General features: G+C 41.7%; 1 protein-coding gene and 1 long non-coding RNA gene across 2 annotated transcripts; both read left to right on the plus strand.

Moving 5' to 3' along the window:
- The first annotated feature begins 5,317 nt into the window (after positions 1-5,317).
- On the plus strand, positions 5,318-6,307 carry LOC117813235. Its single transcript, XR_004631368.1, has 2 exons — positions 5,318-5,500; positions 6,158-6,307. It is a non-coding gene; the product is annotated as an uncharacterized LOC117813235 (long non-coding RNA).
- A 20,241-nt stretch (positions 6,308-26,548) lies between these two features.
- Positions 26,549-48,229, plus strand: LOC117812344 (carnitine O-acetyltransferase-like). The gene is made up of 15 exons (XM_034683036.1): positions 26,549-26,616; positions 33,321-33,484; positions 33,759-34,031; positions 35,007-35,125; positions 35,756-35,809; positions 39,518-39,683; positions 39,995-40,169; positions 40,723-40,898; positions 43,059-43,159; positions 44,378-44,497; positions 44,798-44,920; positions 45,998-46,133; positions 46,478-46,540; positions 47,668-47,805; positions 47,925-48,229. Exons 2-15 carry the CDS (start codon positions 33,458-33,460, stop codon positions 48,144-48,146), a joined length of 1,893 nt encoding a protein of 630 aa, XP_034538927.1. The 5' UTR covers positions 26,549-26,616; positions 33,321-33,457; the 3' UTR covers positions 48,147-48,229.
- The last annotated feature ends 17,256 nt before the right edge of the window (positions 48,230-65,485 follow it).

The raw sequence follows: 65,485 nt of genomic DNA on the forward strand, positions 1-65,485 counted from the left end.
CATTTATAATTAATCAATATAATACAGTGGATTTATATGTAAACAGTTAATTAATTCAACATACTTAAACAGTACACAGTTTATCTACATACAGTATGATACGGTGAAATAACACAATATAACACAGTCTAACAGTTCATCATTCTAACTCAGTTGATCAGTGTGATCAAATATAAATGAGAAATTAATTAATTAAAATCACAAATATAGATTTCTATTGTTGGTGTTGTTCTCATTAAAATTATATCCACTTGAAGACCAATTAACCAGCATGATCTGCCTCTTCCCAAAAATAGACTAAAATCTTTAAACTAGGCCAACTTCATAATTTACAGTGAGAGAAGAAACACACATAATCAGGTAAGAGTAGCCTAATGGTTAAACAGGGTGAGGACGGAGGGCTGACAGATGAGGGAACTGCATGTATCAGTAGTACCTTTAGATAAAAGAGGTGATTCCTTAAGAAAAGTGAAAACAACTTTTGTCTTCATGACACAAATCAAATCCATCAAAAAGCCTTAAGGTGCGATTATGGTCCTTTTAAATGATCATTAACAGCCTCCTCAGGTGTGATTATGACCTGAAAAGAGTACCTTCTCAATTATCTCTGCATCACATCATCAAGTGTTACAATAATTTTAATCCTTACAACAACCTAATAAAGAATTCAATTTCAGTCCTTACAACAACCTCACTTTAGATAATGACATTTCATTAAAAAAACTGTTGCAGAGAGAATTGAATCATAGTCAGTTCAACAAACTACAAAGTTTGATATCTTTGATTCAAAACCAAAACATCAAAGGTATCCCACAGTCTTTAATTCACAGAATTAACAGAGACTTTGATTCTTTTCACGCACTGGATGATTGTCCATGAGTCAAATTCCTTCCCCATGCTTCATCTTATATCTGTGAAAGCCTTCTGTCATGAGGTGATCTCTTTTGGGTTTGGATTTTCCTCATGTTTTATTCGTCTTTTTTTCCTGTTAAATTTTGTAGATTCCCTTGTTTCATACCCTGGTTGCTCCGTGTGTTTCTAAGTTATTCTCTGTCTTCTTTGTGTTAAGTGATTCATGTCTCCTGTTGTATTCATTTGTTTTCTTGTGTTTCTTAGTCTTGTCTTGTGTTTCCTGTTTTATTTTGTAGTTCTTGATCCCTGTGTTTCTAGTTTAGTTTTACTTCCTGCCCTTGTGTGTTTCCCTCCTTTTTTGATAGCCCTTATTAGTCTCACCTGTGTCCTGAGTTCCACACTTGTGTTAATTACTCTGTGTTTAGTTTCTCTGGCTGTTTTCGAAAAGGCCTGCTACATACTACCTACAAATGTAGTAGAAAGTACTGCCTACTAAATACTGAAAGCGCAGGTTGCATAATAAATACAATATGCGTTATAAATATCTCAATTTTAAGGTTCAAGGTTCATTTTATTGTCATTCAGTCATATTTAAAAACATGAAGGAACAAAACACATTACTCAGGTCCAGCAGCATACAGAATAGATAACAAGCTAAAAGTAGACTCTATAAATAAAGAAATAAATACATAACCTCAAGCCTACAGTAAGTAAATATGAAAAAGGAGTTTAAAACCAGTGAGAAAGTGCAGTAATGTGTGCATTCAGTAGTCACAGCGGTAAAGTGCAGAGAACAGACCTAAAGAGAGTTGACAAGTCTCACAGCTTCTGGAAAGAAGCTACTCCTTATATCTATCTACTCTAAAAATACCTAATTATGTCATTTAAATGTGTTCTCAAATAATAAAAAGACTGTATGTTGGTCTGGAAATAATTTGCCCTATATACCTGCTGTATCTATTATGATACACCAATTTTCAACCCGATTTAACTATAAATAAATCAGCAAGAGGAGACTGTTCAGCTAAACGTAGGAAGACTGCATTTGGACAGTCTGCATTTTCAGTCAGAGCAGCAGGAAAATGGAACTCAATTCCTACCCACATTAGAGACTGTACAAGCCACAGTGTTTTTAAAAGTAAACTGAAATTCTGGCTCAAGGAAAAAAAATCATATGATCATCTGAATGCATCAAATTAGAGACAATGAAATGTAATTTTAAATGTGTCGTTATTAGTGATGGACTGTGTTGAGTAGCCTATGTGTTGATCTAAATGCTTGTATGTTTTTTTATTGTTTGTATTGTACATTCGTTAACATCTTCCTGCCCAGGGACCACAGATGAAAATTAGCTTATAACTAACTCTGGCTTGACAGTTTTTGTTTTGCATGGCCCCTGTCAAATAAACTAATAAATAAATAAAATTAAGTAATGAAATATTAATTAGTTTTACATTGCATCAATCCAGTAAATATTCCTCTTGAAGTTTCAGTGACAATTTGAACGTTTTTTTCATCCAAACTTTTTTGAAATTGGCCAAAATATCATGAAAAAATGAATTACTCACACCTGTGGATTATCTGTGCACTGCATGTATCTGATTGTATAAATCAGGCTTTTTTTTTTAAAATTATATCACACTGATGATGTAGAGGTCTCAAAAACTGATGTGTCAAATATGATACGCTTGGCGTTCTTTTAATTTGAAATCTGCACCTTCCTCCATTTTCCCAACGTGACAGATTCAACTTACATATGCGAGTCAGAAAGCCTTTAGCGTACTTACTTTTATATATTTGAGTCACAAAGCCTTACACATGCATCCTCTTATATCTGCTAGTCAACTCCTTTCACATAGTTCCCCTTATATCAGTGAGTCAAAGCCTTTCACATGCTGTCATGATGGGAAAAACTGAGGAGGACCCATTTGCAGAAAAAGATAAAGATTTTAATTATACAATAACAAAAGACAAACACAACGTACTAAAAACGTCCAAGAACTAAATCCAAAAGAAAACACAATGAAACACACAGGAATACGTACAATGATCTAACACAGGACAGGGGAAACAGAGAAACTAAATACATTATAGAGTAATTAACACAGGTGTGGAACACAGGACACAGGTGAAACTAATATGTGCCATAAAAAATGAGGGAAACATACAAGGGTAGGAAGTATAACTAAACTGGAAACACAGGAATCAAGAACTACAAAAATAAAACAGGAAACACAACAGACTAGACACAAATACAACACAAGACATGGATCAGTAATAGCAAAAGGAAGACATAGGATAACTAATACAGAACAGACAGGGAGGAAACAAGGAATGAAACACACGGCAAAAACAAAACTAAAGATCAACTCATGACACAGTCTTCCTCTTATGTCTGTAAGTCAAAGTATTTTACATGCTTGATATATCTATGTCTCAGAAAGCCTTTCACATGCCTCATTTTTTTCAGTGGGTCAAAGCCTTTCTTCATTTCCAGCTTACTATGCCAGCTCTGTATTCAAGAGACTGTGCTGCTTTTCACTCAGTTGCAGAGAACATAAAAGCAGCTGCTGCTTAACAAAAACACCACTATAATGGTTGGATGAAACACACACAGCCTCTGAGCCAGGTGAGTTGGTGTGGATTGACCTTCCTGCCCTTGCTATAGAAGCTGTCACCTAAGTGGACAGGCCCTTTCAAAGTATTGAGAAGGTTTCCACTGAAGTCTAAGAGAAATCTGTGTGAACCATGAACTCCTGGAGCAGCTAGATTCTAGAGCTAAGCCTAAAGTCATTCACTACACCCGCCTAAAACCTTATCACCCTGCCTGGTCAGCTGAAAAGAGTCCACCCTCATCTCCAGGATTGGCTTCACAAGCAAACCTCCCAGGTCCCCCGCCGCTTGCAGCACTCTCAGGCTGCAGACCATGGCTGTTTCTTAAAACAACCTGCTACATACTACATATGAATGTAGTAGGCAGTAGGTACTGCCTACTACATACTGTGTCTGAAGGTAGTATGTAGTATGTCTGTTCTGTTGGATCTGTTTTGCAGGATGCTGGGCCAGGCGTCGCTGGATTTCCAGTTTTTACTGGCATATGCCAGTTTTCACGCCAAGTTTGTGATTTATAAAAACATGACAGGAAAATGTGCCTACCGGTAAGCAAACTCTGAACAATGCGTACATACATTTCAGAGGCAGGGGGAATTGGCGATGCAGGCTGTGAGAGGGAGAACTTAAGTCATGTTATATATTGAATCGTTTTACCCACAGATTTTGTTGTTCATTTTGTACCAAATTTTAAAATATCATGATTTATCAACAAACAAAACATGTCAATCAATACTAGATTTCATTGTTGTACTGAAAGCTAGCCATAACTATTCAAAAAGCTATTAACAATTTAAAACATAAGCAACCTCAATTCTCTAATCAATCATTTTATCAGCGTTGCAGCTCTGAGTGCACAGCTGAGGGGCGGGTAGCATGTTATCATAGTTGGCAGGTAGGCTATCCTGTAACACAGTACATATATTTGCAAATAATATATTATTTCACACATGGTTTTCATATGCAATCACTGCAGTTACCACAAGTCTGATGTCACGCATACAACCAATGAGATCTCAGAGTTGGGAACAGTTGTCCAAAAGTAATAGTTGCAATCATTTTGGCAAGGTGTGGAACAATCAGTCTGACTTGTGGTGGCATATAAAAGCTGCATTGACACTCATGCGTAAAGCTGCATGATGGATGCACTCGCACTGCTGGAGGACTTCGCCAACAGAAGAATTTGCAGAGACCGTGTGTTTAGAGACCACTTAGAGTTTTTGGCCCAAGATGATGACTGTCTAATAAGCCGATTCAGATTTCCAAGCGCTGTGCTCCTGGATCTGTGTGCTGAATTAGGCCCTGAGTTGGAGAGGAAAACCTGAAGAAACCATGCCATCCCTGTACCTATACAGGTGTTAACCACTCTGGGGTTTTTGGCAACCGGCTCACATCAGCGGGAATTAGCTGACAGGTATGTGTTTGATATTATTCACCTAAGTATCGTTTACTACCTTAAAACATCTATTGCAAATAATACTATATTATATCCCTAGGTCAGGGATATCCCAGCCGTCCCTTAGTGCAATGATGCCTCCCGTCCTGACTGGCATCATTAATTTAAGTAGTCGCTACATCAGATTTCCTTACACTGTGGAAGAATAGGCCAACATTAAAAGATAATTTAAAGAAATGTCCGGTTTCCCAAATGTAACCGGTGCAATTGACTGCACACATATTGCTATACGGGCTCCATATGAAAATGAATACGTTAACATAAATTGAAAGCATGTTCATTCAATTAACATGCAAGTAATATGTGACCCAAACATGGTGTTTACAAATATAGTGGCAAGATGGCCTGGCTCAAAAATGACTCATTCATCCTGACAAACAGTAGTGTAGGCAGGAGACTACATGCAGGCATTGTGCATGATGGCTGGCTTCTTGGTAAGTAAAACTATTTAAGTTTCATGTTTAATTGCTCTTAAATTGTCTTGAAGGTGTTATGACCCCAAAGATGGCCAGGGGATGAAGGGGAGTAACACGAAGGGGACTGGCCTTTTAAGTGTCCCTGAAGTCAGAAAAAATACTATTGGTGAGCGGGCCTTTTCATTCCGCGCACCGACTCTATGGAACAGTCTCGCTGTTGGCACTAGATTAGCATGTTCGGTTGACGTATTTAAAGCAAAGCTGAAGACCCATCTGATGTTTCTTATGCTGTCCTGTGTCTTATGTTTGTTATTTGTTTTTGAGCTTTGTAAAGCACTTTGACTGAAAGCGCTCTATAAATTAAGTTATTATTATTATTATTATTATAATTATTATTATTATTATTATTATTATTATTATTATTATTATTACTATTATTATTGTTATTATTATTATATGAAATAAATTAATGCCGGGGAAAAGAAGAAAGGAACCAGGTGTAAGCAAATTGAAAGGGGTTTAATAACAAAATAGATTAAAGCAAAACTTAAAAGAAATTCTTCCTTAAATAACAACAAAATAGAAGTCTAAGTCTCACTTTTAAACAAGATCTTTTAATGTTGAGGATATTTCACACTTAACAGTGACAATGTTGCTCATTACAGCTCTCATTTAGAGAAGCTCTTCAGAGACAGTATTAATGGCACTAAGTATGATTTTTTTTCTTTTAAATATATGTTTTTATTGATTGTGTTTTTAAACTTGTACAGCACTTTGGTCAACGGCGGTTATTTTGACTAATTGTATCCCTTTGTGATTGCAGAACGCCGTTGGTGAGCACACTTCCAGACACGTCATGTGCACGGGGCTTACTTGTGCCAGCATGGAAGAATGGAAAGAAACAACGCATGAGCTCACTATACTTTAAAAAGTGTCATTGTTCAGTTATAAAAATAAAGTGACTTAACAAGTTCGTCGGTAGCCTGTGTCATGTCTGTGTCTCCCTCCCTCCCTCTCCAACACTATGCAACAGACACTGGCAACACCAAAGATTGAGGCCATTCTGGCCTCCAGCGGTATGAGCTTGAGGGGTGCCCTTACCCCTCTTGTTGCTATCACACTCTGGCGGTGGATAGCGATCCTCCTCTTAGCCTTGACCTTTAAATCCAACCATTTCATTTTTAATGCAGGCACCGTCCTCTCTGATTGCTTCAGCAACTTGATGCCACTCCCTGCACTTTTTTTTATTTGTCACCCCAATGCCATGACATCCAAACAAGATCTTTTTCCTGGCCTCTATCTCGCCTACCACAGCCTTGATTTCCGATAAGAAAAAATGTATCTTTGTTTTTTTCTCAATTGCCATTTTTGAGTATAAAACCCATGTAATCAGTCAGCTTATATATATGCACAGATATTCATGAGGCACTTTGCATTGACCATCTATGGTTGAATGTGGGCGTGTTAAGGGAGGACGTTGATCTTGATCCACGTACGCAAATTTCTGGGTAGATTATGATTTATAAAGGGAAAATGCGCACAGATGTGCCTGCGAACGGTTTTATAAATCAGAATTTATAATTGAACCCAGAAATGCCCGGAAATGCACACCATTTCCGGGTTCACGTGAACATTTAGGAGGGATTCTACACACTGTTACCCCAGAGTTTAAAACGGTCTCTAAGGGTGCCCTGAAACAAACCTTAAAACAGTCACTAAGGTTGCCCTGAGACAGACCTTCAATACACGTCGGTTTCTAAACAGTCTGTGTGTGATGAGCTGACATTAAAAAGTGTTTGATGTGAGTTTTAAACACAAAACACTGAACGCAAAATCATAAATTCAATATAACAGAGGATGGATTATGTTATATCTGATTGTTTTTGTCAGATTCTCTGTCTAACGAAATAGAGTAATAGAGTCTAATATCATAGATAGAATATATATTAAAGATCAGTTATTTCTCCTGTTAGTTTCCCCGTTGGTTCTCGTTTTCTTCATGAAGAGAATAAACGTCTGACAGTAAAGTTTGTCTGTTAGTAAAAACACTCGTTATATTTCCTGTCAGGTGAATAAAGTTTCATATGAGGCTGATCATTAATGAGCACGGGGTTTGAAAAGAGGTGCATGATTTATATTTGCCCTTAAAGTAATAAATAATTTAATAATGAGGCATTTTAAAAGTGAATCGATCCGTGATGTTTCAGGACAGAATAAACAGAGAGCAGATTCTCTTCATGTGCAGGTGTGTGTTAAACAGGTACCACAGAGACCTGTGGCTCGTACAGGATTCAGAGCCGCCTCCACACACTTGCTGAATACCCTCGTGGCGAGTAACAGCCTGAAAGGCAGTGTCTGATATTTGTATGCTACAAAACGAACCTCAGAAATCTTCTGTGTGCTGGATATATGCTTATATGAAAATAAGCATCCTGCAGATTGATTGACGTTAAACAGTCCCCCGGTTGAATAGAGCGGAACAGGAACTTGTGTGTGAGCATTTTCAATTTGTACTTTCGAAGGTGAGAATTGAGGCGACGTAAGTTCAGAATGGGACGTAAAGTGCCTCCCTTCTTTAGGATTACAAAGTACCTGTCCCACACATTCAGATTTTCTATTTTCTGTGTCACCTGCTGCGCCCTTGGTGTTAAACCTGGCTGCGACAGCGGAGATTTTAATGAAAATCTTAGAAAAGTGCTGCTTGGTGCGACCTCTGAACAACACACTGCCTCTTCTCTCTGAACAGACCCCATTGGTCCTTGAGGGGGGGCAGATGAACTGGGAGGCATGAGGGGGAACTTCTGCCTCTACACACCTGTGAACGGGAACAAACAGTGACGTTGTCCAGTGCTGACTGGAGCCTGGTTGACAATCCCCTCTTCGCCTCTTGGGTGAGGGAGGAGACGGCAAACATGCCCTAGAGAGGTTCATTACAGGGATCTCCGTGACTGCTGTCTGCTGAGCCTCTGATGCCATAATCCATAGCACCTATGTTGAGTGCCTCTTCTTTCCGTCTGGAGGGCTGGACTGGGGCGCACCTGGTGCGGCAGCGACGAAAAACCTTTTGCCCCTGAGAGCCTCGCTGGTGAGCTGCTGGCTGGTCAGATCCCTGAAACTTGGGGTTTCTCGCACTCATGCTGCGTCCTCCTGCTGCCATGGCTTCAAAGCCTGGGCAGGATGGTGGTGGTTGTCAGGGTGTGGCCTTGCACGGGAGAAAGAGGTCAAAAGCCTCCTCTTGCTTCTTCCGCAGGTCGCTAGCTTTCTGCATAGAAGTGACCGCCTCCCCAAATAACCCCCTAGCCCGTGACGGGTAGTAGGGGGAGTCTATGGGGGAGTAGATCCTGGCCGGCAGACCGCGGCAGTGCTCACATTTAGCGGCATCCACTAGCAAAGCCTGGATAAGCTTGAGACCCATACAGCAATGCAGAGGGAATGGGGGTCTCTCTTTGAGATGGTGAACCCGCATGCAGCAAGACAAGGGCGAGACACGACATCCCTTGCTGCCATCTGCGTCCCCCTGAGCAGCTGTGGCCATAAGGAGGAGAGCTAGCTAGCTACCCGCCGACACTAGCGCACCTCGACATGTTAGCTTGTTTCGCAGAGAAAGTGAGTAAAGGTCTGCCACGACACGAAATCCCACACGCAACAAAACTTTTCTTGATGAAAAGATAAACAGACTATGACGGTCTCAATAAGATACTCCCAACAAAAGGACAACCACGTTCTGTGACTTCCACGTCTGTGAACTGTTAAATGGTTATCCAAGTTAGGAGCTGAGGAGAACTTTTGCCATCATAGACTGTACATAAATTCTATAAACAGTCTATTGTCATGATGGTAAGCATCAAAAACATTGTTTAATTTAGAAAAAAGTCATCATTACTTGCAATAAATCAATTGTTCACTCCCTCTACTTTCAACATCAACAAGACATCTTTCATCCGGTGCACTTCACTGTAGTGCAGAATGCCAGCGAATGTACTATTGCATATACATTCTGTCTTCCTTTCCGTCTTTCTTTCTTACTTTCCTTTTTTCAAAATTCAACAAATAGCTCCTTTCCTATCTCAATATTCACATTTTACCTGACTTGAAGAATGGATGCGAAGTTGTGCATGCCTGACTGGACCCGTACCCTGTAACTGACACACCATGACACTCCTTGAAGATCAACAACCTTTATTCAAATCAGAGTTTTATTGTTTCTTTGTTTCTTTGTTATGTTGTTGGTTTTTCAGTGTCCATCAACGCAGATGTTGTGAGGCGTTATTAGCATGTCCTCAAGCTAATCCAAGGAGGCCTCAGGGTGACAAAGCTTTTAAGAGAGCATGGTATTAGATAATGACTTGAACTAAACAGTAAACAAGTCAATAATGCCAACAAATGCTTATATTGATAGTCTGTTGATAGCCATGGATAGATGTGTTGACATTCAACAGATGGTCAACTACACATTAGTTGCTTGTCTATGATTATCAACAGAGTTGACAGGTCATTTATTTGATGACCCTTTAGCGGCTGGATGATACAGCAGGCATGATGGTTAATAACCTGTCTTGAAATGAACTAATAGTCTACAGGCTGTTAGTTGAATGCATGTTACTTGTCTGTTGAAAAAGTTTAGTTGAATGTCAACGTTGACACTGTTGACATTTAACTGAATATCTATTGATAGCTTTCAGAGTGTTTTAGACAGACTATCCAATTAAAGTGTTACCTAAAAAACGAACATGATTGAAGTAGTGTAAGTCAGTTCATGTTGAAGTGCACCTGTAGTAAAGCACATATCTAAATGTTTGGGAAAAGGCAGAGTTTGAGGGCTGTGTTTTGCTGTGAGGGATGAAGGGTGTGTTGTATTTAAAATAAGATAATCCTTAACTAATGGTTGGAGGATCCTCTGTTCAACAAATGAAGGGAAGGGGGCTCTGAAAGCCTTGGGGCAGATCCTGCATGTTGTTCAAACAGTAAATAGTTAAGTAAAGAGAGTGTATTCATTGTAGTGGGGAGGGAGCCTCAGCAGGATGGGCTACGTCTCTCGCCAACATGGACGACATGACACTGGTAACCACATCAGTGCCATGTCCCAAAAGGCTGTAAGAAAGTTTAAATACATTTCTTAAATGGGCTAGTGTGAAGATTGAACCTAGTAAGTCAAGAATCATCTCATTGCCCTGGGGGAAGCTAACAAACAGGACGTTTCAAACAGATTAAGTTGGTTTCATACAGAGAAAGTTAGTTTCACAAAAAGAAGTTACAGTTTAATTCAGAGAAAGTTAAAGTTTCGTACAGAAAAAGTTATAGTTTAATACAGATAAAGTTACAGTTTCATTCAGATAAAGTTATAGTTTAAAACAGATAAAGTTACAGTTTAATACGGATAAAGTTACAGTTTAACACAGATAAAGTTACAGTTTAAAACAGATAAAGTTACAGTTTAACACAGATAAAGTTACAGTTTAAAACAGATAAAGTTACAGTTTAACACAGATAAAGTTACAGTTTAAAACAGATAAAGTTACAGTTTAATACGGATAAAGTTACAGTTTCATTCAGATAAAGTGACAGTTTAATACAGATAAAGTTACAGTTTAATACAGATAAAGTTACAGTTTCATTCAGATAAAGTGACAGTTTAATACAGATAAAGTTACAGTTTAATACAGATAAAGTTACAGTTTAAAACAGATAAAGTTACAGTTTCATTCAGATAAAGTTACAGTTTCATTCAGATAAAGTTACAGTTTAATACAGATAAAGTTACAGTTTCATTCAGATAAAGTGACAGTTTAATACAGATAAATTTAGTTTCATTCAGATAAAGTGACAGTTTAATACAGATAAATTTAGTTTCATTCAGATAAAGTGACAGTTTAATACAGATAAATTTAGTTTCATTCAGATAAAGTTACAGTTTAATACAGATAAAGTTACAGTTTCATTCAGATAAAGTTACAGTTTAATACAGATAAAGTTACAGTTTCATTTAAATAAAGTTACAGTTTCATTTAGATAAAGTTACAGTTTAATACAGATAAAGTTAAAGTTTCATTCAGCTAAAACAGATAAAGTTACAGTTTCATTCAGATAAAGTTACAATTTCATTCAGATAAAACATAAAGTTACAGTTTCATTCAGATAAAGTTACAATTTCATTCAGATAAAACATAAAGTTACAGTTTCATTCAGATAAAGTTACAGTTTCATTCAGCTAAAACAGATAAAGTTACAGTTTAATACAGATAAAGTTACAGTTTCATTCAGATAAAGTTACAGTTTCATTCAGATAAAACAGATAAAGTTACAGTTTCATTCAGATAAAACAGATAAAGTTACAGTTTCATTCTGATAAAACAGATAAAGTTACAGTTTAATACAGATAAAGTTACAGTGTTAAAAATGACATGTAACAATCATTTAAAAAGATTTAACAGTTTCTATTCTCCATTCTAAGATCATGGATGTCATTATAAACACTAGGGGTGAGCCCGACTAAGGATTTGCTTAGTCGAATCTAATTCATCAGATTATGCCCATAGTCGACGAATAGTCGAATGTTTGTTGTTTTTCCTCATTGACCCAAAGTCTGCTTGATGGTGACCGCATGACAATATTACGCATAACCCTTTGCTATTAAGAGACTCATAGCTTTAAGTAAAAGGGACAACAGAATATTATAAGTATAAAACTTATGGAGAGGTTATGGAGAGAAAACTCAAATAAGGCCACCAAGGCTGTGTGGTATATGCTTGTTCAGATGTGGGTTTTAGATGGGTTGTGGATGGAGGGGTTACTTATTCTAAATACAATCTAGTCAATGTACAATGACATGTTACAGCAGTGCTACAGTCCATACATATTAAAAAACAAACATGATTGGAGTAGTGTAAGTTGTGTAAGTCAGTTCATTTTAAAGTGCACGTGTAGTAAAGCACATCTAAATGTTTGGAAAAGGCACAGTTTAGGGGCTGTGTTTAGCTGTAGGGGATGAAGGGTGTGTTGTATCTAAAAAAAGATAATCCTTAACTAATGGTTAGCAGCAAAATTCAGGATTCTTTGTACAACAAATGCAGGGAAGGGGGCTCTGAAAGCCTTGAGGCAGATCCTGCATGATGTTTAAACAGTAAATAGTTAAGTAAAGAGAGAGTATTCAAGTTTTCAGGTCTTCAGATGTGAAGTGTTTTGTTTTTTTTCAACTTTTTTTTTCAGAAAAAAGCAGTACATTACAAAGGTACAGTCAAAAAATATAAAATTTTCTCCCCTCCCTCCCCTTCCCCAATCCCAAAACCCAACTAAGTCCTCTGCTTTCATAATTTAGACATTTAAGGTGACATATCATGCTTTTTTCATCAATATATATTGGTCTAAGAGGTCCCCAAAACATGTCTTTAAAGTTTATGCTCAAAAAAACACTTTGAAATCAGATTTTGGCATGCCTGAAAAGCCCTCTTCTTCAGCCCTCCTCAGAACAGTCTGTTTTCCCTCTGACCACGCCCCCTCAGGAAGTGGATGTGCCCTAAAACCGACCTCTGCCAGAAAGGCAGCAGTACCTTTCTGAAGGATTGGTCACAGATTTAGTGTTTCTTGTTGTTTTATTTGTTAGTATGTAGTCGTGTGTCTTGGTACACAGCTACAGCTACAGCTACGACATGTAGCTATGTAGCTACAAACATGTAGCTATGTAGTTACGAACATGTAGCTATGTAGCTATGCTAACTAGCGCTAGCACTTTTCCATGACAAATAAAAATCATCCACTAAATCTTCAAATCTGCAGACGTGGGGAGTAAAACCAACCTTTGTGTTTATTAAAGCTGGGGTTGGTAATCAGATTTAGATACACTTTTTGTTATACTGGTTAAAATGATCTTTATGTCCTGATGGCAATCAATACATAATGTGTTCTTAAAAAAGAGCGAAGAAAAGCTGCTATCTACAGCCGGAGTAAACCTGGGAAAACACCAACCAATCAGCCTTTTTTGGGTCCCAGAATTTTAAACCATTCAAATCCCGTCCTGCCGTTCTGCCCGCCTCCTGCGCGTACATTCCCCGACGTGCACTCTGAGTCCCTGTCTCCTGTCTCTGCTTCCCCTGACTTTATTTACTGCCCCTCTCGCTCAACCTCAGGCCTGTCCCCTCTGACCCGATGAGGTGCTTTGCTCAGGACTGTAGTCCGGATCAGAGTCTAAAAAGCTCTCACCACGGGGGCTCTGACAAGCAGAAGAATTAATGACATTTACTAAGTCCTACAGAAAATGTATATGTATCATAGCGTCCGTCCGGACGCTGTAGTAATGACGAGCCGATTCGTGAACACGTTTAGTTTTAATAACCGGTCACTGTTTGAATGAATGAAGAACTTCTCTTGTCTCTCCTCTCTCCAGCTCACACACCCTACACCTCTCCTGAGGCCTTCACTAACCGTCAACACTGTAGGAATTAAGAACATCTACACTGAACACGTTTAACAAACAGTAGAGCTGTTACAGTATTATATGTGTTATAACTTTTCTCCTGATATCGTATCACTGGTACAACTGGATAATGCTAGAATGACAGTTGTAAGTACTAACAATAGCCATATTTATTTGTGTTTTTAACTTTCACTATGATAATGTTTTGGTGAGGACCGGTTGTGAATCAGTCACGATCATATGGTCGCAAGTCAGTGGCGCTCGTGCATGTGAGCGGGGAGGGCGTCGTTTCGGAGGAGCTCTGAGGGAGGAGGGGAGGGGTTAGACGGAGTCATGAGGAAATGCTACATTCAAATTCATGCTAGTTTTCCGAGACTGCCAACCCCAGCTTTAAGACAGCCTACAACTAGCGTGCCTCCCTCCTAAGCTCCTTGTTACCACACATGTGTGCAGGGAATTAAAAACGGAGGAGGGATTGAGTTGTATTTTAAACAGTGTATGGGCTGAACAAGCTCCGAGCTCTGACTCTGTGACAGACCGGATATTGTTGTGACGTAACAAAAGCACGGAAGTCTGAAACGGCTCGTTTCACACACATTTACAGAAAGGTGGAGAAATCAGAACAGGGGCAGAATGGATTTTTTTCATTCTCGGGGGGTTTGTAGACATGCCAGGCAAACATATTTCAGGTAGAGAACCATTAAAAAGTCGATTTTGCATGATATGTCACCTTTAAGAGAACTGTATACTTACATAATATACTGTACATAGACACCTTCACATGAGTATTCATATGAAATACAAACACCACAGTGTACCTAATGTTGAAAAGAAAAAGTATATTTGTACTTACATTCACGGACCCATACACATATCTACACTCACCCATCAGCTTGCATATATACATAAACCCAGCCATGCCTACGCATAGGCATTGCCACAGATGTGTGCATGTACCCGTACAGCAAAAAAAGATAAAAATAAAATTGTAATAAGTAAAAGCGAGAATAAGGGTTAGACAAAGTACTGTAAAGCATTGCAAACACTCTGGGGGCTCAACCAAAAGACAGCAAGATCCAGGTACCAGCAGCAACCCTGCATCCACACCCAGGTTTTTCATTTGCTGGCACAAAGAATCCCAATGAGGCCGCGTGGCGGGCAGGCAGAAGAGTGGGCACACTATGTAGCCCCTCCCCGGAGAACGACGTCGCAGGAAGCCTATCAACATAATCAATCAGGGGTCTCCAGGTTGAATAAAACTTATCAAAAGAGCCTCTCAGTGAGAATTTAATTTGAGAAGAGTTGTGACGTCCTGCAGCCAAGATTTGAATGAGGGAGGTAAAGGGGCCTTCCAAAGAAAAAGGATCCTCCTACAAGTCAGTTCTGGCAGGTAAGAATAAGTGGTTACTACAAATGGGGGTCATTTGGGGTAGTGTGAGTCAGCCATAATGGTGTCTAATCTGGGCCCAAATTTTCAGGGTGACAGTAGCAACAGGATTGGACGAGAACTGGGAGGGGGTTAGAGGTAGAGGGCTGCATGTCAGGGCTTGCAGCAAAGATGAGGAGCATGAATCAGCTTCAACTTGATACCATTTGCCCTGAGGAGAAGTGCACCAGAGCATAACTTTGTGCGCATTGGTGGCCCAGTAGTAAGCAAGAAGGCTAGGTAAGCCAAGCCCACCGTCTGTTCTATTCCTCTGGAGCAGTGATTTGCCAATTCTTGCATGTTTACCCACCCAAATAAATAAAGATATAATACTATCGGTATTATTAAAGAAAGACCTGGGTAGGAAAAGGGGGAGACATGGAAAAATATACAAGTATCTAGGCAAGATGTTCATTTTTACAGTTTGTACTCTTCCAGCTAATGAAAGTGGTAGGTTGCCCAACTCTGTAGATCGGATTTTACCAGTGATGTCAGAGCTGTAAGGTTTTGCTCTCGTAGTGATTTAATGGATTTAGTGACAATTATACCCAGATATTTAAACCCTGTGCTAGAAAATCTAAAGGGAAGTGAGGATGCTGGTAAGTCATAAGCTAATTGATTAACGGGAAAGCACTTACTTTTCTGGATGTTTAACTTATAACCAGAGAGGCGACCAAAGGAGTCTAAAAGAGAGAGAATATGGCCAATACTAGACATGGGATTGCGCACATACAACAGCAAGTCGTCTGCATATATAGACTTTCTGTTCTACGCCCCATCTCTGTATACCCTTAAACCCAATGTTCCTCTTCAAAGCTATAGATAGCGGTTCGATTGCAATCGCAAACAAGAGGGGCAACAGGGTGCCACGAGAGAGGGAAGGGGTTTGAGTGCTGAGTGTTTGAACATACAGATGCATAGGGAGAGGAATACAGCAATTGAATCCATGAGATCAGACCATCTCTAAAACCAAAGTGACGTAGACAAGGAAAGAGAAAGGCCCACTCCAACCCCGCGAAGGCCTTCTCAGCGTCTAAAGATATAACCACTTCCGGCTCATTAAAGGAGGATGGTGAGTGGATGACACTCAGAAGCCTCTGTATGTTTGTAAATGAATGCCTCTCCCTCATGATGCCAGTCTGATCATCAGATAATATTGAGGGCACAACAGATTCTAAACGACGAGCAAATATCTTGGCAAGAATCTTAACATCAACAGATAGGAGTGAAATTGGGCGGTACGAAGCACAGTTTAATGGGTCTTTGTCTATCTTAAAAATTAGAGAAATACAAGCCTGCTTGAGAGTGGGTGGAAGTTAACCTCAAGAGTTAGAATGGTTGAACATTTCAAGCAGTAGTGGGGCCAACTGATCTAAGATATTTTTGTAAAATTCAACTGGGTACCCATCAGGCCCTGGTGACTTGCCACTGTGCATTGACTGAACTGCCTCCCTAATTTCAGCAAGATTTAAAGGGGCATCTAGCTTTTGATGGTCCGTGGTGGACATTTTAGGCATGTCTAAGTTATTAAAGAAACGCGTTAGCTGGGATTCGTCCTCAGAGAATTCAGAAGTGCAAAGCTTGGAGTAAAATGACTTGAATATATTATGTATTTCACCTGGGTCAGAGTTTAAGGAACCTGACTCATCCTGCAGTTGTGTGATCTGGCTCGTGGCCCTCCTAGCCTTCAGTTGCTGAGCTAGGAGGTGACCAGACTTGTCTCCATGCTCATACATGGTCCCTAGAGAACGCAAAAGGAGCTGCTCTGCGTCCCCTGTAAGCAGAAGGTCAAGCTCCATTTGGAGCCTAATCCTGTCCTTATACAGATCCGATGACGGGTTAGATGAGAGTTGGTTGTCCAAGTTAGCAACGGATTCTTCTAATTCCCTCTTGCGCGTTCTACATAGTTTATTAGTGTGAGAAGTGTAGGAAAAATGTTTACCTCTTATAACTGTCTTAAGTGTTTCCCAAAGTAAGGAAGCAGAGGCGTCCTCATTTTTATTGGTCTCACAGAAGAATGTGATTGACTCAGACACTTGTTTACAAAAGTCTGCATCAGATAGTAAAAGGGGGTCCAAACGCCAAGGTCTAAACTCTCTAGGCCTGAGGTCAAAGTGAATGTCTAAGATCACTGTGGAGTGATCCGATACTGTTATTGGTGTGTACTGCATCGAGCTTACAGCTGGAATGAGTATTTTGTTAATGATAAAATAGTCAATACGTGAAAATGAACAATGCACGTGAGAGAAAAAAAAGAGTACTTTCTTATGGCAGGGTTCAAGAATCTCCATGGATCTACGAAGCCATATTCGTCCATAAAGGTGGAGACTCTTGGACTTGATCTGTCAAGCGCTGGGTCCAGGACACAGTTCATGTCTTCTCCCAGAATCAGTGAGTGCGAACTTAGGTTTGGGATAGAAGACAGCTACAGCTTCATGAAAACATGAACATCCCAATTGGGAGCGTAGACAGAGGCCAAAACCACTGGTTTTTGGTAGAGGGCATTACTGGCAATAACATATTGGCCATTTACATCTGAAAGGATAGTATTTAACGTAAAATGAACATTCTGCCTTAGTATAGCTACACCCCTTGCTTTCAAGATAAATTTAGAGTGGAGGATCTGTCCAATCCATGGTCTGCTCAGTTATTGATGATCTTAATTTCGTAAATGCGTTTTTTGAATAAACATTACATCGGCATTAAGACTCTTAATATGTGAAAAGATCTTAGCTCGTTTCACCGCCACATTAAGGCCACCAGTGTTAAGCGAAATTATCCTCACCGCCTGTCCGCAACTGGCCACCATACCAGTCACATTAGCCATACAGGCTTATGCTGTTTCCGGAGAAAAAAACAGACTGAGTCCAGGGTGCAAGCTGCAAAGAGCACAACAAGTACAACATACAGATACAAGACAAAAATGTGTATACAAGTCTATTAAGTAAAGGCTCCTAATAGTAGTGCAGACGAAAAGACTTCCCACCCAGACAATTTAACCAACATGTTAGATCCCCCCGTGCCCAAGCTAAACCCTATTCTACACGCTTCGAAACCATTAACTTCTCCCCAACCATATAAACCTTTCTTGCCATGCTCCATGGCACAAACCTTCCTTTCCTTGATTCCTTCCCTACTCAAGACGTCTCAGCACCCGTATTCCCTTGTTAAAACCCCTATGTTCAGTGTAAGAAGTAAACAGGAACTAGATGCAGACAGCATTAATGCAGGATCAAAAATAGGAAAATAATAAACAGTAATAAGTGAGTAGAAATAAATAAAATAGAATAGACAAATAAGCAAAAATAAAATATAAAAATTAGTGAATAGATAAAATATTAAAAAAATAATAAAATAATAATAGATAAGTAAATAAATGCATAAAAAAAGTTATGTACATATATATAGAGATACACACACATACACATAGACACATGAAGTAATATGTATATAATCGAAACAAATTCAATAAATAATTAGAAATAAGAAAATAAATAAGAAATACAAATCTTTTAAAAAATTAGTTAATTAATAATAGTAATAAAAATAATAATAATAAATTAAGAACCCTGAGTATACATGTAGTAACAACTAATATTGAACTATGTGGAACAGAATCGCAAGCATAAATCCACCTAGAGGGACCAGGTCAGTTAAAACACAGTGTTTTGTAGAGCCCGAACAGTCTCTAGTTAAACCTACAGTGAGAAACATAAGGCACTCGAGTTGGTAACATAACTAAAAGTGCCAACAGCCTGACCCCAGCCGAACAACACAATACAAACCAATACAAATAATACTCACTATCTGTGATCCATGAGGGTCCATATGTATTAGTAGGAGTACAAAAAAACACCTTATATACAAGTCTGTAATGATGCAGTGATGCTTCTCCATGTTAGCCCAGCCTAGCCTGGTGGCTAGGCTAGCCGTCCGTCTGCTCTGACTAATAGTCGGCCGCGGAGGCCGCAGCATCCTCGACCGTGGTGAACCTCCTCCTGGATCTGCTTTCGAGCGTGATGTGTATCTGCACCACCTTACCCTGGTATTGGAGGCTTCTCGAATGATGAGGTCTTTGGTTTGATAATGATGGAGCCGAATGATAACCGGTCGCGGCCTGGAGCCCGGCTGGGGGTTAGCAGCAAGCGGTCTATGAGTGCGGTCTAGTTCAGGTGGAGATTGCAGGACCTGGTCTCCTAGCAAATCAACCAGGAGCTTTGAAAAGAACTTTGTAGGCCGGGGGCCTTCGATTGATTCAGGAAGACCAACAATATGAATATTATTCCTGCGGCTCCAGCCCACCAGATCCGCCGTCTTAGCAATTAGCTTACTGTTGCTATCAGCTAGCGCCGCACACCGGTCCTCCAGTGCCTGAATCCAACTGCCATGCATGTTGGCAGCTGATTCCAGAGATGTCATGCGTTGACAGTGCTCCATTATCGTGGTCTGATTTTTAATCAGTTGCTCCTCAAGAACTGTGAGGTTTTTCTTGTTGTCAGCCGATATGCTAGCTCAGTGTTCCTCTAGCAGTCTAGCGATGTTAGCAAGACATAATAGTAACAATAATAATACATTTTATTTAAAGGCCTTTCTCTGCACTCAAGGACACCGCACAAATATATATATATACATGAATTTACATTAAAGGAAACAAAATCAAAATCAAAACAAAAACAATATAGACTGACAGAGTGGTAAGAAGATAGAAACAATAAAAAGTGAAAGTGCAATTCAGACGGAGTAGGCGGGTTATAAACAGACGTGTTTTGAGTTGTGCTTTGAAATGGGGGAAAGAATCTGTGTTTCTGAGTTGAGGTGGTAATGAGTTCCAGAGATGGGGAGCAGAGCGGCTGAATGCTCGGCTCCCCATAGTGGTGAGACGGGCGGAGGGGACAGACAGGTGTATGGAGGAAGAGGATCTGAGGGAGTGGGAGGGAGTGGGAACATGGAGGAGGTCGGACAGATATGGGGGGACAAGGTTGTGGATGGTCTTGAATGTTAACAGGAGAACTTTGAAATTAATACAGAACTGAACAGGGAGCCAGTGGAGCTGTTGGAGGACAGGAGTGACGTAGTGGATGGAGGGGGTTCGGGTAATGATACGGGCAGCTGAATTGAGCTGTTGCATGTGGTCGGGGACTCGCCATCGGCTCTCTTAGACTGAGTTGTTTTTGACATTATGCTTGCAAATAGTTCTGTAGAATGGGTTATATTATTTTATGTTCAAAAAGATAGACGGGGTTACAAAAAAAACCCACTAAAAACCAAATAACTTAAGATCCACATCCCGTCAGAATCTGGAATAAAATCTTTGATCATGTCATTTTACTAATAGCCTTAAATGGAAGTGAGCTCTGGGGACCAATCACCGGACTACAGTTTGATTCATGGGACAAACACCCAATAGAGTCTCTGCATGTTGAATTCTGTCGGAGCATCCTCAATGCACAGAGGAACACACCAAGTCAGCTGTCGAGCTGAACTGGGACTTTCCCAACAGTTTTTAACATTCAGAAACAAGCGCTTCCATTCTGGACAAGCCTGGACTTGAGTCCAACAGAATTATTGCATCTATCTCATCTTCATTGATGATTTTTACCCCTGGTATTCGTTAGTGACAAAGACACAACTGGGGGACGTCTGTTTAATATTTGACGTTTGCAGTTTTTGCTGCTATTACCGTAAAAAGCTCCGCGTCTACAGTTTGATTTAATCCAGTTTGGTGTTACATCAGACACATTTAGTAAGTTCTGATCAACTCCTTGTTGAAAGATACAGATGCATTTCAGAGTGCCATGAACTGACTGACTGTCCAGTGTGCCTGTCACTGCAGGTGCATTCAAGGACCGTCGTAAATGTGCAATACAGCCCTTTCATGGCATTTTTCTGTGAGTCAAGGGAATCAAAATACAGTCACAGTGGTCACATCAAGAATGTTTTCTTTTGACTTTTTAGCAGGGCCAGGCTGAATTATTTAACTTAAGATATTACACAAGTAAAAGTGTTACGAGTGAAATGTTGACAATTTTAACACTTGGGACCACCCTGATACCAATATCTGATCGACTACAAGAATTATTTAAGGAGTGAAGATGTTTGGGCAAAAATCAAAGACTAAAATGTTTTGAGTTTCCGCCGACTAAAACTAGACTAAAATGTTTTGAGTTTTTGTCGATTAAAACTAGACTGAAACTATAAAGGGCTGAAAAGACTAATATGTGACTAAAAATTACAGGCATTTTTATCTAAAGACTGAGACTAAATGTAAAATAGCCGCCAAAATTAACACTACTCAGCAGGGATGCCCACACATTCCTCTCCCCGTCCACTTCCACCAGCTCTTCTGGGAGGATACCGAGGCGTTCCCAGCTCAGCTGAGAGATATAATCTCGCCAGGGTGTCCTGGGTCTTCCCCGTGGCCTCCTCCCAGACGGACTCACCCAAAACACCTCCCCAGGGAGACGCCCGGGAGGCATCCTGACCAGATGCCCAAACCACCTCATCTGGCTCTTCTCGATCCGGAGGAGCAGCGGCTCTACTTTGAGCCTCTCCCGGATGTCTGAGCTCCAGACCCTATCTCTAATGGTGTGTTCACACCAAATGCGAACGATCATGCTAATCACGCAAATACAGACGTGAGAATGTTTTGTGTTCACTCGCTCTATTCACGGGAATGACTCGCTCTCAAAATCGCTTGTACAGAGTGCTCAAGACGCAAATATTCGCAAGAGGGAGGGGGGCTCCCACGCCACAGCAACTTGTGTCAAACAAGGTTGAGCTCGGGGACATTGAATGGGGAAGCCGGTTATGCTAAAGGGGGTGGAGCTAACTTCCTACTACAACCAATAGTAGTATTCAAGTGACAGACAAAGTTTTCATAACTCACCACATAATCCTGCTCACTCTCTGTCCTCACAGTGAGCTCCTGTTTATTCCTGATCCCTTAAAAAAAGGTAGAGTCACAGAGTTTGGGGAAGCTGCATGGAGATATAATAATAATAATAATAATAATAATAATAATAATAATAATAATAATAATACATTTTATTTATAAAAGCACTTTAAAAGATTCTCCAAGCGCTTTACAGGAAAGTAAGATAAAATTATACAATAGAAAAGCAAAGGAAAACAGTGCAAAAAAAAAGCAAAGAAGAGCAAGGCAGCAAAATAAAACAAAACAAGAAAAAAAAAATCAATTATAGTTTAAAAGCCTTTGTAAAAAGGTGTGTTTTGAGTCCGGATTTGAATTTGGTGAGTGAGGGAGAGAGTCTGAGGTGTTGGTGGAGAGAGTTCCAGAGGGTGGGGGCAGCGACAGAGAAGGCCCTGTCCCCCCAGGTTCGGTGCTTGGGTTTGGTGAGAGGGGTGAGGAGGTTGGCGTTGGTGGAGCGGAGGTTGCGGGAGGGATTATATGGCTGCAGAAGGTCGGTGAGGTAGGAGGGAGCTAGATTGTGGAGGGCTTTGTAGGTGATGAGGAGGATCTTGTACTGAATTCTTGAGGGGATGGGAAGCCAATGGAGGTTCTGGAGGACTGGGGTGATGTGATCTCTGGAGCGGGAGTGAGTGAGGAGGCGTGCAGCTGAGTTTTGTATGTATTGTAATTTGTTGAGGAGGGTGTTGGGTGTACCGTAGAAGATGCTATTGCAATAATCGAGTCTTGAGGTGATGAAGGCATGGATGAGAGTTTCAGCTGCAGTGAAGGGAAGGGAAGGGCGGAGACGGGCAATGTTTTTGAGGTGGAAGAAAGCATTTTTTGAAATATTGTTTATGTGTTGTTGAAAGTTGAGTGACTGATCAAAAATTATACCAAGGGTACGGATGTGGGTGGATGCTGAAACAGTGGAATTATCAATAGTGAGTGAGAAGTCTGGGCAGGTGGAAGTGAGGGATTTTGGGCCTATGATAGGAATTTCGGATTTATTACAATTGAGTTTGAGAAAGTTTGTTTGCATCCAGGAGTTTATTTCAGTGAGGCAGTTTGTGAGGGTGGTGTGGGAAGCAGTGGAAAGATGTGGTTGAAATGTAAAACTGGATGTCGTCGGCATAACAGTGGAAATGGAGGCCATGGCTGTGTATGATGTGACCAAGGGGGAGCATGTAAAATGAAGAGGAGGGGACCAAGTACCAAACCCTGGGGGACACCATGAGAGAGGGGGGCTGTGCGTGACTTGAGGTTGTTGATGCTGATAAACTGGTGGCGGTCAGAGAGGTAGGATTTGAACCAGGAGAGGGTGGTGCCAGTGATACCGAGGGAAGATTGAAGGCGGGTGAGGAGGATGGAGTGATTGAGGGTGTCGAAAGCTGCACTAATGTCCAGGAGGAGGAGGATGCTGAGGGAGTTGTTATCGGATGAGAGGAGGAGGTCGTTGGTGATTTTGAGAAGGGCTGTTTCTGTGCTGTGATGAGTTCTGAATCCGGATTGAAATGGTTCGTACAGTTGATTGGAGTGAAGATAGGCTTTGAGCTGGGTGGTGACAGTGCGTTCGAGGATCTTTGACAGGAACGGGAGGTTGGAAATGGGACGGTAATTGTTGGGGCTGTTCTGGTCGAGTCCTGGTTTTTTGAGGATGGGTGTGACAGAGGCGAGTTTGAGGGCGGAAGGGACAGAACCAGTGGATAGGGAGGAGTTGATTATGGAGAGGATAAGGGGTTGAAGGGCAGGGAGACAAGCTTTGGTCAGTGAGGAGGGGAGGGGGTCCAGGATGCAGGTTGATGTCTTCATGCCGGAGAGTAATTTATTGAGATCCAAGGGGGAAATTAGGCAAAACTGAGAGAGAGACTGGGTTGTTAGGGGGGGGCTGATGGGTGTGTGGCTACGGGTGGGGAGGGCAGAAGTAAGCAGTTCTGTGTGGATGTTTTCGTTTTTTTCTTGAAAGAATGACAGGAAAGAGTTGCATTTGTCTGCTGTGAATGAGTTGGAGAGATTGTCCATGGGTTTGAGAAGCTTGTTTATTGTTGAGAACAGGTGCTTTGGGTTGGTAGAGCTGGAGTGGATGAGGTTGGAGTTGTAAGTGGACCGGGCGGTATGGAGGGCGTCATTGTAGTGGTGGAGAAAGTCCTTGTGTGCCAGGGTGTGTACGGTGAGGGATGTTCGTCTGGCGAGGCGTTCGAGTTGGCGTTTCTTTGATTTCATCTGGCGGAGTTCAGGGACAGGGAAGAGGGACAGATGGACTTGATGTTGCGGTAGGTAATGGTGCGCTTCTGTTTGGGTTTAGCGATGGGGGTGGCTAGGTCTATGAGGATGGCTAGGTGGTCAGAGATGTTGAGGTCGGAGCTGGAGATGGGATTGATGGTGATGCCAGTGGAACAGACCAGGTCCAAAGTGTGTCCATGGTTATGGGTGGGGAAGTTGACGTGCTGGGTGAAGTTAAAACATTGCAGAATGTCCAGAAATTCTCTTGCGGTTTTGCAGTGGGTGGAGTCAATGTGTAGGTTGAAGTCTCCAAGGAGGAGGATGGAGGGTGAGACGGCGCAGAGTTGGGTGAGGAATTCAGAGATGTCAGAGAGAAAAGATGGGTTATGTTTGGGAGGGCGGTAGATTATTGCAATGGTTAGGGGTTTTGGACCAGAGAGTTTGAATGACAGATGTTCAAATGATGGTGGAGAAAGGATAGTGGTGAGGGATGTGTTTGTTTGTTGGCGGAGGACAGCAGCTATTCCACCGCCATGGCTGTCAGGGCGTGGCTTGGCAAGATAACAGTATCCAGGGGGGGTGGTTTGGTTCAGAGTGTAGTAGTTCAGTGGTTGTTGCCAGGTTTCAGTGAGACAGAGGATATCCAGTTTATTGTCAGTGATGAATTTGTTGATGATGAGACTCTTGTTATTTAATGACCGGGTGTTGAACAGTGCGACTTTCAGATGATGTGAACTGATTTGGTGGGAGGACTTAGGGAGAGAGCGGAGGTTGGCTGTGTTGACGTGCTTTTTGATGTGGGGATGAGGTGCAGAAATGGGAGTGGAACGGCGTGTTGTCCAAATGGATGGGATAGAGTTAGGGGATGTGAAGTTATAAATGATCTGGCACTGTGAGGGGTGACTGGGCTGGATGTAGATGAGGTTTTGCTTGTTTACTGATTTAATACCGGTATTTGGACAGGGTAGCCTTTCTGTAGTGATGGTGTGAATAGGATGAACTGTTGTTGTGGATGGGGGTAATGACACAGGGGGCGGGTAGGGGGAGCTCTCGCGCAGACAGGTGGTTTGGGGTGGCGGCGGAGAAGAAGAGGGGGGGCGTGTGAGGGGAAGGTAAACAGTCATGCAGCAGGTGTTAGCGATTGAACGGAGTATTGAATATTTGCAGCTAAAATGCGGGTGCCCAGTGAAGAGTGGTGGATGCCGTCTGATGAATACAGATCATGCCGGTTCCAGAACAGATTAAAATGGTCTATGAAGGATATTTGGTGGGAAATGCAGGTGGACTGGAGCCAGGTGTGGAGACTGAGGAGACGGCTGAAACGCTGTGAGCCGCGACCGAGTGTGGGAGTTGGACTGCTGATAAAAACACGCAAGCCGCAGCTGCTTAAAAGATTAAGAGCTTTTTAAAATCCATTTTCGTCACCTCCGACTGACTCCGTGCGGTGTTGTTGATTCCGACATGAACAACGATTTTGGTGACGGAGGACGGGACGGACTGCAGCAGAGCGGGGAGCCTGGAGAGGAGATCGGGGACCGTGGCTCCCGGAAAACAGCGGGTGATGGCAATGAAGAAGCGGACACGTCTCACGATGGAGTCTCCGACTATGAGAGCAGTCGGAGGGAACAGTGGTCAGGGAGATGAGTGACGGCTCTCAGGCGGGGATGGAGGGGAGGAGGACGGTGAGGGGGAGACCGCAACAGGTGGCGGAGCAGACGGGAGAGGCAGCAGCCTGACGTGGCGCCGGAGTTAACTGCGGCACGGAGCGGCGGGTCCTGGGGCGGGTTGAGTGCACGGGGATGGCCGAGGGAAGAGGCTGAGATGACGGTGAGGGAGACGGAGCAGGTGTCTGGGAGGTAGCAGAGAGAAGAGGGAAGTCATTCATGGCGAGAATGTCTGTCATATTTATTTTCCAGCTGGATGTCGAAATGAGGAGGATCGCGGGAGTAGCGTGCCCCTCTCCTGCTGTCAGCGGTGGGCAGAGACCAGTGACCGTGTTGGGGAGGTTGGGATGGAGTGGAGCTGACCAGAGACTTGGGCTTGGCCCCGAGCCGTGTCCAGGAAACGTCAGCGACGGAGTGTGAAGGAGGGACAGTAGGAGCTGGACTGTGTGCGGTGACCGGTGGGGAGGCTTCTTCAGCAGCAGGAGAAGGGACAGCGTGAACCTGGGGATTGGTGGTGTCGGTAAGAGATGGGTTGAAGGTGATTGTGTCCATAAAACGTTCAGCTTCCTGGATCTGGTGTAGAGTGGAGATCCGACCTTCCAGCTCTGAGATTTTGTCGGCAAGCCGGGAGCAGGAGTCGCAGGATGCAGAGGTGAGTGGAGCCATGGTTGTAATGGAGCTGGGGAGTAGAGATAAAAGAGGCCAGTACAGGGCTAAAAACACAGGAGCGTTAAAAACGTTTCAGCGAGGTCCGCAGAAGCGGCAGCAGCAGGTAGGGGGACCGAGACTTACTCGCGGGGGCTCCACCTGGAGCCCACAGAGTTGGTCGGGTTTAGCCGGGGTCACACAGAGAGAGAGAACCAAGTTGAGAGACAGCCGATCGGCACTTACCCACACCGGTCCAACAAGTGGACCCGCTGCAGAGATGTTACTTCAGGTCACAGACAGTTGAACCGTTGTGGGAACCGTTGAAAACAGCGACTGTTCCGGCGGCGGCTGTTAGCTCGGCTACTGCTAATGACAAGCCGGTGTAAGCCGTGGCTAGGTAACCTGCTAGCTACGTTAAAAAACAGGCTGATCAAAGTGGTCGATCGCCAAAAGGTTGAAACACAAAGGAGGACAAACGGTGGGGCAACAAGGGCGCTATAGGCTTTGGCGAAAAGTTTGGTCAAAAAACTGTTTAAAATGACAATTTTGACAGCGATTCAACTTTGGAAGAGTTGAATCAAAGTGTCCCATATATTCCAGATGAGTGAATCTCCGCTGGTCAATATATTTCACACAACACACGTCACCGGGTGATCTGCACGCTGATTGGCTATCGTGCCGTGATAGATTTGCTGGAGTTCAGATATTTCAACTGTCGCGAATGAATTTGCACTGTACGCGCGAATGATGCGCGTCATTCGCGTCACCCATTTCACGCGATATGCACCGCCAGACCTCTACTTGCGTCTACTCGCGCCTCTACATTGACTTTACATGTAATTAATTCATGCAAATGATTTTATTCGCGTTTGGTGTGAACACACCATAAGGCTGAGCGGAGAAAGCTTATTTTGGCCGCTTGTATTCGCGATCTTGTTCTTGTGTTTTGTTTGTTTTTTTACTCTACTCTGGCAAAAACCAAACTGTTCATGGCAATAAAGCAATCGGAGCTGAAGTGAACTGTGAAGTGGGTGGGGAGCAGCGGCAGGATGGGCTCATCTCTCACCAATTAGGGCCTACATGGATGAAATGACACTGGTGAACACAAAAATGCCATGTACCAAAAGGCTATTAGAGGTCAAATGATCATCTTAAATGGGCTAGGATAAAGATTAAGCCTAGTAAGTCAAGAAGCATCTCATTGTCCTGGGGGAAGCTAATAGACAGCAAGTTTATGTAGATGAGAACATTAGGCGATCCAAGATGGTGGCGCACCCTGGTGCAGCGGCTCTTGACTCTCTTTTTTGGTGCATTTTCTGTGTGTTCTGTATGTTTTTCTGTGCATATTCAGAAGCACACAATGTGTACGGTCGAGAACATTTAATTGACATCGGTTTACTCTACAAACTGCATGTTTCAAGCGATGTCAGAGATCTCACAACATCCCCCTGGATATTGCTAGACTGCCGGTAGAGTGGATTGTGGCTGTCCCGGCAGTAGACCCTTCTACTTACCTGAGAGTTCAGTGTAGTAACTGTGACTGCTGTTTACATCCCCCCACTGCTAATGTTAGCATTGCTCTTAGCCACTTATTAGCCATTGTGAAAATGCAGCAGAGAGCCCACCCCTACGGAGTGCACATTATAGCGGTAGACTTTAACCAAGCATGTCTTAAAAATGTCTTCCCCAGTCTCCACCAGCATGTGAACTGTGCAACAAGGGTAGGAAACACCCTGGATCATGTATATTCCAACATCAAGCATGCTTATAGGACGGTCTCTCTCCCCCACCTAGGCCAGTCAAATCATCTGTCATTGCTCTTTTTTCCTGCATACAACCAACTCAGAAGAACAACAAAGCCAACTCAACCATCACAGTTTGGCCTGAGGGTGCAAAAAGACTGCCTCAGAGGCCTTAAATGACTTCAGACCGCTGGCACTCACCCCAGTCATAATGAAGTGTTTTGAAAAACTGGTCCTCCATCACATCAAAGCCAGCCTCCCAGCCTCCTTTGATCCACACCAGTTCGCCTACAGAGCCAACAGGTCAGCTGAGGACGCGATAGCCATCACTGTCCACATTGCACTTGGAAAATAAAAAGAGCTACGTAAGGATGCTCTTCGTCGACTTCAGCTCGGCTTTTAATACAATCATCCCAGACAAACTCGCCACTGCATTCTACACCAACAGAGCAAAAAAGATCATTGCAGACCCCTCCCACCCTGGTCACCACTTCTTTGAACTGTTGCCTTCTGGCAGACGGCTCAGAACTGCCAAATCTCGAACCACCAGACACAGAGACAGTTTCTTTCCTACAGCCATCAGCACACTGATCAAACAAAAAACAAACAAGGTCTATTGCTGCTAGTATACACTGCACACTTTGCTGCACACAGACACTTTCATATTTATTTATTACACTGCGACACTTTACTTTTTAAATGGTTTTATGGAATGTCCTGTCAGTATTGAATGTGTGTATTGTTTTTGTCCGTGAGTGCATCATTTGATTTAGTTCTTCTGATTCTGATAGATGAGGAAGAAATTCCATCCATTAGGGTAAAGTTAGTGAAGAGTTTGGGTCGGTGGTATAATGGGGACCTGAAGGATAGTGATCAGGTAGAACAGCTTATGAAAGATGTAGCAGAGGGCATAGGAGAGATGTAGAAATCAGGACTCCCAGGCAAGTTAAAGCTTTGGTGTTTGCAGTTTGGTTGATACCCTAGGTTGATGTGGCCATTGTCTGTTTACGAAGTTCCAAATTCAAAGGTGGAAAAGATAGAGAGGTTGGTTAATTCATACATTAGGAAATGCTTAGGGGTTCCTCTGGGAGTGGAGGTGGGTAGGTTGGTTCCAAATCCAACTAGAGGTAGGAAATGGAATCCAGGAGATGCAGTGCAGGAAGCAGAAGCAGCTCTTAGGCACCTAGAGATTGTAGGGAACATGCAGCAAGGCCGTGGGGGCTTGAGGCTTAGCTCAGGCAGGCCAATGTGGTACGAGGCAGGTCCTAAAGATAGAAGGAAGCAGGCTTGGGCCCAGGCTCGGCAGGGACAGTGGTTAAATTGGGAGAGTGTAGAAAATAGGAAGCTTTGCTGGAGAGACCTGTGGTGCATTGAGGATAACCACATTAGATTCCTGTTAGGTGCACCCAAGAACTTGAAACGTAGGGTTGGTGGGGACTCATCATGCCCATTGTGTGCAAGGACAGAAGCATTAAGGTATATCATTTCAGGTTGTAAGGTTAGTCTGTGTTTTGGGTGGTGGGGTTGTCTTTTTGGTGGTGCAGCAGTAAAAAAGAACAAAGATAAGTAATATACAGTGCAGGAAGAGGCAGAAAACTCAGAGAACTTATTTGAAGCCACCGCCCAAATAATGTTCTAATATCAAAAATTAATTAAAATACACTAAATTGACACACACATAAAGACAATAGTTGATAATAAAAAATAAAACACCACAAAAATACACTAAATTAACAATTAATATAAATACAGATATTACATCAACAGAATTCAAAGTACAAAATATGAATATGATGTATATGAATACCGGCCTATGAGTATGTGGTTGAGCGTAATGAATATAATTAACAGTGGTTAAAAGTTTTTTCAAGCATCATTTATAACATTTTAAAGACAAACAAGTTTTTAGCCACATTGGAATAAATATTCCAGAATTTGGTGCCCCTGACACGTATCAAGAATTGACTTCTACAGGTAAAACATTTAGGAGGATGACCAAATAAAGTTTGACGAGTTGAATAAGATTGGACCTGTGAATTTAATTTGAAGTGAGACTTGAATTGATCAGAGATATTCCCTTCATGTTGTATTTAATACAAAAAAAACACAGATTTGAGAGATACTGTATTGATGTTATAGATATTAAGAAGCTAGAGTTTCTGAAACAAAGGAGCAGATGAGACGTGTTGCTTTGATCGAGTTTCCATCCTAACAAAACGTTTCTGAAGGAGCAAAATTGTATGGAAAGTTGTATGAAAAGTACTAGCCCAAACTATATTACAATATGAAAGGAACGGATAAATAGACTGTAATAAAAAGTAAGAATACAATTTGTGGTAACAAGATTTATTATTTTTTCTGCTAACCCAATTGATTTGTTCTTTCCAACTCAGATTCTCGTCTATGGATATTTGTTTAAGTTGTCAATGCATGGTAGTGGAGCCTAATGGGCCAGATTATGTGTGTTGGCCTTCCTCTGTTGTAGATTTTCTGGTTGGTGGGTGGGCAATGTCACCTCTCTGTTGAGCTGCCTTCATTGCAGGGAGTTCTTTCCTTTTCTGCCGGACAGCCTCAGGGAAGTCCTTGTTGACAAAGATGCCTGAGCCCTTCAAGTTTTTTGTTTTGTTCAGAACAGCATGTTTGTAAATCCTCTTGTTTGAAGAGTCAACTATGATCTGCACACATGTTTTGTAAGGTTTTCCTGTTGTTCAAGCAAAGTTCTGTAAGAGTCTTTCTGCTGGTCCAACAATTCCCGCACATGAGACATGCTGACATATTCCTCAGTGCAGGTGTTAGAGGCTTTGGGTGGCATGGTGATGGAATCAAGGCCTACTAGGCCCAACATTCAGTAGAGCAGAGCTGTTAACTTCCACAAAATGATAAAAAAAAATAAAGTCCAATTTTATTGGAGAAAGTTCGTTGTAGCCTTGCTAATTCAGTCAAAAGCCGAAAGGCAGGATTCTTCAGATTTTTTCCAGATTGAAAACCAGCCACACATTCTGGGAAACACAGCAGCAGCCATCTTGAACTGAGTCGTTGTACTTAGCTGTTAACAAGGCTATATATGGCTGTATTTTCTGTAGTTTGGTATGTATGTTGGGTGGTGGGTGTTGTATTATGGGTGGTGGTGGTGGTGGCTGTATTTTCAGTGATTGTGGATGTATTATGGGCAGTGTTGTGCAAGTTACTGAAAAATAGTAACTAGTTACAGTTACTAGTTACTTTATTCAAAAAGTAACTAAATTACTCTGTTAATTACTTGCACCAAAAAGTAATGAATTACTGTTAAAAGTAACTTTTTAGTTACTTTATAATAAGAACATTCTTTAATGCTCCTATTTATGCACTACCAGCTTCATTTCAGTGCTGTATGGAACATAATACACTATTGATCATCTTTACAGTTTCTATTCATTTGCATGCACATCGCTAAACTTTGCTCAGCATTATGATCAATGCAAACACAGACCTGACTCAACCTCAAAGTAATTTTTAAATGCTACTTTATTTAAGTCAGACCAGCAACAACTGACAATATCACAAGGATTTCTGAAATAAATAAAACAAAACAGTCTGAATATATTATTCAGAATCAAAGATAAAAAAAATAAAGTGGCTTCAGCATCATAAAAGCTGTTGTGTTTAGCCCTTAAAAATGTTCCTTCACAGCTTAAGTATGAAAATATGAAATAATGAGCGTATTTCCACTTTGAGAAACTCGTCTTGCTTTCGCCTTTACTATCCATGACTGCCGCACATGTTATTAAACGGAAACACGCCCACACGCGTCTTCTTTTGTTTTACAGCGGTTGGCATGGCACCCAGCAATCCCACAATGCATTGCCACTGTAAACAGGAAGAAGTACACTGCAGCTAGCCAACAATTAATTAATTTAAAGTAACGGACAAACGCACGATGTTGTAACGGTAACTGAGTTTATTTATTTTAAAAAGTAATGCGTTAGAGTATAAGTTACTGTCAAAAGTAACGGCGTTACAGTAACGCGTTATTAGTAACGCGTTACTGCCCAACACTGATTATGGGTGGTGGTGATGGCTGTATTTTCAGTGGTTGTAGCTGTATAATGGGTGGTGCTGGCTGAGGTTGTGTGTTGTGTGTTGTGAGCTGTGTTTTGGGTGGGGGCTGTGTTTTCTATGGTGGGGGCTGTGTTTTGGGTGGTTGAGGCTGTGTGTTAGGTGGTTGTGGATGTCATTTGGGTGGTGGGGGCTGTATTATGGGTGGTGTTGCCTGTAATATCTGTGGTTGGGGATTTGTGTTGATTGGTGGTGGCTGTATTTTCTGTGGTTGGGGCTATGTGTTGGGTGGTGAGGGCTGTTTTTTGGGTGGTGGTGGCTGTATGTTTGGTGGTTGGTGTTATGTTTTGTGTTGGGAGCTGTGTTTTGGGTGGTTGCGGCTGTGTGTTGGGTGGTGGAGGCTGTATTATTGCTGGTGGTTTCTGTGTTTTCTGTGGTCGGGTTTGTGTGTTGGGTGGTGGTGGCTGTGTTTTGGGTGTTGGGAGCTGTAGTTTGGGTGGTTCAGGCTGTGTGTTGGGTGGTTATTGCTGTATCTTTGGTGGTTGGGGCTATGTGTTGGGTGGTGGGGTTGTCTTTCGGGTGGTGGGGGCTGTATTATAGGTGGTGGTGGCTGTAATATCTGTGGTTGGGGCTTTGTGTGTTTGGTGGTGGGAGCTATATTCTGTGGTTGGGGCTGTATGTTGGGTGGTGGGGGCTGTATTATGGGCGGTGGTAACTGTATTGTTGGTGGTTGGGGTTGTGTGTTTGGTAGTGGGAGCTGTGTTTTGGGTGGTGGCTGTATTTTCGGTGGTTGGGGCTGTGTTTTGGGTGGTGCAGCAGTCCTTTCCTACACACTGAGGTAGAAGCCTTCAGGTTATGATGAACTCTTTTTCTAAGATAAGCAGGCAAATACAGTTTGGAAAGACAAATTGACTTTGAGATATTCCAACAGTTTGTGGCTCCATAAAAGTCAAGAGGGGTCAAGCCTACAGCAGTCAGCAGATCCAGTCGTGTCACAGACAGAAGTCATTTGACATCCAAACCTGAAACACTGGTAAAAACTGGTGAAGAAGATTTTCAGACAGAATAATGTTGAGAATCTGCAGCAAGAGTCTGGTGAGTCACAAACTTTACTTCATCCTGTCTGTTTGAGCATTGATTTATATTAAATGTAACCAAACCTTCTATTTAGTGTTGTTTCACTCTGTGTTCACTTTAGTCACGTTTTAAATAAATGACCACGCAAAGTTAAAATGATATGAGAATGGGAATAATCATTTATGAAACCTGTATTGTTGTAGTTTAGATTCCATAGTATTGGAACATATTAGCAGACTCTTCAGTTACATTTCACACTGATTAAAAATCTGATATTAAATGTTCCCATCAGGTGAAGGTGGGGAGGCTGAAACCCTGTATCCCTCTAAGACATGCCGCTCTGCACTCATGTAGAAACATAAGTCAGCAGCAGGATCTGCCTAAACTGCCCATCCCCCCTCTGAAGAAGACCTGTGAGCTGTACCTGAACATCCTGGAGCCTGTGTTGAAGCCCCATGAGCTGCAGAGAGCCAAACAGCTGGTGGAAGAGTTTCAGAAACCAGGAGGAGTGGGAGAGAGACTGCAGAAAAATCTGCAGAGCAGAGCAGAGGGAGTAGATAACTGGGTGAGTCCAAAAAGACAAAGGATTGAGAATAATCCTCCTGTGGTTCCCTCTTTATTCACTGAAACACAGATTATGCTATGATCACTGACCTGCAGACACATCCTGCTTTATTCACTGAAACACAGATTATACTGTGATCACTGCAGCAGCTCATTCACTCTCACACTGACCTGTAGATTCATATTGTCAGTGAGGAGCAGCTCATTGATCAGCTCTGATCACGTCTCCTGGTTAACTAAATCAGCCATGGATTAACTTCAGACAGTTTGGATTTCAGTCTCTGGGTTAGATTTACATCCAGATGATGATAATTCATTAGCCTTTGGCTGTTGATCGTAGTTGTCTCACCATAGATGTTGACTTTAACCAGTTTGACTCAGCTGATTGTGTTAAAACCTGCTGAATCTTCAGCTCTGCGTCTTTGAGGTGGGTTTTTGTTGCTGCCATCTTGAAGCCTGAAGTGAGTGTTTCTGGAAGAAAGATTTATGTCATATTACGTTACATTAAATCCCTCTTTGCCTTTTCTTGTTTTTTCTTGTGTAGTTGTTTTTCTATCTTTCTTGGTCTGATGATAAGCTCAAAGCTAGATTATGTTTGTATTTTTGGGACTGTTAGTCATAGGGACTGATAATTTGTACGTCAGGTAGAAAGGTAAACATGTTTATTTCTGCTGTAATATTGTAACATGGGGCTCTATGGAAATTGACTCATTGCAGGAGACACTCTAGTGGACATGAGAGGAACTGGTCTTCAGTGTCAGTTCAATAAGAGACGTTACTTTTCCATTTTTAGAGACTCAGTCTGTTCTTTCTTATAATACTGTGTGTGTGTGTGTGTGTGTGTGTGTGTGTGTGTGTGTGTGTGTGTGTGTGTGTGTGTTTGTGTGTGTGTGTGTGTGTGTGTGTGTGTGTGTGTGTTTGTGTGTGTGTGTTTGTGTGTTTGTGTGTTTGTGTGTTTGTGTGTTGTCTTTCACAGTTAACAGACGCTTATGAGAAGATTCTCTACCTGGCAAAACGAAAGCCTTTACCTATTTTTTCAAATATGTTGGGACTCTTCCCCAAACAGGACTACACAGATATTGAGGGACAGATCAGGTAACACACGAACACACACACACTAAAGGATTATTGACAGCAATGTTCAGATATTAGAATAGTTCAAGGAAAAAGAGAATTTGAAATTTAAGGTTCTATGCTTTTTCGATTTGCATGGTTTTTTTTGTTTATTTATTTTATTATAATCTTTTATATACTCCTGGGAGTAACTCTCATCCATTTGATAAATAACCACTAATTGATGACTGACAATCTTGTTTTCCTACTACTATAACTACTTTTACTGCTTATTACTAGAAATGTAAATCATTTCAATAATAATACTACTATTATTATTATTATTATTATTATTATTATTATTATTATTATTAATAATAATAATAATAATAATAATAATTTATTGATATTTTTATGAGTTGAAGTTTTAGGTTTAGTTAGCAGTATTAATATAAGTATTACTGTAACATTATTTAATGGTGGTGATGTTGACAGATACTATGTTTTCTTTGTTCATGTGATAGTCTGATCAACGTTAACAGAGTCACATATTATAATAATTTACAATAATTACAATGAAAATCTGTGATTCTTCCTAACTTTGTATTTGTGTTCAGGTGCTTGGATTAAAAACAATATCATCAATAATCAGCATGTCTTTTGTGTATTCAGGTGTGCTGCTGATTTGATTGTGGCTCTACTGGACTTTAAACTGGAGACTGAAACGTGAGTTTAAAATATTTCTACTCATCAAAATATATTTATAGACAAGAGACATCACTTTTCATGTAACACGTACTGTTAAACATTGTTTTTGAGGTAAATTGTAAATATGTGCTTTTAAATTGTTATTTTTGATTACCTAAAGCTGATTAATAATTAGCTTTATTCACCTACAAATAAGGCCAGAGAAGCACATGATGCAGTGGCGGCTGGTGGAGTTTTCTCCAGGGGGGGCTATAACTTCAAAATAGTACATGTTTGCTTGCTTTTTGGTAAATGTATGAGGTATCACACCAGTGTATTTACATACATGAAAACAGCAAAAGCAACATTATAATGTCATGTACTGTTCTAACTTTTGTACATAAATTTTGCTCTTCTTTCCTTGAGAGAAGCAAATTTCTCAATGACTCTATGGTTAAAGTCCGGGATGCTTTTGACAAGTTTCTTCTCCATAGAGAGCATGGCCAATGCATTGAGACAATCCTGTGACATTGTGTTCCTGAGGAAGGTCTTGATTCTCTTCAGTGTTGAGAAGCACCTCTCAGATTCAGCAACATTCATTCGATCGTCTTTGTTATGATTGTCACTAGGACTGGACCCAAAATGCAAAACTCAGGCAAGCTGGATTGTGAAAAAATACAAGTGTTTATTCAGAGTGAACTCCGTGGTAATGGAGCCGTGGGTAACGAGCGGAGCAGTCCCTCTTTCCAGAGTCCTTCCACAGAGGGTAACTGGAGCTCAGGCAAAGGCAGGCAGGTTCAGCAGCAGACAGGGAAGCGATCAGCACAAGAGCAGGAAGCATGCACGGCAAACTCTGAATCTAAATGAAAATACACAAGGACGTCAGCTTGACACACACAAAGACAAGCAGAACAAAAACATGTTTGAGGAGCCACGGACTCAGTATACCACTGAAAAACTGAAGTACGATCTGGCAACGAGTAGGAGAGAATCCGGAGTCTTTATAGTAGAGGGTTGATTATTGAGTGGCTTCACCTGGTGCTGCCTGCAGAATGGAAACCCCGCCCACATTCACCCACAAGACACAAACAAGGGGAAGAGACACAGGAGGAGGAGCAACAGACAGGGAAATGACAAAACACACACAAAGAGGGAGAGGAGAGGGCTGCCATGATGAGGATCATGACAGTCTTGCTGCATCACCTGTAATAGATAAGTGACCATGGTGATGGTGTCTCGTGACTGTAGTATTCATGCTGACACTGGTGCAGTAGGCTAAATAGCTACAGTAGATCATTGATTAATAAGATTTGTGTTTACCATTTGTATAAGCTGTGTAAGCTAATCATTGTCTCAGTACTTATTTAAAGAGGTGTAGATATTATTCATGAATCACCAATTAATGGCTGTGTAGTAATGATATTACATGCTCGCCAGCAGAGGGCACTGTTACACTGTGTATAATGCTTGTTAACAAATAATCTGTCAAATAATAGCATTACTATTCCTGCCAGTTTAACTTTTCTGAAAAGTGCTTTAAATCAGTAATACCTGTCTTTATCCATGCTGGGTCAGATCCTGACGTTTGGAAAAGGAGGCAGGGAAAGCAGACTAACGCATTAGCATCACTGCATGTAGTTAGCCTTGTTGCTAAACCAGGTCCTGGAAACAGACCGGGTGTATTGTCTCGCTCTGTCTTTGGACTGCTGATTAATGATGATGTTCAGTTGATCAGGTCCGCGCTCTTTCACGTGGAGCTTCTCCTGGTACATTCTCCTCTCAAAAAGGTGATGTTTTGAGTGACTTCACTGAATTATCTACTTTCTCTCCCTCCATTTTGCGTCTCTGTCCGATCGTCTCCGGCCCGAGCTGTCAATCAGCCGCGCTGTATGACAGACAGCTGTGACGTCAGCCCCATGACAGGAGGGTGGTGGTTTGTAAATCAAGCTGCATTCAGCTCTGGGCGCAGGGAAGGTGCGCCCCGACATGGCCCTATCTCTTGTATTGAAGAGGAGCTACTGCGCATGTACAACTTTTAACGAGAGTCTATGGCCAAAGATTTCTGCGCCCCGGAGGAAAACCGGGGAAAACCAGTCTATGGAGAAAACCCATGGGGAACATACGTCACCAATCAGACAACACAGATGAACGAAACAGCTTTACTAATAATTATTTAACTATATAATATTTATCTTGCTCATCAAAAAATATATATACATACACTTCAGAATATTATTTTATTATTATTATTTTTTTTTTTTAATGTCTTGTGGTGGGTGGTGGGGCGGCGCCCTAGTGCCCCTATTGGCCAGCCGCCACTGACATGATGTGCTTAAAAATATATGTTTTGTTGTATGTATGAGTTGAATCTATCCACAGCTGTACCGCTGATGAGCAGTGGTTGTGGGTGGTGCATCCTGGCAGCTCTCCGAAGTCCACTACAATCTCTATGGTCTTTTTCACATTGAGGGAGAGATTGTTGTTGCTGCACCACACAGCCAGCTGCTTCACCTCCTCTCTGTAGTTGGTGTCGTTGTTGTCTGTAGTTGGTGTCGTTGTTGTCAGTTATGAGAAACACCATTGTTGTGTTGTCTGCAAATTATATGAAGTGATTGGAGCTGGAGCTGGCAGCATAGTTGTGAGTCGGAAGGATGAAGAGGAGTGGGCTGAGAACGCAGCCCTGAGTTGGTCCCATGCTGAGTGTGATGGTGCTTGATGTTTTTTTCTCCTATGCTGACTAACTGTGGCATGTTGGTGAGGAAGTCCAGCACCCAGGTTAATCCAGAGAGCTCAGCTGCGGTATGATAGTGTTAAAGGCTGAGCTGAAGTCGATGAAGTGAAGTCTGACTTTGTGCTTCTTTGCCTTCCATGTGTGTCAGTGCCAGGTGCAGGGCAGTGGCCACAGCTTCGTCTGTGGACCTCTTGGCCTGGTACACACACTGATGTGGGACAAAAGTGGCTGGAAGGAAGTCCCTGATGTTCTCTTCATGATGGTTGGTGTCAGTGCTATGAGACAGTAGTCATTTAGGCATGAGACAGGAGACTTCTTTGGGACAGGTATGATGTTGGCAGCCTTGAGGCATCTTGGAACAACAGCCTGTTGCGGGGGTTGACCCAGGACAGAAAACTTCTCACAATGGTGGGGTGAGGTTCAGAGTCTGTTCCCTGTGCAGAGGCTTGCAGGGCAGGGGTGCTGTTTAAGGCCTCAAAACGAGCATAGAAGTTGTTAAGGTGCTCAGGGATCAGTGTTGTGGTCACATGTAGCTGCCTCCCAAATATATGCCTGTCAGTTGTTTCAAAGCAGTCCTGAAGGGAAGAAGCACTCCCCTCTGGCCATACTCTGATTTCTCTCCTGACAGGTTTTATCAGCTTTCCAAGAGGCCTGTACTTAGGTGTTGGTATAAAGGAGATGGTCTGAATTGCCAGGGTGAGGGAGGGGGGATGCCTTGTAAGCCTCTTTTGAGATGGTGTAGACTTCTTAATCATTCAGATTTGGCTGGGTGGCTAACGACATGTTTCTTTGTTATGTTAACCGTCCCTGTAAAACAGGTGGGCAGGACTTTATTTGAAGAGAAGTTAATAACACGAATGACTGAGTTTCAGAAAACATCATAGATACGAATCACAGGGTTATTGATTCACAGCACTGAATATTGATAGTTTAAAGTTTTTTAGAGAACATCAGAGGTTTTCATTGTAAAGAGTTGTTAATAAGCAGGGTATTGATTGTTAACATTTTTTTTGCAGTGGCACGCTTCCAGTTTCATACATCCGAGGAACACCGATGTGTATGATGCAGCATGAGGAACTATTATCATCCTGCAGAATCCCACATCCAGAAGTTGATTCTCTGATGTTTCACGCTGAAAGCCCAAACCCTCCCAAACATATCAGCGTGGTTCACAACGGTCAGGTGAGAGACACCTGTGTCATTTCATCAAACAATCCCTCCAATTGTTGAACCCTGACCAGGTTATGGTTGATTCTTTGTCTTTAAAAATCAATGGTGGTTTCTGTTTACAGTAATACTTATTGATATTTAAATCAATGAATCTTTGAGATGACCAAACTGTGCATTATCAGAGCTTAAGATTTTGATTCAGTGTGCTTTTGTGTGTGTGTGTGTGTGTGTGTGTGTGTGTGTGTGTGTGTGTGTGTGTGTGTGTGTGTGTGTGTGTGTGTGTGTGTGTGTGTGTGTGTGTGTGTGTGTGTGTGCGCTTCCAGTTCTTTGTGATGGATGTGTACCACAGTGATGGTACTCAGCTGAGTAAGGAGGATATCTTAGTTCAGCTGAAGAGAATATATGAATCGTCAATGCAGCCTGACCAGGAACCTGTTGGGATCCTGACATCTCAATGCAGAGACATCTGGGCCAAAGTCTATGAGAAGCTCATCACTGGTGAGGAAAGCAGTTCACTAAAACCAACCACGTACACTCTGAAGTTAACAAAAAGAAAAACACACAACACTGAACACCACATCACAACATGATATGACATGAGTAGACTCAAAACCACATGGTTAAAAGCCTGTTGGACACCTGGTGTGAAGGACTGTATCAGGTCTGAAATTTAACCTGATCAAAGGTGAAAATAGAATCAACTATAACTTAATAGAATCAATACATCAGAAAGTACGAAGCAACCCAGCACTGAAGAGAAAACCACCTTCCTCTTTTTTGAATCATCACAGCTGAAAGTCATTCAAACCTCATCTAGGGAGAGAAAAGGCAGCTCAAAAACCATTGATTAGACACATCATACACAGGAACAACAGCATGACACAACATGACAGATCACATGTAACTACACAGGACATAACAACACATGAGACAACTACACAGGACTGAAAACTAAAATTAGAAAATTAAAGTAAAACTTCAGAAATAGAAAAATAAAAGGTAGAAAGGCTACAGTCTGATAACGAAACATGTTTTTTTTTTGTGTGTTAAGATGAAATCAACAAACAAGCGCTGTTCGCCATCCAGAGCAGCATCGTCACCATCTGTCTGGATGGACCAACGCCTCCTGTTGCCAGTCAATCTCGTTGTGACAAAACACTGCAGATTCTGCATGGGGAAGGGAGCAGCTTTAACAGTAACAACCGCTGGTTTGACAAGATGTTGCAGGTCAGACAGCCCCAGATAGCGCCTTTCTACATTTGTGATACCAATCTACTCTATTTTTCTTTTAAGCACTGAATGGTGCGAGGACCTGACAGCTTATTGTATCTGACAGGATTATAAGTAGGGCCGGAGCACCACATTGTGTGAGATCCCTATTGCAATCCGAAGGATCCTAAATTATTCAAATTCTGCCCAAACTGCTGAAAGTATGCAGGGACATAGGGCCTGTTAAAATTGTTTATATTACATTTTTTGGGACATAAGAGTAAGAAATTGTCTCACTTGCGCCCAGTAGCAAGCTTTAGGTGCTGAACCCCCTGCAGCAGTTTCACCTAGAAAGATATTTTTTTAAACATATCCATCTCCCTGTGACTTAAAAAACAATCTTTTCGTTGTGGCAAAATGTCCACAGGGAATGAGATATATGGAAAAACGGACTAAAATCACCCCTGTTGTGGGCATTTGCATGGGTCTTTTAAAAAATTTCTTCTCTGAAGCGGTACAATGAAAAACTCATAAGCTCCTTCCCAAAAGTCTGAAGGCGTGGCCATGGAAAGCCCTCAAAGTTTTATGTTTTGCCAAGAAACAGGAATTAGTTTTTATCACAGCCATGCATGCTCGAAATCTGACTCAAATGGACCATGCATAATAAGGGTCTAGGCCTGAACGCATCCATATGGGAATTTTTTATCACAGTCATAGCGCCCTCTGATGGCAGCAGGAAATGTCATCCTAACTGTCAACACTTAAATCACAGGAAGAAGGTAAAATATTTGGATGAGTACGACGTAGAAAAATCAATAAAAATTGCTGCCACTTCAGCAGTAAGATAGCATTTCCTAACAGTTAGTTTAGGGATTTCTCCTTTTATAAAATCATCCACAGTAAATACACACAGAAATGGTCAGACAAGCCCACATCCATAACTGAAGATATGTTTACTGACAAACCAAAGGTCAAAGCAAGGTCTAAAATCTGGCCTTTGATGTGAGTGGGCTGGGTGGCATGTTGGATAAAACTCATACGGTTAATTCAATTTAAAAACTGGGAGGTAAAGGAGTCTGATTGATTGTCCACATGGATGTTAAAATCACCAATGATAATAATTCTGTCATACTTTATGTGTATAATGGAGAATAGTTCAGTAAATTCTGAGATAAAAGAGGAGCATCGTTTTTGGGGTCTGTAGATTGTCATACACAGAATGGGATGACTGCTAAAAACAAAAGAATGATATTCAAAAGAAATAAAATCACCAAATAAATGTCTTTAAAACATTGGGATTCCAAAAGAATTGTTGCTGTCCACTCACCTCTTTTATCTTTTCTAAAATAATGTGTAAAACTGTAGTTAGGCGGGGAGGCTTCCAGCAGAGTTGCATGTCCATCAGTGTTGAGCCACGTTTCAGTTGAAAAATATAAAATCAATATTATTATCTAAAATCCGGTCGTTAATGAAAAATGCTTTGTTTAAAAGAGACCTGACCTTTAAAGTGCCATGTGCAGTGTTCTTTGTAAAGCTTTTGGGGTGGACTAGCAGATGGTACTTTATGTGTGAGAATGGGTATGAGATTTATTAAATTTGTTTTGTGTTGTGTTCCATGTGCTGCCTTTTAGTGATAATGGTGGTAATGGATGAGTTATTGGATGGATCAGGGGTCTGAGTCTGGTAAAATTGTTTAAAAATGTATGTGTATCTCAGAATATTACACCTCCCTTCCAGTTCAGTTTTGTTTAATGGCGCTAACACACCATTGTATTCATATTTGCCTACTTTAAAATACAAAACTCAGGATTGATACTCTGTAATATTGATTTTATGAAAGTTGTGCTCAAGATTTTGTTCTTCATACTCATGTCAAACACTGCCCAAGTGTTTAGAAACTGAAACTGATCTGTTTCATCCCTTAGTGACAGATTTTATATGTATTTTTTCTCCTCCTTTCTTCCTGACCCAGTTTCCTCTTAGTAGTATTAGGAAATTTGGGATCCCCTGTGACAAAAAAGAAACGACAGCAACAAAAAACTCTGCAGCTTCTCTGCACAACGATGTGTGCGAAGCTGTGAAGGCCCACTCAATGCTGCTTGCAGCTTTACTGTTGAGTAAAATGTAATATGATTTATACTGCTTGAACATTAATATCAGCATGATTTCTTTCCACAGATTATCATTGGAAGGGACGGGATATGTGGAGCTCAGTTCTCACATACAGTGGCTGATGGAATAGCTGCTTTAGAACTTTTGGATATGTTGGTTCTACGCATGTAAGTGACCAACACATTGAAATCCTTTTGAAGTGCTTGCCTTGCTGTTGTCTCATGTGCTTTAAATCAAGTTAAACATTTGGAGACACTTTAAAATCAAGACAAACAGATGAAAAGATAAAGAAGTGTTTCACAGGTTGGAACACACAGTATTGAGTCAAACAGAGGCAAAGATGAGGATTTGACATGAGTATTTAATCAATCATTTACACGTAGAAAAGGATTCTGTGATATCTGAGTTACTGTGCGTGGAATCTCTAGATTTCTAAGAGGGTATAAGAGTCAAGATTTTCCAAGGTTCCTTTGACTCAGAGACTGGCTGGTTGTGGTCCTGGAGTTTGGTGTTTGGTTACAGGAGACAAGGTGCACAGAGAGCTTGGCACAGGGAGAGACGAATTCAGTCGGTTGCAAAAGATTTAGACAAACACTGTGAAAATAGGCCGGAGTAGAATACCATGCTTGGTAAATGGACAATCTGGCTATAAGTGAAAGACTGAGCTGGGCCTTTATACTGTAGAAAGAGTAGGTGGCTTTATTGCAGATGAGCAACCGTCTTGGTTGGCAGCAAGATGAGTGGATCCATGACCAGCTCTGGGTGAGCAGAGAAGACAAATGAAACAATACACACAAGGAAAGGGAAACATGGGAAGAAAGGGAGGAAGGAAGACCAGGAACCTCAGAACAATAGAAGGATTTCCATTGTGAATCGTATTTATCATTCCTCTTTCTGGTGATACAAACTCCTGCAGTCAAAGTTATTTTTTTTATATATATATTTTTTTGGGGCTTTTTCGCCTTTATTGAAAGGACCGCTGAAGAGAGACAGGAAACGTGGGGAGTAGAGAGTGGGGGAAGACATGCAGCAAATGGTCGACTGGCCGAGAGTCAAACCGGCGACCTCTGCAACGAGGACTATAGCCTCGATACATGGGGTGCTTAGACTGCTAGGCCACCAGCGCCCAGAGTCAAAGTTATTCTGAAGATTTAAGGCCAGACACACAAGAACACCTATTCCTAATTGATTTAATCAGACATGAAATACCTGTGATTCAATGATCTCTATGTTGATGGTTTCTCTCGCTCTTTGACCTCTTTAACCCTTTGCCTTTTTGAATCAAACAATGAATTCAATGTTATCTTGAACAATGCAGGATGTGAATGAGTTCATTTTTATTTTTCAGCAACAGATTTTTCCACCTTTTTTTCTCTGCTGCGTAGGAAAAAAGAAAAACCACAGGCGTCCCCAGTCACGGATTTATGTCCCCCGCAGAAACTGAAGTTCAACATTTCACCAGAGATAAAGGAGGACATCGAGGAGGCCAAGCAACACATGGAGAAGTGAGAGTTTTTTTTATCATGAAAGAGTGACACAGAAACACAAGCTCAGGGCTGATGTAGTCATTTCTGTTAGCATGTGATGCTAGGTGAACTGCTACATTAAACTCTTAAAGGCAGACACCAGGTAATGATAGGTGTCTGTTGTCACAGGTCTGTATGATAAACAGAAAGTACACAGATACATATTACTTGATGTTTAATATGTTTAATCTCATAATTTAGCACATGGATCTGCTGATAAGAACTCATTTCTGTGTTAATAAGAGAAATCTCACCCAGAACTGTTTCTCATGACGACAGGCTGATTAAAGGTTTTGATCTTAAGACAAAAGTGTTCGAGCACTTTGGTAAAAACCTCCTCAAGTCTTTCAAGATGAGTCCCGATGGTTTCATGCAGATGGCAACACAACTGGCATACTTCAGGTGAGTGGCAGCAAAGTCACGTATAGACTGACTGTCTTTGTAGATAATGTTCCAATGTTGCAGTTTAATTTAAATATACTTTGTCCAAAGTGAGGAAAACCTGAGAGTTAGCACAACACAAGCAAGAATCAGGACAGGAGGGAACAATTAGAGTTACAGCTATTAACAGCTTCAAGTCCCATCAGACACAGGTGCTGAAAGGCAGAGCTCATCATCATCATCATTATCAACATCATCATCATCATGAACCACAAGGCCATTAATATCATCATCATCTACAAACTGGAGGAGTCCAGCAAGGGACTCGGGGCCCTGTTGTGATGGGAGTGCCAGGCACCTTCCACTAGCACAGCATAGTGGGTGGGAGGAGCTGTTCACCTGGGTTAAGAGGTTTAGGTAGGTGGGGCTATTTGTCTTGCTATTCAGTCATGTTTGAATTCAGAGATAAATTAAGTCCTCCAAAGTTGTATCTCCATTATCAGTCAGTCAGTAGCAGATCACACACAGGAAGGAGTCTTTGATGAATGAGTTAAAGGAAAATAAACTTGAGACTAATCAATCAATCTTTATTTATATAGGGCCAAATCACAACAAATGTTATCTGAAGACTCTTTACAAACAGGGCAGTCTACACCATACTCTTTGTTCTATCATTAACAAAGACCCAACGTCAAGACAGGATAAGATCCAGTCCCATCTTACAGACAGGACTGAGTCTGATCTCATCTTAATCCACCATGAGCAGAGCACTTTGCAGCATTTAGCAAGTTACAGCGGCAAGGACAAACTTCCTTTAACAGGCAGAAACCTCGAGCAGGACCAGACTCATGTTAGACAGACATCTGCTGAGACTGTGTTAGAGAGAGGGATAGAGCGAGATGAAAAGAGAGAGTTGGACAGAGACAAATTTCAACAAAATCAACAACATCAACCAAAACAACATCAAAAACAGCATTCACACTCACGGATACAGATATGATAATGATGGTGATTTGCAGAAACTTCAAATAGTAAATGTATTCGTAAAGTCTGACTGTGACTTGTTTGTTGGTTAAAATATTTCTCTCCTCTCATCAGGACACACCAGCAGCTCTCCGCCACGCTAGAACCCGTATCTCTGAGGATGTACAAAGGAGGGCGTCTAGGAATCATCAACGCAACCTCCAGTGCATCCGTCGCTTTTGTTAAAGCCTTCGATGACCCGAACAAGCAGGTCTGACAAGAGAGACATTTACCACTAATATAACTTCTCCTGTGATGATTCCTATCTCTACTGTAACATAGCTCAGATCTGAACCATGTGTTCCTAATCTACCAAACATATAAATATGAAGCGGTCAGACTTTACATTGAACTAACATAATCTTGATTAGGATTTATCTCTTATGTGATGAGCAGGCACATGGAGGGCCAAAAAGTCAAACATAGCGTGTGTTAAAAGACATTCTCAACATCATGTTGATAATATTGTCATCCAGTTGAGCGATCATAGTTATATAACCTGTGAGTTTGTGAGTGCAGAGATAAAATATCTCATCTTTTTTTCTGTTTTAACAGATCTCAGAGAAACTGGATCTGCTGAAAAAAGCTCTGAAAACACACCATCACAGCTTTGCCACGGTGAGTTTTATTTACAGCAACAATAACTGCTTTACTTTATTATCTGGAAAAGTTCTTCTCTTGATTTAAAAGCAAAAAGCTGGAACACTTCTCAGCTCAGCTGTTGATAAAAACAGATTTTGATTGTTCACAAATAATTTAAAGCCTACAAACTGGATAATAGAGCAAAGACATTGTATATTAGTGTTGTAGTCAAGACCACATCAACCGAGACCAGAGTGCACCGAGACCATGACAAGACCAAGACATTTAGGGATCGAGACCATGACAAGACCAAGACCAAGGCTGGGCAAGACCAAGACAAGACCAAGACCATATATATTTCAAGGGCAAATCATCATGAGAGTTAACAAAACAAAAGACTTATTTTTTTATTTTATTTAAGTTTGCTTTAAATACAATTGACAGGAAAAAACAAGTTTTGTCTTTGTTGCCTTTCTTTAGACACGCTGTGAGACTTTTGACTCCTTAAGTTTGGTTTTCGTCCTCGTTGATTTAACTTTTGCTTTTGAATAAAGTTCAAATTGTGTTTTCTGTTGCCTGTGATCTCAGGAGAGGCAGGAGATTGTTGCTGTTCAGAATATTTTGTCACAGAGTGCATCAGTGGTGGTCTCGACCAGTCTTGATATAAAACACAGAGTTCACCCAGTCCGAGACGGAGACGAGACCGAGTAAAATGCTTTTGATTCCGGAAGTTGCTCCACATCCCAAAGGAGCTCTAATGGATTAAGATCTGGTGACTGTGGAGACCGTTGGAGTACAGTGAAAGAATCGTCATGTTTTAAAAAAACAGTGTGAGATGATTTGAGCTTTGTGACGTGGCACGTTATCCTGCTGGAAGTAGCCATCAAAGGATTGGTACACTGTGGTCATAAAGGAACAATACTGTTACTCTGTGGCGTATAAATTACACTTAAATGGTGAGGAATCCAGACTCATCAGACCAGGCAACGTTTTACCAATCCTTTGGTTTTGATGAGCCTGTGCAAATTGTAGCCTCAGTTTCCTGTTCTTAGCTGACGGGAGTGGCACCTGGTGTGGTCTTCTGCTGCTGCAGCCCATCTGCTTCAAGGTTCGATGTGTTGTGTGTGTGTGTGGTTTAAGCACTACTTTCCTCGTTCTTTCAGATACTCCGTGGACAGATCACAGATGGACATCTCTTTGGACTGGAGATGCAGGCTGTCGAGGAAAAAATCCCCACCCCTGAAATCTTCACAGATGTTTCCTATGAAAAAGCTTTCACATTTCAAGTCATAGCTGGTCAGGTAAGGACAGGATTAAAGCAATAACATTCATTAAAATGTGTATCACCCTGAGACAGTCTAGTTCATTTTTTCATTTGTAACAATGTTGCAACAATGATTTTTACTTTCTTGTTCAAAAGGTAACAAGCGTGAATGGAGTCATCACATGTTCCAGTCCTGAAGAAGTCGGACTATACGACGTAAATTACGGTTTAATGAATGATCACATGGAGTTAATAGTGTCCTGTTTCGAATATTCTGAGACTGACAGAGAAAAGGATTCAGCAAAGATGATCCAATCCCTTGAGGATGCTTTGTTGGACATGAGGAACTTATGTGAAGAAGCCACAGAGAAAATCTAACCCAGCAGGGTTAGTGCTTGAAAACTTAAATCTGATGTATCCTGTAAAGTATGATGAATTAAACACATTTTATTTGATTGTAACTACAGATCATTTATTTATTTTATATTTAAAGATCATTTATGGGGCTTTCTATGACCTTGTTCAGAGAAGAGGATAATTGAGCTCTTATTACGTCAAAACCATCTGCAAATGCCTCCACAAATGCACATGCAGATCTGTAAACCTGCAGGCCAGTTTGCAAATGTGTACACATTATTAATAGCGGGTAATGTTTTCGCTGGAAGAACTGAGAAAACATGTCAGCCTGATTATTAAACAAAGGTAGAGGACCCACATGCAGACATGAAGTTTTATTAAAACAAAAGATTAATAATAGCCAAAACAACACGTACGCTCAAACAAATGCCCAACATAAAGTCCAGCTCAACACCTGAGGGAACCCAAAACCCAGGAGGAAAGCAGAAATCACAGAGAAGGTGAAGCAGAATTAAGACTGGGAGCACTGGGAGCATTGGGAGCTCTACAACAAAACATAGGTACTAAAACAGGGAAATCAGACAGGTGTGGAAAACAAGACACAGGTGAAACAGATCAGGACAGACACAAAATCACAAAGGCGGGGAATATACAAAGACAGGAAATAGAACTAGATCTTACACATAGGGAGCAAGAAGTACAACATTAAACAGGAAACACTGAAACCTCAATACAAGGACATGGCACTACGAAGACACACAGGAAGTACAGAAACACAAGGACGGTGAGGAATGTGACAGTGAAAAGAAAGGAACACAGAGGTACTACATAACAAATAAAAACAGAACAACAAGCGACCTAAACCATGATGTGAGTTCAACATATCTCAGACATCTTTTCCTTATCCCGCTTCACTGAACATGACAAAGAAGATCACGTCACACAAAGCTGGTTATCAACATGATGACTCAAACTAGAGTTACCCTGAGCAAGCTCACATGGAGGGGGCGGAGTCATCAATGTACCATCAATCACAGACATGGACAGTCTGTCATCAGCACATTGACATATTTCTAAAACTCAGAGCACTGAAATGAGAAACATATGAAGAAGTTAAACGATTAATCAAGACTAACATCAACACAGCTGAGTTTGAACCATGAAGGAAGAACTGATGAGACAAAAACACGGAGAGTGAATGCACCAAGGATGTATTTCCATCATCAGTGCAGATAGATCTGACTAGAGCTGATACATGTTGCTGTTTATCATACAGCAATGTTTACAGGGAAGAATAGAGAGGAGACATCGGAGGAGACTAAATACACGGCCAATGTGCGGCAATCCCGGAAGTGCTGTAAATGTGGGATACAATGTCGCTGAGTGCACCAATCAAAGGGTTTGCGGTCTGCATTGATTAGATGCGTACTTACATTGTGGAGGAGGTGGTCCCAGGCTGTCCCCTGGACTCCATAGAGTGGGTGAGAGGAGGATGTTAGTCAAGCTGACATCCATCATGGACAATTCCTGTCATCCCCTGCATTAGAGTGTGAGGTCCCTGAGCAGCTCCTTAAGAAGGAGACTGAGACAGCCACCCTGCAAGAAGGAGAGCTACCGCAGATCATTCATCCCATCTGCAATCAGACTGTAACTCTAGCACTCATTTATAATTAGTTTATAAGTGTACTGTGAAGACACTGTCAATGTTACACTCATGGAAGTGAAGAAAGAATCACGAGCGTGATCGTGTTGTTTCCTCATCCAGAGCGTTTAATAGAATGCAGAAAAAAGCGCGATCTCCCTGCTCTGCAGGTGGAGACCGAAGCAATCGATCACAGATGAACATCTGACACAGACTACTAAGTAGATCACAGATCAACATGAATAAATCTTACTTTTTAAACGATAGAAAACATAGTAAAACAGTATATTTAAACACCCTTTGCGTAATTACTGTTTGTTTTTAACTATTAAGTGACTTTATGCATTTCAAATGACTTAAATGTTTCTAGATGATTTTCAATCACTCTCTAGAACTTATGAAATAATTTTGTTTTTATACACGATGTAGATTTTAGCTTTGTTATAAACAATGAACTTAATAAACTGTTTTTAAACTCTTTTTAACTTATATAATGCTTTTCAACCTGTCACATCAACATCTGTTGCTTATTGCTGTGCAATAATGCCATACTATTGTTTTTCTTGTTGCTACACTCACTGCAAATTCTCTCTTTGTCTCTGTGAAATAACTTAACTTATCTATGCATAAGTATGACATGTAAATAGTGTGTACATATTTTTTATATTTTATCTTTTATTTTTACCTTTAATGTACACCACCAGTCAAAGGTTTGGACGCACCATCTCATTCAATGGGTTTCATTTCTTTGAATAATTTCGACTTTGTAGATTAATACTGAAGACATCAAAACTATGAAATAATATGGGTTTGCTATATTATGGATTACAATAGAGGTCAAATAGAGCTATCCATTGTGTACTAACCCTACCTCTGAACAACACAACTGATGGTCTCAAACACATTAAGAAGGCAAGTCATTCTAAAAATGAACTCTTGAAAAGGCTCATGTTAATTAGAAACCATTCCAGGAGACCACTTCATGAAGCAGACTGAGAGAATACCAAGAGTGTGCAAAGCTGTCATCAAGGCAAAAGAAAGCTTCTTTACAGAATCTAAAATATAAAACATATTCTGCTTTGTTTAACACTTTTTTTGTTAATGAAATAATTCCATATATGTTCTTTCACAGTTTTGATGCCTTCAGTATTAATATATAGAGTTTAAAATAATTAAAATAAATAAAAACCCTTGAATGAGAAGGTGTTTCCAAACTTTTGACTGGTAGTGTAATTCTAGTTTAATTCTGTAAGTGTAATTCTAGTTTAATTCTGTAAGTGTATTGTCGTTTTCCCATCCCTTGTTGTAAGCTGCTGTAACAAAATAAATTCCCCCAATGGGGGATCAATAAAATTATATCTTATCTTATGACCTCATTCAGAAAACAGGGCAATTGTTCCTTTATTACGGCAAAACCATCTGCAAATGCATAAATACATCCACAAATGCAATGGCCTCATGAATTCTTTTCAGCTTCTTCGGAGTATGGCTTCATGGTCACTGAATAGGTTAGACAAAGACACCTGCACATCTTGGATATTTAAGGCCCATTTACCAATGAGGATAGACTGTGCGGGTGTCTTGCATACTAGTGTGTAAAGATTAGGTTAGATAATTATTAATCCCCATGTAATCCCAACACATTCAGGAAACACCACATGTAAATTAACAGAAACACAGTAAAACAATTTGAAAAAACACAGCTGTTCAACTTTTAATGCACTATTATTTGTTTGTTGTATTTCTGGACTGTTTTCTCAAATTCTTGCACATATACCTGTGGATCATGTAACCACAGCACTTTGTATGCTGCCTATTTGTTTAGTTATTTTCCTGTAATACAGGAAACATACTATGTTTTGTCTTTGTAAAGCACATTGTGACTTTTATCTGTGAAAGTGCTATATAACATTTTAGGGAGTCTGTACAGACCGGATCAGAATTGGGACTTTAATTTGTTTGAAAAAGGGAAAATGTATGTTAATTGACATATACACAAATGTAAATGCTCCCAAGTTAGCCAAAAGGCTAATTTTCATTGGTGGTTCCTTTGCCAGATATTATCCGGCAACATACAAATAAGACAATATGTTCAGTAGTACAGTGAAAGAAAACAAATAACAAACAAATATAATTCAAATATCAAAAGTTGACAACAAGGAACATTGGATGTAATCTGACGGTACAGATACAGTATTAAATTCCACTGATGTGATGTTCTGAAGGAAATGAAAGCTAACCAGATGTGGTTTTCCTGAGCGGGGTTGTGTAGCTGCCTCTCTAGTGGTTTACATTGTGTTCGTTTTAAGATTGATCAAGCTAGACGGAGGGGGAGCTAAGCCTTGAAGGATTCTATACATTAGACTGACATGTTTGTATTTGTTGAGGTTTTCCCAGCCAAGCAGACAGTATTTCTTTAGTGTATGACAGTGACTGAAACTGAATGTTTTTTTGTCAAAGGTTTTGACTGTCTATTTGTATGGTGGTTCCAGTGGTTTGAGGAGTGTAGTGTCTGAGTTAGACCAACTTTTCAGGCAGTAGGTGACGTGACAGAAAATATTTTTGTGTAATTAAACCTTTGTTGCGGAAATTGGCCAACTTTATGTCATTACAGACCTTTTGGATGTGTTTTTTTAAGCAGGTTTGAGTCATTGTGAACTCCAGGTATTTGTATTCTGACACAACCTGTGATCCTTGCCCTGAAGTGAGAATGTTCTGCTAAACATCCATGCTGTGACCTTTGGTAAAAAACAAAACATACTGTTTTTGAAATATTTAATTGTAGGCAGTTTTTGTTGATCCAAGATGTGTCTTTTCAACTGTTGTCAGTTTGAGGGCAACCACTTATGCGGTTGGCCTCATGAATGAAGATAACTGTGTCGTCAGCACACATTACAATACCACACTGTTGACAGATGGTGCTGAACATAACTGGGCCCAACAAAGAGCCCTGTGGGCCCGGTTGATAGGTGCAGGATTTATGGTTACCATGTTTAATAAGTTGTGAGCGAGATGTGAGGTATAACTTGATAAGTTTTTGATAAAAATTGAAGTTAAAGCTAGGGTTGGTAGTCTCGGAAAACCGGCATGAATTTGAATGTAGCTTTTCCTCATGACTCCGTCTAACCCCTCCCCTCCTCCCTCGGAGCTCCTCCAAAACGACGCCCCCCCCCCCCCCCCCCCCCCCCCGCTCACATGCACGAGCGCCGCTGATTCTCGACCATATGATCGTGACTTATTCAAAACCGGTCCTCACCAAAACATTATCATAGTGAAAGTTAAAAACACAAACAAACATGGCTATTGTTAGTAGTACTCACAGCTGTCATGCTAGCATTATCCAGTTGTACCGGTGACACGATATCAGGAGAAAAGTTATAACACATATAATACTGTAACAGCTCTACTGTTTGTTAAACGTGTTCAGTGTAGATGTTCTTAATTCCTACAGTGTTGACGGTCAGTGAAGGCCTCAGGAGAGGTGTAGAGTGTGCGAGCGGAGAGAGGAGAGGAGAAGTTTTTCATTCATTCAAACATTGATTGTTCCTTTGTTGGTTGGCGTGATCACGGCCGACAGTGACCGGTTAGTAAAACTCAACATGTTCACGAATCGGCTCGTCATCCCTACAGCGTCCGGATGGACGCTACAGTACATCTACATCTTCTGTAGGACTTACTGAACGTCATTAATTATTCTGCTTGTTGGTGAAAGCTTTTTAGACTCTGATCTGGACTACAGTCCTGAGCAAAGCACCTCATCAGGTCAGAGGGGACAGGCCCAAGGACGAGCGAGAGGGGCAGTAAATAGAGTCAGGGGAAGTAGAGGCAGGAGACGGGGACTCGGAGGAGTGCACGCCGGGGAAATGTCCGCGCAGGAGGAGGGCAGAACGGCTGGGCAGGATTTGATTGGTTTAAAATTTGGGGAGCCAAAAAACGGTGATTGGTTGGTGTTTTCTCAGGTTTACTCTGGCTGTAGATAGCAGTTTTTTTCACTCTTTTTTAGGAACACATCATGTATTGATTGCCATCAGGACATAAAGATAATTTTAACCAGTATGACAAAAAGTGTATCTAAATCTGATTACCAACCCCAGCTTTAAGTAGCATATGTAGCAGGATGTTCTGATTAACAGTGTTGAATGCTTTGCACAAGTCAAGGAATACAGCGCCTACACCCTCACCTTTATACACTGACCCATAAACTCTGTCTGTAAGTAGAAGAAAGATGTTTCTTTTGAGTGGTTAGCCCTGAATTTCAAATTGCAATGGGTGAAGTGGAAAGGATTCATTGCTGAGATAACAGAGGATTTGTTTAACAACCAATTTCTCAAAAACATTTGACACTATGGGCAAAATACTGATGGTTGCTATAGTGGGCAAATAGAAGAGGGTCACCATCCTTGTGTATGGGAGCCACCACTGCAGGCTTCCTTGAGCCAGTGAAGTATTAATTATCAGACTGTGTCTGTTATTACAGTGAACATGTGTGCGTACACAAACAGCTGATAAATTTGACTGACAGCTGATCCAGAAGTGATCAGCTGTCAGTACAAATTCCCTCAAAAACAATCTCCTTGTTTCCTCTCTCCTTCTCTTCTTGTCCTTGTATCTCTGGTGGGAGGGACTAAGATGCAAGTGAACAACGCAAGTGGAAGACTTGAGGATGGGACTTTAGAGTTTTTGAGATGCATCCTCTGTCTCCCTGTATGGTTTAAAGCTGGGGTTGGTAGTCTCGGAAAACTAGCATGAATTTGAATGTAGCATTTCCTCATGACTCCGTCTAACCCCTCCCCCCCTTCCCCTCAGAGCTCCTCCGAAATGACGCCCCCCCCGCTCACATGCACGAGCGCCGCTGACTTGCGACCATATGATGGTGACTGATTCAAAACCGGTCATTATCATAGTGAAAGTTAAAAACACAAACAAACATGGCTATTGTTAGTAGTACTCAAAGCTGTCATGCTAGCATTATCCAGTTGTACCGGTGACACGATATCAGGAGAAAAGTTATAACACATATAATACTGTAACAGCTCTACTGTTTGTTAAACGTGTTCAGTGTAGATGTTCTTAATTCCTACAGTGTTGACGGTTAGTGAAGGCCTCAGGAGAGGTGTAGAGTGTGCGAGCGGAGAGAGGAGAGACAAGAGGAGAAGTTCTTCATTCATTCAAACATTGATTGTTCCTTTGTTGGTTGGCGTGATCACGGCCGACAGTGACCGGTTAGTAAAACTCAACATGTTCACGAATCGGCTCGTCGTCCCTACAGCGTCCTGACAGACGCTACAGTACATCTACATCTTCTGTAGGACTTGCTGAATATCATTAATTCTTTTGCTTGTCAGAGCCCCCGTGGTGAGAGCTTTTTAGACTCTGATCCGGACTACAGTCCTGAGCAAAGCACCTCATCGGGTCAGAGGGGACAGGCCCGAGGTCGAGCGAGAGGGGCAGTCAGTAGAGGCAGGGGAAGCAGAGGCAGGGGACGGGGAGTGAACGCCGGGGAAATGTACGCACAGGAGGCGGGCAAGAATGGCAGTACGGGATTTGATTGGTTTAAAATTTGGGGACCCAAAAAACGGTGATTGGTTGGTGTTTTCCCAGGTTTACTCCGGCTGTAGATAGCAGCTTTTTTCACTCTTTTTTAAGAACACATCATGTATTGATTGCCATCAGAACATAAAGATCATTTTAACCAGTATAACAAAAAGTGTATCTAAATTTGATTACCAACCCCAGCTTTAACAAATAAAAATACTGACAACAGTTATTGATTTTGCTTTCCTGACATCATACTTCTCAATCTTAAAAATATTTATTTTGACCTCACTCACCAGGGTCTTACCTTGAATACCTTTTCCTCTTTGCCTTACTCGCCTCATCAGAAACTTGTAGGTCAGATTTTGGGGGGGATTTCACCGTTAACAAGCCGTCACAGTGTTGCAGGTGCCTTGTGTCCCTGAGGATTGTATGTGCTTTTCCCCAATTCTCTGTTGTAGATAATAAGCATGTTGTTGGCAGAGGGTTAAGCCATGTTTGTGTTGACTTCTTTTTTCTTCTCTGGTAGCCTAATTTGTTGCACCTGGTATTGTTAGTATCTTGCCGCTTGATCCTTGTAAGTGCTGCTTGGGAACTTTGTATAATTTGTTCATATAGTTTTTTCCTCAGCAAGATGTGTTATTTGTTTCTTTCTCTGTTACTTAGCCATTCGCGATGAGTGGGGCTTGTTGTCACCCCTCCTCCAGTGTTCGTACACACAAATGGAGGAGGTAGGCTTCATGAAACACTGTCCTGTATGCAAATAGAGAGTTATATGTTTCTCATTTCAGTGCTCTGAGTTTTAGAAATATGTCGATGTGCTGACGGCAGACTGTCCATGTCTGTGATTGATGGTACATTGATGACTCCGCCCCCTCCATGTGAGCTTGCTCAGGGTAACTCTAGTTTGAGTCATCATGTTGATAACCAGCTTTCTGTGACATCTTTATGTGATCTTCTTTGCCATGTTGGGTGAAGCGGGATAAGGAAAGGATGTCTGAGATATGTTGAACCCACTTCGTAGTATAGGTCGCTTGTTCTGTTTTTATTTGTTCTGTTTGTTACAACATTACAAAGGAAACACTGAAACCTCAATGCTTCCTTTGTAATGTTGTACTTCTTGCTCCCTATGTGTAAGATCTAGTTCTACTTCTTGTCTTTGTATATTCCCCGCCTTTGTGATTTTGTGTCTGTCCTGATCTGTTTCACCTGTGTCTTGTTTTCCACACCTGTCTGATTTCGCTGTTTTAGTACCTATGTTTTGTTGTAGAGCTCCCAATGCTCCCAGTGCTCCCAGTCTTAATTCTGCTTCACCTTCTCTGTGATTTCTGCTTTCCTCCTGGGTTTTGGGTTTCCTCAGGTGTTGAGCTGGACTTTATGTTGGGCATTTGTTTGAGCGTACGTGTTGTTTTGGCTATTATTAATCTTTTGTTTTAATAAAACTTCATGTCTGCATGAGGGTCCTCTACCTTTGTTTAATAATCAGGCTGACATGTTTTCTCAGTTCTTCCAGCAAAAACATAACCCACTATTAATAATGTGTACACATTTGCAAACTGGCCTGCAGGTTTACAGATCTGCATGTGCATTTGTGGAGGCATTTGCAGATGGTTTTGACCATAGACTGTCAGGGTTCCCACTCTTTTCCAGAGATCATTTTCCAGGACATTTACAGGACATTTTCATTGATGATCAAGCTGGTATGACCGTCTACATTTAGTTCCTAATTTGGTTCCTAAATAGTCTAATATGTTCCTCTCAGTGGAAGTCTACATTGAAAGACATGTAGTCTATGGCTATCAATGAAATCATCTCTTACATACTTAAAAATTATGGCAAATTGATAATAGAATAATGCAACCACAGATGTACAGCACTTCACTTTATTAGTGCAACCAAGTAACAATGACGGGCAACATCTCAGCTTTCTCTTTTCTCAAAAAATATAAAATGAGCTAAGAAAAAAACAAAAGAGCCTGCAAAGGAATCAGGAAGCTGCCTTACTGAAATAATTAAATAATAATAATGATCAGAGGATCAGTGCATTAATGACCTAAATAGAACTGAATGACAAAAATGGCCACAAATGTTTCTCAACTCAATTCAAACTCAAAATACACCTGCTTAATCATGACATTCATCCTGCTAAGTGGTCGATATAAAACAAAGGAAATGTCACGTTTTTTTATTTGAGTTACCGTAAACTCTGGAAAAATCGCACCGGTGTAAAGACGCACTCTGTATTTGAAGATCTCTCAGAGATTTAAAAAAATGTAGACTGTCTTCCTGCATGGCGATGTCTATTATGATCAGGGATGTCTACAACGTGGAGTTTCTGTGCAGCTGTGTCGCTCTTTTTGTTCCGTTTGTTTTCACTATCGGGAGTTTGCACTCCTGCTAGCTAAAGCAGGGGTTCTCAGATTTTTTGGAGCCAGGACCCCTTACAGGTGAGAAATTGTCCAAGGCCCCCTCATAATTGTAACACAGATTAAGCACATTAGTGTTGTGTCATGATCAAAAGCTGCGGCTCTGAGAGACAATGCTTTATAGTGAATCAGAAGAGCCGGCTCGCATCGAGAGAGAGCTGGCTCCCAGTTTTTTTCCTTTCGCTGCTTAGCTCTCAGTGCTCAGCCCCAGCTCTGCTCACAGCAGAACTTTGTTTTGATTGGTCAGCATGGCGGCCATGCGGCCAATCACATGTGATTATATAGGATACAGGTGATGGAGGGGAGGCTGTGTATCCTGGCTACATCTGTTCCTTCAGAGAGAGTCTTCTTGAAGACAGGGCAAATACTCACTGAGAGGAGAAATCGGATCAGCCCATCCAAGCTGAGGCATCAGATTTTTCTCTATGCCAACCTGAGGACATTAATTATGTTTGCTTGAGTTTGGTTCTGGTTCTGGTTCTGTTTGCTCGAGTTTGGTTCTGGTTCTGTTTGCTTGAGTTTGGTTCTGGTTCTGTTTGCTTGAGTTTGGTTCTGGTTCTGTTTGCTCGAGTTTGGTTCTGGTTCTGTTTGCTCGAGTTTGGTTCTGGTTCCGGTTCTGTTTGCTCGAGTTTGGTTCTGGTTCTGTATGCTTGAGTTTGGTTCTGGTTCTGTTTGCTTGAGTTTGGTTCTGGTTCTGGTTCTGTTTGCACGAGTTTGGTTCTGGTTCTGTTTGCTTGAGTTCGGTTCTGGTTCTGGTTCTGTTTGCTTGAGTTTGGTTCTGGTTCTGGTTCTGTTTGCTTGAGTTTGGTTCTGGTTCTGTTTGCTTGAGTTCGGTTCTAATTCGGTTTGGTTCTGGTATGGTTCTGGTAAGGTTCTGGTACGGTTCTGGTACTGGTCTGGTTCGGTTCTGGTTGGGTTTGCTTGGATTTGGTTCTGGTTCTGTTTGCTTGAGTTTGGTTCTGGTTCTGTCTGCATGAGTTTGGTTCTGGTTCTGTTTGCTTAAGTTTGGTTCTGGTTCTAACCCTAATCCTAATCCTAATCCTATCCCTAACCCTTACCCTAACCCTAACCCTAATCCTAACCCTAATCCTAACTCTAACTCTAACCCTAATCACAACCCTAACCCTAACCACAACCCTACCCCTAATCACAACCCTAACCCTAACCACAACCCTAACCTTAATCACAACCCTAACCCTAATCATAACCCTAACCCTAATCACAACCCTACCCTTAATCACAACCCTAACCCTAACCACAACCCTAACCCTAATCATAACCCTAACCCTAATCACAACCCTACCCTTAATCACAACCCTAACCCTAACCACAACCCTACCCCTAATCACAACCCTAACCCTAACCACAACCCTAACCTTAATCACAACCCTAACCCTAATCATAACCCTAACCCTAATCACAACCCTACCCTTAATCACAACCCTAACCCTAACCACAACCCTACCCCTAATCACAACCCTAACCCTAACCACAACCCTAACCTTAATCACAACCCTAACCCTAACCCTAACCCTAACCCTAATCACAACCCTAACCCTAACCTTAATCACAACCCTAACCCTAATCACAACCCTAACCCTAATCACAACCCTAACCACAGCCCTAACCCTAATCACAACCCTAACCCTAATCACAACCCTAACCCTAATCACAACCCTAACCCTAATCACAACCCTAACCCTAACCACAGCCCTAACTTTAACCCTAATCACAGCCCTAACCCTAACCACAGCCCTAACTTTAACCCTAATCACAGCCCTAACCCTAATCACAACCCTAACCCTAACCACAACCCTAACCCTAATCACAACCCTAACTTTAACCCTAATCACAACCCTAACCCTAACCATAATCCTAACCCTAGGGTTAGGGTGAGAATGATTTTGTAACAGAATAAATGCACAAAATTGGGCAATTATAAGGCTTCTCATAAAATCACTGTACATAAAAGGGTTTTCAACACAAACCATTAGTTTTTGCAAAGTTAAGGTAAAATATACGGCTACAAAAGATCCTAAGTTAAGAGCCGTTCGGGAGTCGAAAGAGCCAGCTCTTCTTTGGGAGCCGAGTCAAAAGAGCCGGCTCTCTGAAAAGAGCCCAGCTTCCCATCACTAAAGCACATGCTTACTACCATTTGCACTCTTAGTTGCCCATGGAACTATTTGTATTGTAAAACGTATCAATGTAAATACTTCAGACCTGTACCATAGTGATAAACAGATAAAACTTCAATTTGAATCAAGTAAATACCACTTGTATACTTTAAAACATAGGGTCATTTCATTCCTTGTGGACTCAACATGACAGCATTTATACTTTTCAAGTAATTGATCTTAAACGCTTTCAGAAAATTAACAGTAGCAAGACTCACGTATCCCTTCGAGCCACCAAATGGTATCATAACAATGGTGTATATGCTGTTTTGTAATGACACAGCACAATTTTATAATTTATTAGAAATTTATTCAAATTATTTCACGGACCCCCACGCTATGGTTCGCGGACCCCCAGGGGTCCCAGGACCCCACTTTGAGAACATCTGAGCTAGAGTACGGAAATTGAGCTCTCAGCCTGCAGAGAAAGTTGTGAGGCACAGACCCTCAAGCTCTCTGCCTGACTCCGCTGGTCACACTATAACTTAAATATAAGACTCTTTGAATCAAAAGAGCACTCCACAAGGTTAATGTACCATAAAACTAGACAATATACCCTTGTTTTCTGTGAATGCATGATTATGAAGTGAAGGAGAAAAGATGTGAAAAAAGTTGCACAGTGTTGCTGTCTCTTCCAGCACAGCGTGCACTCAACTTTCAATGAATGGGGATGTGTTTTGTTAATAGGGTCAGGTCAAACGCAGCCATGTTGGAATACTTTTCCAGGACTATATGTGATTTTCCAGGACATTTGACCTTTTCTCCAATTTTCCAGGTGTTTTCCAGTACTGGAAAACTGGTCAACTGTTTTCCAGGTTTTCCAGGTTGCGTGGGAACCCTGACTATATAAAATATGGACGTAGTATCCGTCACGTCACCCATCTGTTTCTGAAGCGCTGTTTGGGGCAAATCGGCGGTGGCAGCCATATTACTTCTGTTGAGCCAGTGTGATGTAAAGAGGCGGAGTTTGAGCCTCCTAGCCAACAACTGCAGCTGACTCGTAGTCTCAATATCTTCGAAATTGCTGCGTTAGAAACCCCCCCCCCCCCCCCCCCCCCCCCCTCTCACAGTGGGTCTCAAAGACCAAGAAGGCTCCAGGACCAGACGGCGTGTCCCCCTCCTGCCTGAGAGTCTGTGCTGAGCAGCTGGCCCCCATCTTCACAAAGATCTTCAACACATCGCTGAAGCTGTGTGAAGTGCCCTCATGCTTCAAAAGCTCCACCATCATCCCAGTCCCAAAGAAACCCACCATCACAGGACTCAATGACTACAGGCCCGTCGCCCTGACGTCTGTGGTCATGAAGTCCTTCGAGAGACTAGTGTTGAGCCACCTGAAAGACATCACAGGCCCCCTGCTGGACCCCCTGCAGTTTGCCTATCGGGCAAACAGGTCGGTGGAGGATGCAGTCATTATGGGTCTGAACTACATCCTGCATCACCTGGACTCCCCCAGGACCTACGCTAGGATCCTGTTTGTGGACTTCAGCTCTGCGTTCAATACCATCATACCAGACATCCTGCACCAGAAACTCACCCAGCTCACAGTGCCGGCCTCCATCTGTCAGTGGATCACCAACTTCCTGACGGACAGGAGACAGCAGGTGAGGCTGGGGAGCATCAAATCCAGCACCCGGACCATCAGCACTGGCGCCCCACAGGGATGTGTTCTCTCCCCACTGCTCTTCTCCCTCTACACCAATGACTGCACCTCAGGAGACCCCTCGGTGAAACTCCTGAAGTTTGCAGACGACACCACCGTCATCGGTCTCATCCAGGACGGAGACGAGTCTGCTTACAGACAGGAGGTGGAACAGCTGGCCCTCTGGTGTAGTCAGAACCATCTGGAGCTGAACCCGCTCAAGACGGTAGAGATGACAGTGGACTACAGGAGAAGCCCCCCCCCACTCCCCCCCCTCACCATCCTGAACAGCACCGTGTCTACTGTGGACTCTTTCAGGTTCCTGGGATCCACTATTTCCCGGGACCTGAGGTGGACCTCCCACATAGACACAATCAGAAAAAAGGCCCAGCAGAGGATGTACTTCCTGCGTCAGCTCAGGAAGTTCAACCTGCCTCAGGAGCTGCTGATCATGTTCTACACCTCCATCATCCAGTCTGTTCTGTGTACCTCCATCACTGTCTGGTTTGGCTCTGCAACCAAACTAGACAAACACAGACTGCAGCGGACTATAAGGACTGCAGAGAAAATCATCGGTGTCGACCTGCCCCCCATCCAGGACTTGTACCGGTCCCGGGCCAGGAAACGGGCAGGGAGCATTACCGCTGACCCCTCACACCCTGGACACAAATTCTTCAAACTCCTCCCCTCCGGCAGGCGCTACAGATCACTGTGCGCCAAAACAACCCGCCATAAGAACAGTTTCTTCCCCCAGGCTGTCACTCTGATGAACACTAAACCATAACAGTGTCATACCTGTCAGATAAATACTCTCTGTAAATATACATGTAGATATACAATGCAACAATTCTCAAGCAGAATTCCATATTTCTATTTTTTGTATTATTTAACTTCTATTTTATAATGTAAAACTACCTCTGCAACTCACCACTGCACTTTATCATATTATTTTAGCCTGTACATATTAGTCAAGCTATTTGTTGTTTCTTTGTATTTATAGCTGATGTTATTGTTATTATATTTTCATTTTATTTTTTATTGTAGTTCTTATTCTTATTCCTATTCTTATGCCTTGTACAAAGAGAGCACAGTTTACCAAAGTCAAATTCCTTGTGTGTTCAAGCATACTTGGCGAATAAAGCTGATTCTGATTCTGATTCTGATTCTGATTCATGAAACGTGAGCAGCACGACTTTGTGTGTAAACCGTGTGTAGCGGAAATTTCCGCGGGTTTCCGCATTCATCGATCTTTTAGTAGCGCTGATCTGTGAGTAACTACTCACAAAATCTACACCTGCTCCCGACTGTGTGTAGCACTTGTGTAAATGTAGGAATACACATAAATACTGCTTGTCACTGTCGGAAATTACAATTTTAATACATCAGCCTACTGCTCTCTGTTATGTACATGTAACCCCTTCACCACGGCTCGCTAAGTATAACACACTTTAAGCTCAAAATGGTCTAGTGGTGAAAGAGACATCCCATTGTAAAATAACTGTCTAGGGTTAAGTATGACTCACTCTTCTGAATATATATTTTAGAGGCTACCAGAAAAACTAGACAAATTACCTTAATGTGATTTAAACAAAATCCTTACCAACTTTAAAGCATGCAGCAATAAACAACTCAACAAGGTATCTCAGTTTTGCATATGTATTGGCAGAACTTGAAATGTTTCACAAGAAATGCAGAAACAATTAGAAACAGTGAACACCAAATGGAGAAAATAAAATACCTGGGGTATTTAATTTAAAGGTTCTTTAGTCTGTTTTAACCTGAGTGCACTCTTAATTGTTGGTTTAGCAAGCTTGCATTTAGTTTCGTTGGCGCGCTTTAATGTCGGAGGCTCGGAGCTCATGGAGAACACAGCAGCTGTCCCTCCTTTTTGTAGAATGGAAACAACTCCTACCATGCAGACTCAGAGGAATGTATTCCTCAGTCTCAAACAGCACAGCAGCGATGGACAGCCAGGTAACACCACACACCCTTCAGGAGGAAGATGACGTGCTCTTCACCCAGCCTCGGCACCAATGACACCTGCAGAAGCTCCTCGCGTCCGCGGTCTCTACTGTCGTCGGCCCGGGAAAGGATCGGCAGCCCTCGTATCTCCTCTGATGGCGGCGGCAGCACTAACACTCACACTCCGTCGGCGCAAACAGTCATAAAACACACGCGACTCACAGTGTGTTAACCGGCAACAGTTCACAGTCCAGTAGGATAAAACCAGGATAACTGAGGTAAACACGGTATTAAAGGTGACATATCATGCAAAATTGACTTTTTAATGGTTCTTTACCTGAAATATGTTTCCCTGGCATGTCTACAAACCCCCCGAGAATGAAAAAAATCCATTCTGCCCCTGTTTTGATTTCTACACCTTTCTGTAAATGTGTGTGATACGAGCCGTTTCAAACTTCCATGTTTTTGTTACGTCACAACAATATCCGGTCTGTCACGGAGTCAGAGCTCGGAGCTTGTTCAGCCCATAGACTGTATAAAATAATACTGAATCCCTCCCCCGTTTTTCATTACCTGCACAAATGTGTGCTAACAAGGAGCTTAGGATGGAGGCATGCTAGTTGTAGGCTGTCTTAATAAACACAAAGGTCGGTTTTACTCCCCACGTCTGCAGATTTGAAGATCTAGTGGATGATTTTTATTTATCATGGATAAGTGCTAGCGCTAGTTAGCATAGCTACATAGCTACATGTCGTAGCTGTAGCTGTGTACCAAGACACACGTCGACATACTGAAAAATAAAACAACAAGAAACACAGAATCTGTGACCAATCCTTCAGAAAAGGTCCCGCTGCCTTTCTGGCAGAGGTCGGTTTTACTCCCCACGTCTGCAGATTTGAAGATCTAGTGGATGATTTTTATTTATCATGGATAAGTGCTAGCGCTAATTGGCATAGCCACATAGCTACATGTTCATAGCTACTGTAGCTAGCTGTAGCTGTAGCTGTAGCTAGCTGTGTACCAAGACACACGTCGACATACTGAAAAATAAAACAACAAGAAACACAGAATCTGTGACCAATCCTTCAGAAAAGGTCCCGCTGCCTTTCTGGCAGAGGTCGGTTTTACTCCCCACGTCTGCAGATTTGAAGATCTAGTGGATGATTTTTATTTATCATGGATAAGTGCTAGCGCTAGTTAGCATAGCCACATAGCTACATGTTCGTAGCTGTGTACCAAGACACACGTCTACATACTGATAAATAAAACAACAAGAAACACTAAATCTGTGACCAATCGTTCAGAAAGGTCCTGCTACAGGCGCCTCTCCGTCAGGATCAGATTCTGGATCAGATTCAGAGGGTTGAAGTAACGCGATCTCTGAGCAGCCATGTATATTCAGCCAACATGTAAACATTAGATCAACGTGCTGGAGAGCCGAGGCACATCCACTTCCGGAGGGGGCGTGGTCAGAGGGAAAACAGAGTGTTCTGAGGAGGAATGAAGAGGAGGTCTTTTCAGGCATGCCAAAATCTGATTTCAAAGTGTTTTTTTGAGCATAAACTTTAAAGACATGTTTTGGGGACCTCTTAGACCAATATATATTGATGAAAAAAGCGTGATATGTCCCCTTTAATTCTCCCACGAGTCAACAGTCTATAGCTCCGCTGCGCCGCGTTCTCCTCCTTCTTCTTCCTGCTTCTCGTCTCTCTGCACAAGGTCACCTGAACTTACACTTCCAGGTCATTAACGCCCTAATGTAAACATAACGTGGCCGAAGTATTTTTAAACCTTTTTTAGAGTATTTAAACACATGAAATATACATATTTTAACAGTAAATTATGAATGAAGTTCAACATAATAATGATCTGTGCCTTCTTAAAGTTCTGTTAGTTTTACATCATTTCAATATGACAACTGAAAATACAATCAGGCATTTTATCCATAAAAGACACTCTTGTGCTTTATCAAAAAAATATTA

The sequence above is a fragment of the Notolabrus celidotus genome, chromosome 5, assembly GCF_009762535.1.
Source record: "Notolabrus celidotus isolate fNotCel1 chromosome 5, fNotCel1.pri, whole genome shotgun sequence".
NCBI lineage: Eukaryota > Metazoa > Chordata > Actinopteri > Labriformes > Labridae > Notolabrus > Notolabrus celidotus.

Excerpts from the sequence above, each read along its gene's own strand:
- LOC117812344 (XM_034683036.1), top strand. The coding sequence starts at position 33,458 with ATGTTGAGAATCTGCAGCAAGAGTCTG. Across the intron at positions 40,170-40,722 it reads CTATGAGAAGCTCATCACTG|ATGAAATCAACAAACAAGCG; the intron begins GTGAGGAAAGCA and ends TTGTGTGTTAAG. Across the intron at positions 44,498-44,797 it reads GCCAAGCAACACATGGAGAA|GCTGATTAAAGGTTTTGATC; the intron begins GTGAGAGTTTTT and ends TCATGACGACAG.